Raw genomic sequence first — 61,334 nt, 5'->3', positions numbered from 1 at the left:
GGATAGCATCAGGGCATACTGGCACTGTCACTGTGAGGTGTTGAGTACTGGTAAACCTGGAGCGCCAATCCTCTCCAAGTTCTAAAATATAAAAATAAAATCAACTCTCTCTTTGGGGCCCTCGAAGTATGGGACTTAGGAAGTTTAGGAGCTGCGTGCTCAAGGAATGGATCTCCCCAGCAGGGTGAAGGCCAACAGGACTGAAACTTTCTGCCCAATCCTGAGGAGTGGAGGCTGGGCTGGCATAAGCGCCACTCTGAGGGTTTTAGGGTGGGGATGCTAAACAGACTGGGTGGGTGTGCTACATACAGGAACACAAGACTCAAGGCCTGAGGCTGACATGCCCCAGCAGCAGCAGCAGCCAGAAGGAACATCACTGACCACCAGGTGGGCAAGTGGCAGGATGTAGGCAGGCTGCCCCCCTACTGGTGCTACTTGAGTAGTGCTGGTGCTGAGGAGAGAGGAGAGATCCTGAGAGGTGGCGCGAGTCTTCGTGGAGTATGGGGGCTCCTGCAGGCAGTGCCTCAGTTTCTCCCTTTGTTTCAAGGTCTTCAGCTTTGCAGGTAAAGTTGGAACCAGCTGACCTGGAAGATGACCTGTTCGTGATTTGAGGGTTGTGTGTGTGGGGAAGAGGGGTTGCATGAGCAGTGCGTGCCTGAGCAGGGGAGGAACTGGGCCATGCCCCAGGACTTGAGCCATCTCTGGCGCAAGAGGAGTTAATGGCAGGGACCGCGCCCCCCGTGTCCGGGCACGCGCAGCTCGCCCCTCGGTGCGCGGGCACAGCAGCCAGGCAGCCGGAGAGCAGAGAGCGGATCTCGGGGATTCGGGTGCGGAGCCCTTGGCCTGGAGGCAATATGGGTGGTCCGCGGCCCGGTCCAGTCGCTTGCAACAGCCCAGGGAACAGGTGAGGCCGCCTGCCCCGGTCTCTCATCCTTTAGCTGCCCATACCTTGCCCCGATCCTACTCCCTCCCAATTTCAGGCTCCTTCACTCCCCAGCCAGCGCTCCCCATCCTTCTCCACCCATGTTCTCCATCGGCACCCCTGACACCCCAGTTCTTCCCCCCCGTTCTCTCTCCTCCACCTCCTCCCTGAATCCCGCATCCCTCTCATCCTCCCGCCCATGGTCCCTCTATTTCCACAGCCCAGCCGGCATGCTCATCAAAATATCCATACTGAGGGGCCCCAGCCCTGGTCCCGTGTTGCCTATCGCCAGGCCCCCCCCCCCGCAGTGCAGCCCCGTCCCTCTTCCATCATAGCATCTAACAGCCAGGCTCCCTCCCCCACTCTCTGCAGCCCCCCCCCAGGCCTTTATCCTGTCCTCCCCCATTCCAATGCAGCTCCATCCCTCAATTCCACTGGAGCCCTGCCCTCGTAGCCCCTGATACTGATACTGCGGTTTGCAATACCTGTGCGTCCCTGCACAATGCCTCTCACCTAGTGCCGCTCCAGCCTAAGCAGTACCCCCAGATGCCAGTCTAATTCCCGGCATTGCTGCGTCCCCTTGCCTTCTCCCCAATTGCAAGTTGGACCAGGATGGAGATCTTGGCCTTGGGGACTCACAGTGGGCTCTAGGATACAGAGGGCGTTTGGGGGTCAATTGGCTAGATGTTCACGGGGGTGAAGCTACAGGGAATTGACTCAAAGGGGGCCGACATTTGGCACTGAAGGGGTACTGGAGACGGGGGCATCCCGAAAGGGTTAATGGAATTTGTGGGGAGGGGTGGCATCAACAGGGTTAATGGTAGGGGGGGTGCTGGCGGGGAAGCCGTGTGAATGAGCGGTCTGTGCCCCAGAGTTGCCATGGAGACGGTGAATGGGGGGATTGTGTGAACTCAGCTGCGGACTATCCCCCCCCCCCATACACACACACACCCACTCCCTCCTGCCCCACCTCCCTACTCCTACCCCTTCTTTCTCCAGCCCCTCCTCCCCCCACCCGGGTGCATTATGGGTAGTGCCTGGGATCTAACCCCCCCATACTTTGCTCCCCATTTCCTCCGAACCCCTCCCCTTTGGTCGGTTTGCCCCCCTCCCTCCTCCACCTTCTCCTTGTGCGTGTGCGCTCGCGCTCTCTCTTTCTCTGTCTGTCTGTCTCTCACACACTCTCTCTCTCTCATTCCCCTCTAGAGGTGGCCGATTGCCGGGCGTTCCCAATCTCCCTCCCCCACCCCTTCAGGCAGTTCTTAAAGTCTTAAAGGAGAAGGCCGGAATCCTGGAAAGCGGGAGAAATGGGGAATATAAAATTGTGTGTGTGTCCATGCATGAGTGTCTATTTGTGCCGGTGGATATGTGCTGACTTTGGAGCTGTGTCAGAAGGCCTGTGTCTTGTGTTGCTATTACTGTTCCTGTCTCCACCTAATGTGTCACCATCATGCTGCCTGTGTCTCTGGATATTTACCTGAGCAGTGTCTGTGATTGTATTTTAGTAAATCTCTGTGTCTCTGAATCTGAGTCTGGCTCAGGGACGCTCTCAGTCTCAGAACGAGGCACCACACGAGGGGATCTCTGTGGCTTTGGAGTGTATGTCTCTGCGAGTGTCTGCTCTCTGGCTTGATCTCTCTCACTCCCTCTTTGAGACTGTGTTTATTTCTGTGAGTTTCTGAGTATGTGTTCCCTGCACTCTGCTGTTTATTTTCCCGGGGGGGGGGGGGGGTATCAACAATGCCTAGGCTCCTGGGAAGAAGGTTTTCTGCCTGACTTCTGGCATTCCGTGTGAATCAGAGCCAGCCGCCAGACATGACCAAGGCTTAAGAATTTGGGAGCAGTTAGGGCTAAGGAGAAATGTACAAGAGGGTCTGAGCACTTTGGCAGGTGGTGGTCCTGTCTCTGCCTCTGCCCCGTCTGAGCACGAGGGGTCTCTTTGTGGGACTCTTTGCCTGTCTGCTGCTTTTCCTTCTTATGGCACAGAGAACCAGTGTGAGGGTCACAATCCTGTCCTCAGAGCTGATGTGGAGGCACCTGTGTAGCCTTTCCAGCCCAGGAGCTAAAGAACTCAATGTTTGTGCAGCAGACCGAGGGATCTGAGCTCCATTTCCAGTGCTCACCCTGCTACCACATGCTGCTGTGGCTCCATTGGCTGAGGGCTTCAAGTTGGGGACTGGGAACTTGTGGTGGCAGCCACCTTCACTCTATCGATCCCCTTCGGTTTTCTAACCTTGGCTGGGCACACAGAATGGCATGTGAAACCTCCCCTAACTAACTGTGTGAGAATAGCTCAAGCCTGGCAGGTCCCACAGACCCACCCCACAGCCTTCCCCAGTGTCTCGATGATGAATACTTCCCTCTTTCCACAGGCCTGTCTGGCCCTGAGGGAGTCCCCTTTCTGAAGCCGTGGTGCTTGGACGACCTGCTCTCTACGTGGCCAGCACCTGTAGGTGTGCCTCAAGAGCCCAGTTTTGAGGTTCAAGTCAGTGTGGCCATGAAGGGGCTGCCTATTGGGCTGATGCTGTGACCCTTGGAGTCTGCCTTTTTTGCCAATCCCCCTGCCCAGAACATGTGGCTGCGGCTTGGCCTGCCCTGGCTGTCCCTGAGCCCCAAGCCCACAGTTGGCCGGAACCTGTACCTCACCCTGTGCTTCCTCGGCTTGGTGCTGAGGGCCAGTCCTCAGGCCCCAGCGCCCACAGTCAACACTCACTTTGGGAAGCTAAGGGGTGCCCGGGTACCACTGCCCAGTGAGATCCTGGGGCCTGTGGACCAATACCTGGGGGTACCCTACGCAGCTCCTCCAATCGGCGAGAAACGGTTCCTGCCCCCGGAACCACCCCCATCCTGGTCGGGCATCCGGAACGCCACACACTTTCCCCCAGTGTGCCCCCAGAACATCCACACAGCTGTGCCCGAAGTCATGCTGCCCGTCTGGTTCACTGCCAACTTGGATATCGTCGCCACGTACATTCAGGAGCCCAATGAAGACTGCCTCTACCTGAATGTCTATGTGCCCACGGAGGATGGTGAGTGCTGCAGCCAGGCACTGTGCCCTCCCTGCCTCCCACACCCCTGTTGTGTTTGTGGCTCGCATGTGGTTGTGTGCCCTGCAGCATGCCTCTGTCTGTCTGTGACAATGCTTCTAACCATCACTCTGCTTGACCTCCCCCTCCCTCCTCCCTGTTCTTCCCTCTCCCAGCATTGTCTGAGCTCCCATGTGTGAGTGACACTGTTCCCAGGAGGGGCCTGGCCAGGCCTGAGAGCTGTGACAAGTCTAGGGCCAGAGTGCTGGATGGGGTTTCCCCGGGGTCCTGGGTCCCTGCCGGCAGCTGAGTTGCCTGAGGGAGGATGTGGGCTCCACAGGCCCCCTGTTGCCATTCCACCTGCTTTGAAAGATGATAGCTGTGGGTAGCCAGCCGAGCTGGGTGTGTGGGGGTGGCGTGGGGGCAAGGCTGGTGGGCACTGCTCAGATGCCTCCTCCCACAGGGGTCACACTAAGGTAAGTGACAGAAACAAGGAGGTGGTGGGACAGGCTCTCTGCCACGTGCCACCTGCAGAGCAGCTCCTGGGGCCTGGGGGGTGGGGGGTGCATGTCCCTGGGCAGAGGCCTCTTGTTATTTTTTAGTTTTTTATTCATTTTACAGTAAAGCGGATTTCCAAGGAATGCGCCCGAAAGCCCAACAAGAAAATTTGTAGGAAAGGAGGTAGGTAGCGAGCCGGCGGGGAGGGAGAGAGAGAGAGAGAGGGAGGGCTGCTTGCCCACCTGCCCTTGCCCCCGAGGGCCCAGCCTTCCTGCAGTAGCCTAGGCTCAGGGGGCGGTTGCCTTTTCAGGGAGGATTTCGTGGCCTGAGGCAGGTTCAGAGCAGAAGCAGCAACCCTGTTTCTTCAGTCTTCTCAGTCCCCAGTTCCACCCTTATGCGTGTGCCCAAGACAGAGCTGGGTTCCCTCTGGCCACCTCATGAGACTCGAGGCAGCCTGCATGGAGCCAGAGGCGCTGCCTTTGCCTGGTGATCAGGGAGCCATCCCTAGTGTCCCTTGCTGGGTTCATAGTCCAGGCTTAGTGGTCGTGCCACCCAACAGCCCCTCCCCCAGAGCAAGTATAGCTGAGGACCTGGGCTGGCCCAGTGGTGACCTTGGGGTCTCCAAGAACTGCGGACCAGAAGGAGGCACAATACCCTGCATTTTAAATTGACCTTCTTGCTGGGAAGAGTTTGTTCCCCCTCATAATAATCCTTCATGTCTGAATGGCACTTTATGTGTTCCGTAAAGTGCTTTCATACTTACCTCGTAAAATCCTCCCCACATCTCTGGAAGCTTCTAAGGCAGGAGTCAGTATCCCAATTTTATGGATGAAGAAACAGGCCCAGGGGGTGACTTGCTGCTGCTCAAGGGCCCCTCACTGGTCTGTGGCAGAGCTGAGACCAAAACCTGGGTCTCTTGACCCTCAGAGCAGTGTTCTTTCCACTGTAGCACGTGAGGCGACTCCAGTCCGGCCATTCCCACCTCCTCAACTCTGAAAATTGCTTGGGCCAAACTGGAAACAGCAACAGCCTAAGAAACTGCTGGGAAATCAGCCTCATCCCTTCAACCCTTCAGAAGCTGGCAGTTTGTTCTCCTTTGAGTTTCTAGAGCAGGGTTCCCCCATGTGGGGTCTTCAGAACTCCCCAACCGGGTGCTTCCTGCTGAGTGAGGTCAGGGAGCAGGGCCCGGGCTCTCCATGTCGGGCGCCTGTGCTGAATGCTTTTGATGCAGAAGCCAAGAGGAAGGCCTGCTGCCCTAGGGGGTGGCCCACCATATCCCCAGCCCCAGCCCAGGCTCCTGCACACAGTAGGCTATCAGCAAACACTTTTTACACCAATGGAGAAGCGCTGTGGTGCTGTAACAACAGTACAGGTCTGGGAGCCACAAGCCAGACCGAGTCCAAGCTATTGCTTAGGCATGTCGTTCTTTTAAGAAGCTCTGTTTCTGCATTTGAAGGTGGTGGAGGACTGGTCTGTCCTTAACATTCCATTAGCCTATCGATGAATTCACAAAGAGGGGTCTCTTAGACCTGCTGCTATGAGTTACTTTCTGGGGGGTATGGGAGGTTGACCTTTAACATTAACCATTTCCTAGGGCGATGATCTCCCCAGGGCAGCAGCAAGAGCCCAGGGCAGTCCAATCCAGTCCTCGGAGTTTGGCCAGCGAGCTGGCTGTAAGTGCCACTCAGATGCATTTACTGATCATGGTAGTAGACTGTGGGCAAGGCCAAGTGCTAGGTGTTGTGGGGATGTGGAGAGATGAATGAGTCAAAGGAAAGACTTAGAAATAACCAAAGGTCTGATCACTACTCTGAATAAGCTCCTAGACTAGTATTTAGTCTCAGCTAATTTAGCTCAGTCCCACAAGCCAACCTGGGAAATAGGTTTTCAGATAGTGTGCAGGAGGTGATTTGGTCATTTAGCTGTTCAAAGTAGTTCCCTATCCAGGGCCAATTGGCCCTTTGGAAGAGACTCATCTGCAGAGGTGGTTAAGGTTGTGTGCTCAGGGTTGGCAGGGTTGGCAGGGCTTGCCTGGCTGAGACCTTGCAGCTGTGCCATGTCAGGGTGGGGGATGGGGGTCGAGCTGGCCTGGGTGACAGAAGTGGCAGCAAGGAGTTGCTCAGCACATGCTTAGCTGAAGGAGTAAAGGCATCTGTGTGGAGAAGCCTGGGACTGCAGCAACTCAAGGATCCCATGGAGGGAGGAGGGTGCATCGTCTAAGTCAGGACCCATGGGAAGTAAAGGATTTCCTGAGAACACCTGCCCCATCCTCATCTCCACCCCCATCAAGTTGGAGGGAATTCAAGTTTAGGGCTAAGGGATTCCCTTCCCTCTGGGAGGGGGCTTCCCACTGTGTGGATGATGATGCTCCATGTCCCACAGGGTCTCAGAGTGAAGATGGTAGATGCCACTGGAAGTTGGGAAGCTGCAAGCAGTTTCTACCCCTTCTCCTGGGTTCTTGTTCTAGTTGAAAAGCCATTTGTATAATGAGGGCAGTTTCTGTTTTGATAATAGCTATAAGGGAATTCAGTCATCAGAGCCCAGGCCAGCTGAGAAACCAGGCTATTTGCTGCTCCAGGCTTAGAGTATCTGGTGTTCTAGAGAAAAGGGCCAGCCCTGGGGGCCAGCAGACTGACCTCTGCTCCCACACAGTGCCTAGCACCCAGGTAGCTTGATGGCCATTCTCAACATGCACTTCTTGTCTCCTTAGAACAGGAAGAAGAATTGGTGCCAGCTCACCCCAGGTCCTAAATGTCTCTCTTCTCTCCTCTGGTCTCTTCTCTTCTCTCCTTCCCTTCCCTCCCTTCCCAGCCATGCTCCACCTCTTTGCTCATTTTTTCCTTCCCTTTCCCCTATCCCCAAAAGATGGCATGGTGCAGTGGAAAGACCATGGGCTTTGGAGTCAAGCAGACCTGGGATCGAATCTCACCTCTAGCACTTTCTGGCTGTGTGACCTTGAGCAAGTCAGTTCACCTCTCTGAACCTCAGTTTCCCCATCAGTAAAGCAGGAATAAAGAGAATACCCACCTCATTGGAGTGTAAGGGGAAACCGTGTGGCAGAAGTAGAGTGTCTGGTACATGATAAATATTCAGCACATAGGACGTAGCAGGAGCTATTACCATTATTCCTATCTCTCTCTCTCTCTCTCTCTGCTTCTCTCTGTTTCTCTCTCTCTCTCTCCCCTCTCCTCATTTCTCTGTTCCCTCTTCTTTCTTTCCCTCCCTCTGGCTCTCTCTAGATCTCAGAGCAAAGCTTGCTGCTCTCAGGCCTGGTTCCTATGTGCAGGAGCCCCATTTACCATTAACCAGAGCAGGGGCCCCAACATGGAAGACCGGAGGGACTGCTTCATCACCTGTTTTCTCCTGTGGGAATCAGGGTCAGCTGAGGCCCAGCGTGAGACTGCTTGCTGGGCTGGGGGAGCTCAGCTGGGGTCCCTGGTGCTTTTCTCTGCCCTCACAGCTCACATACGTCTCCACACATGCTGGCAATGCCGCCTCTCACACTCAGTGCCTAAGCCTGTGTTCTCCAGCTCAGCCTGCCTGTGTGCACATGCACAGCCCCTTCCAGATGGAAGGGGTCCCTTCCCCGACTGGCTCTCTGGCTCTGTGCCCTGGCCCACCTGCTGCTACCTTCTTTTCAACTGGGAAGGTCGTTGGTTGAAATGGGCTGTTGGGGACAGGGAGGCAGGGCAGCAGGGCGCACAGCAGGGCCTGCACCCACCATCATACTGATGAAGGTCTGGGCCTCAGCCCACCCATTCCCTCAGTTCTTGCCATCCCTCCTGCCTGTCCTGGGCCCAGGCCCAGAGCTGGCTTGCTGGGCCACACTGCAGTCATGCTGTTTTTGAATTCTCTCTCTGTTTTGTTCTTTGTTCTGTGCTGTTGTGTCTCCCCGTGTCTGGTCCCCAGGATCCGGAGCTAAGAAACAGGGCGAGGACTTAGCGGATAATGACGGGGATGAAGATGAAGGTATTTGGGGGCTGCAGGGCGCGGCAGCTGGTGCATGGCACAGAGCCCCTCCCCCTCTCGATGGGGAGAAGCCCCATCTGTCTGTCTGTCCTTCCGTTGGTGTGTTTCTGTTTCTGTACAAAGCCGTTGGGCTGTTCATCCATCTTTGGCCTGGTTGGCCACTGGGAGTTCCAGGGTTATGGACACAGCTGGCAGGAGCAGAGGACCACGAGCAGAGCCATGGGGAGGGCATCCTCCTGGCCCCGGTCACCCACCTGTTCTTGGTCTTCCAGTAGCAAATGGGGACTGCTGGAGATAGCTTTCTCCCACCTTCTGTGGCTCCTGGGCATCTGCCCCCACTGCACAGCAGGGACAGTGGAGAGAAGGCAGGGTAGAGGGGGGAGACACCTGTGTTTTGCGGGGAGACTGGCTCCTGGGAAAGGGGCCCAGCAGGACATTGGACTGAGGAGCAAGGCAGTGACAACCAAAAGGCCTGGAAAAGAGCTCCAGCTGGAACCTACCCCACTTCTCCTAGCAAGGGAGAGATGGCCTTGGGTCCAGGGGCTGCAGTGGGTTCAGGCCAGGGCCGGGATTCAGTCCTGAAGTGCCAGGCTGAGCCCAGGACACCATAGCCCAGTCAGGAGATGGCATAAGATCCTTTGGAAAGCAGGTTGTGTTTTGCTAGGCAGCGGAGAACCTCTCCTTCTACCCCCATGCCATGGCCCCGCCCTCTGCCCCTGGAAGGTCAGAGAGCTCAGGGGGCCCACTGGTGGCTGGCAGGGCTGTGACGGTGTGGCCATGTGTTGAGAGGCCACAGGTAGAGGTGGTCAGATTGAAGCCTCCTGAGTGCCCCGCCCAGCCCTGCCCCCGGGCAGCTGGGGCTGGGCAGCAGCCACTTCAAGGTCCCTCGTTTGTACAGCCTCTGGGAGGCTCCATCTTCATCTTAATGCTGATGGGGCAGGGTCTCTCCTTCTCAGTTCTGCCCTTTCCTTTTCCTCTTTCACACCCCCAGTGGCTCCAGATAAGTCTGCCCAGTGCCCGGGGAAAACGGGGTAAATGAGCACATGGCTGGAAAACCATGTCACTGAGCTTCCCCCTCCCCCGTCTCTGCCATTCACCCCCTTTTTCCACAGTCTTCCTTGTTTTCTCCCTGTGCTACCCCTATTCCCACCCCTCTTGTCTCTGTCTGCACTGGGGGGCCAGCTGCTGCCAATGGCTGTATTTCCATGGAACTGGTCTAGTCTTGGGAGTTCCAGGGCTCCCCAGCCCCTGCTCTCTAAAGCCATATCAGGTCCCAGGACCCCTGGGTGTGCAGGGCAGGGACTCGCTCGATTCAACCAAGGCACCAGCCCTTCCTCTCCCTCCTGGCCCCCTGCCTCCAGGGCCCAGCCACAGCCTACCGGGGCTTAGCTGGGACAGGCCCACCTGGCTGCTGGGAGGCACCTGAAACGTGACTGAAGTCCTCCACGGGTCTCTGGCCGGTGCTTGAAGTCCAGGCTAAGCAGCCCCCTGAGTCCTGCCCTCAGACATGGCGGTGGTGTCCTGGCACCTGGGATAGCTTTACTGCCCACACCCCCCCAGGGCTGGCGGGGGTGGGGGAGGAAGGGCACCCTACCCAGCCTGTGTCTCACCCCTTCTCCTTACAGACATCCGGGACAGTGGTGCTAAGCCAGTCATGGTCTACATCCATGGAGGCTCTTACATGGAAGGGACAGGCAACATGATTGACGGCAGCATCCTCGCCAGTTATGGCAATGTCATCGTTATCACCCTCAACTATCGGGTTGGGGTGCTAGGTATGGTTCCCCGCTCGGTGCCCAGATGGAAGCCTGGGTTCCCGAGGAGGGGGGCACGAATGCTGGGGAGTTAATAACAGGTGGCCTTGATTCTCTAGCTGAGGCTGATGACGAGTCAAATGTTGTCCCATTAACCCCACCCAAGTGACAGGAGATTTCCTGTGTCCCCAGGCCTTTTCCTGGGTGTTTTGATGCCACTGAAAATTCAATTAAAACTTAAAATCTTCTCTTAGGTCTTAAGCCAGGTCTCTGTTTCCAGACTTTTGCTCAGCTGAGTCTTGTAGAGCCCATTAAGTTTCTAGTGTCCTGTCCTCATCCTGTCTACCCACGGGCTCATTCCGAGACACTCTGCACAGACACAGGCACTCCATCTAGTCTAGCCAGCCGCACACCCGCACACCTGCACACCCTCATATGTCACACGTGTACACAGCCCTCATTGACCCTCATGCATACGATGATTTCTCACTCACCCTCCACAAGCACACACATATATAGATCCCCACATCCACATCTATGTCCCTCTTATGTAAGCACTCATTCCCCCAGGACTCCATATACACTCCACACATGTGTCTGCCCCCAAACATATCTACATGCCCATATGTGTCTATACACCCCATATCCCTACCCCACATCTACATAGGTTTCTCTAACCTTCCATACAAACACACATTATCATATAACTCTCCCTGCATGTGCCTATATCCACATGTGTGCTCTATACAAAGACTCACATCCTGTACATCCACACACAAGCCCTACACCTATATACCTTATGTGTATATAAGTGTTTCTTCTGCACTTATACATACGTACTCACATCACCCTACACACCCCACCTCTGCATCTGTCCAACACTCACATGCACATATATGTCCCTCACCTTCCTTACATAACACAAACCAGTATTCCCCCTTCCCACACTTATGTACCCATACCTGCACATCCATGCCCCCCACATATGCACAAATTCTACACACAAAACCCTCATATTCCTGCTTGCACATCTACATGTATATCCCCTTACATGTACACAAACCCATAGCCCCTCCTACACATACACCCACATGTACATGCACATCCCATACATGCCTTGCATATATGCATACAATACATACATATGCACATATGTATTCCTCACCTTACCCCACAACTGTATGTACTTTCATAATCCCACACCTGGCCATCCATGCACACACATCTCTATTCACCTCACACTCATGCACACCCACACTTACATAGCCCCTGTACATACACATACACCTTTCCTCTACTCTGTGCATGAACACATCCCCAGACACTCCAAGCCATTACACAAACACTCTCACATGTACACACTTATTTTCCCATTGCCTCCTCATACACACCCATGTGCCCTTCCTTGCACATACTTGGTCATCCATACTCTTGTTTCAATGATGTAGGCTGCCACTCGACGCTACATCTTCCTTGGTGACTGTTAATGCCTATATGTGGCAAAGGTCTTGAGGTGAACAAGTGCCTCAGAGAAAGCAACTAAGCATACAGGTCCTCGCTCCCTTTCGGATGCTCAGTTAGGCCTCAGAGGGCACAAGCAGCCCCGTTTCCCTGGAGTGGCATGAAGAAGCCACTTCTTGCCTGGAGGGCTTGTGTCCTCAGAATTCCTGTGGGGGTCAAGGCTGTGGTCAGGTCTGTAGGCTTGCATGCTGAACCAGCAATTAGGCATGGCTTCCTGCATGGCTCGTTGGCTGACAGGACCTTATTTTACCTTGCTTTTGAGTATACTGCTTTGCCAGTTCTAAGCCCAGAGGCCCTGGTACTGCCTTTTACCGATGGGTACTGTTATGTCTACAGAGAGGCAGTCTCCTCTTGACTTCCTCTTAACACTATGTGGGATAGCAAGACACCTTTTTGGAGTTCAGACCAGGGAAGTGATATTTCCTGCAAAAAGTGGAGCCTGTGTGCCCTTGAGTGGCATCTGGATACTGGGGAAGCACGTAGGACATCTCCTCAGTCTCTCAGCAGTCTCGCGTGCTTCTGCTGCTGCCCCTCTGTCTCTCTGAATTGTCCCAGGCACCCTGGCAAGGCTCCCTTAAGCTGTTCTGTCCTGTTGAGAAAGGGGCTTTGAATCTGTAATAGTAAAAATAGTACCCTGAAGATGGCCAGAAACCCACATACTAGGGCTGTACAGTTCCTCAGGGGTGATGGGTGTACAAACGCAATCACACACAGCTGCACAGAGGGCACTCATACTCAGTGGCTTAAGGCCAAAAGTAATTTTGCTACTTCCGTTTCTTAGTGAAAGTAATAGAAAACATTCAATTCAGCTGTTTCTAAAAATTATCAGTTTAAAGCTTCGTTCTAGAAGTTGTATTGGAAAGCACAGTGAATACTAAGAATATGCTTCATTTCCATATTATTGGACTGGCTGGGGATGAAGGAAAGAGAGGAGGTGGGGAGGAGAGGAGAAAGAAAAGAAAAGAAAAGAAAAGAAAAGAAAAGAAAAGAAAAGAAAAGAAAAGAAAAGAGGGAAAAATGAAAGAAGAGAAGAGAATAGGGAAAGACGAAAAGGCGATACAGAGAAAGGAAGCAGAAAGGAGATGGGAGAGAGATTTGAAGCGCCCCTCCCGAGCTGTGGGCTGCACAAAAGGCTGCTGCTATTGAGCATTTCCCGTGATTGGCTGATTACTTCACAATCCTTCAGCTGTTTGAATTCTTAAGCTTCTGTATGAGAAGTTTTTAACTTTGGGGGAGTCTTGGACCCCTTTTAGATTCTGATGAAAGCTATGGACTCTCCCTGGAGACACACACACATTTAGCGATGATTTCATGGATTCCTCTGAAGGTCATCTGTGAAACCCAGGTCAACAACACCCCACTTCACAACCTTCTCTCATTTGGATAACCAGCACAGCCTATGTGGGGGCAGAGGTATTATTCTTTGGGCTTAAGTAGTTAATGATCAAAATAATACTACCCAAACCTCAGAAGGCATCATAAACAGAGATTTGGTCAGAAATTCTTTACTGCTTCCGGTGTATTTCTTCAGTGCTTGCTCCAGAACACAAGTGTACAGTAAGCCACTAATTGGATTCTGGGTACATACAGGATGTTATTGTCTCTTGGGGCCAGATGTAGGACATGGCTTTGTCCCTGACACATAGAGATTTTCCTCAGTGTAGCTGAGGCTTTGCTGTTTTGTTTCCCAAATCATCCCAAGACGGATGCATAACGACATCAATTTTGCCATAGATTAATTGATAGAAACAAGAGTTAAGTTCCTACTGCATCTCAAGGTTATAACAAAACTATGTTGAAGGAAACTACATTATTTGAGGACTGGCTGTATGTATATGTGTTCATTTACCTTCCATCCCGGCTGCTTCTCTGGAGCACTGAGCCCAAACACACAGTTCACTCTAAGGTGCTTCTTTACACATCTTGGGCGATACATGTTTGGAGAATGGCCAAGGCAGAGTGGTAGCTATTATTTTAGAAGCCCCACTGAGCTTGAGACCAACAAAAGAAAGGGACTCGAGAAGGATATAGGATGTGGTTATCTCTGGGGCTGAGGAAGTAGGGGCTTGCCAGTTTTATTCTGGGTTTCAGAATTTAATCCTACATCCTTGCTCAGGTACCCTTCAGACAAACTGAACACCTGGTAAACATCAAGCCTTGAGTGACATGGATATCTGGTTTTGACATAGTGTGCCAGGTTTCCCTGTCTTCTGTTGAGAAGCAACTTACCGCATACTGCACCATAAACTTGGGCTCACGGAGAGTAGCTCAGATTTCTCCTGAAGTCTATGGACTTTGGTATTTTGGCCCTCGTTCTCACATGTTTTGCATGGATGGGCTGAGTATGGGGGAGCTAGCGGACAGTGACTGCTTCCCCAGCCTGCCAGGTGTTGTGTGCGATCATGTTTGCTGTGTCATCTTCCTGAGCCTGTTGGCTACCGCACTTCAACAGGACTCTCGTAATAGGGACAGTTGATATGACATCATCCACATGCTTCAGTGCTTCCTATCCCAAGGTTCTTGGAATCCAAGGGAGCCGAGAGTCATGGTTGAACCCTCCATCCAAGTCTTTGTTCCTAACCCAGGAAACCAGTACATGATGGAGCAATCTGCCTGACTTCATCCAAATGCAGGCTCTTCCTCCTGATTGGGACAGATGTATTTGATGCATTGCACTGAATGGTTCCTTCCTTGGAAAAGCCTAAAGCCCAGTGTGCTATTGCCCAAATGAGAGGAAAGGGAAAGAGGATAGAGGGAAAGAAGGAGGGGAGGACAGGCGGGCTAAAGGAAGCACATAGATTTTTGTCAGAGGGTCTCTAGGCTTGGACAGCTGGATTGAGTCTTGGTCAGCGTGCTTGCTCAGACTTGGAGGAGCACCTTTAGTCCGTGAACAGGCCAGCAGAGGAGAAGCTGGCCCCTCACCCAGAGGTACAAAGGCTCCTCCATTCACCCCCATTCAGGCTTTCTCTCATTCTGTCTCATTTCCTCATTGGGATCCTGGGGCTGGAGAGGACTTGTGACTAGGTCTTGAGAGGAATAACTAAGTACTTTTCATCCTTAATTGTATCAAAGGTAAATTAATAACACATCTGAAGAGGGTGAAATGAGCTCTCTTGCAGAAGCTGGAAACAGAAGGACTTGAGAAGGATGAGGGCTTGTGCCTACTTGAGTCTTTTTGAATTCAGCTTCTGCCTGTGGACTTCCAGGACTACCAGAGAGCTCTCTGTAAGCTGAGGGAGCCTCCCCAAACATGTCCTCTCATAAACTTGATGCCAGGTGCTCGGAATGAGCTTTTCACTGTGGAACCAAAGGATATTGATCGTACCAGGTATGGGTTTCCAATGTGTCAGAGCACCACAACTATCCACACTGGAAAGAACCCTTCTGAAAGCCTAGGCTGGGAGAAGGCAGAGCCTTCCAAGGAGCTTAGGGTTCAGGGAAGAGGGATGAAATGAGGCAGCGGGATCCACCTAAAACAGAAGCAGGGTGGTGGTGGTGTGTGTGGGGGCAATATAGGACATCTTTGTGGGATAGCTAGCAGGTGGGTGGGAAGGTAGTTGCCATGACAACAAGTCTCCACAGCAGCAAATCCCAGTAGGTGGATGGGAAGGTAGTCTCCATGGTGACATGTCTCCTCGGCAGCAAATCCCACTGGGTAGGCGGGAAGGCCTGTTTCTGTGGTAATGTACTGCACTGACTTTCCCTTATTTCTTTGCCCAATGAAAAACATGGTCCAACTCAGTGGTCTTCCAACCTGAGCAAGTATTAGAATCACCTGCAGAGTATGTTAAAAACACCGATTGCTGGACCCCATCCCCTGAGTTTCTGATTCATTAGTCCTTGGAGGAAGGGAATGAGACCTGCCCTGAGAATGAGGGGAAGGGGGCACCTGAGGCCCTGGAAAGAGGTGGAGATGGACTAGCTTACACGGGAAGGGGAAGGAGAGCTTAGGGTTGTTGCCTCTTGGGATCTTCACTTTCTTCAGAGAGAAAGAAGGGGAAAGAGAAGTAACTATACATTTGAAACGTGCTCAGTATGTTAGAGATGCTTATGTATGTTCCTTTTATCGTTGTGACAACCTGTTGGAGTATTTTTTATCCCCATTTTACAGAAAGAGAAACTATAGCCCAGAGATTTTAAATAACTTGCCCAAAGCTACACAGCTAGTAAGTAGTAGAGCCAGGACTTGAACCAAGGACTCTCTGAGTCCAGGGTCCCTACTTTTTCCACTCTATCTTGCCAGGTGCTAGAGTCATGACCCGGATAGTACATCAGGGAGGAGGATGCTTTGTCCTGGCCATTTGCAGTTCCTGCAAGTCAAGTCTCCCAACTGGAGGCATCTCCTTTAAATGGTCTGGAGACCTCTCCTTCCAAACTGGGGAGTGGGTGGGAGGCAGGGAACCAATCCTTCCTGTACTGATGGTACTGGACTTGGCTGAAAGGAGCAGTGCTTTATGCTGGCTGGGTGGATAGAACTGTGCTGCATGCTCATCCTCTGTCCCCACAGCCCTGACTCCCACTGCCAGCATAACCCAGGTCCCCCATCTCTCCGCCTTCACTGTCCTCATGCTCTCTGTTGAATCCAGGTTTCCTGAGCACTGGAGATCAGGCCGCCAAAGGCAACTATGGGCTCCTTGACCAAATCCAGGCCCTCCGCTGGGTGAGTGAGAATATTGCCTTCTTCGGTGGCGATCCCCGCCGAATTACCGTCTTCGGCTCAGGCATCGGAGCGTCCTGTGTCAGCCTCCTCACACTGTCACATCACTCTGAGGGTGCGTAGCTCTGGCGTCAAAACACAAATGAACAGAGTGCTGGCTTCCCACCCTGCGCCTCAGGCCTTCCAGGTCCCAGAGTGCCCAGGGCCGGCTCCGGTAGCACCAGGGCAATCAGCCCGCCCTCTTCTATCAGCTCAGTATCCCTTCGGGGGAGAAGCTGAAAGGAAATGTTTTACTAGAGGGAGAAAGAATTCTCCCAATGAGAGAGGGGGTGGAGAGAATGCCACTTACCGCTTGAGAAAGTAATCCCATTCATATCTCCTTCTGATGTGGGCGTCTTATTTGGGCGCGTGGGAGCCCAGTGCCTCTCTGGAGGGGACAAGACATCTTTGTGAGGCCAGGAAGTCTTTCCGGTTTGGGAGGGACACGTGACTGCAAGGTAGCACTCTAGCATGGAGGTTAGTTTTTAGGTGTAAGAAACCCTTATTCTCTACCATTCTCTCTGAAGAACACATCTATTCAAGAAGGGCACTGTCCTTGAGTGGGGAGATGGGTCTCAGGTGAGGACTGCTGACCTGCAAGCCAGGCTTGTTCTGAGTGATGGACACCTGCTATTGGACTTCAGACTGCCTCCCGGGCTGTAGAACTGTGAGGGAAACGCTAACTTGTAGCCCCAAGGGAAGCCCCTCTTCTTGTTGTGAGTCCCTCTGTCAGTGACTCTGCCGAGAGGGCTGAATAGGCCCTTTTTGACTCACAGGAAATGTTCTCATCACCTCTGGATTCTAGCACATTCTGTCTCTGAGAGGTAAAGGTGCCCTTCTCTACAGTGAGGAAATCTGTGAAAGAAGAAATGGTTTTGTTTGTTTGTTTGTTTTTAAGTGAAAGGAGGGGACATAGAAAGACAGACTCCCGTGAGCACCCTGACTGAGATCCACCTGGCAACCTTCGTCCAGGGCCAATGCTCAAATCAATTGAGCCACTGGCTGCAGGAGGAGAAGAAGGAGAGAAGGGAGAGAGAAGGGGGAGAGGGTCAGGGAGAGAAGCAGATGATCACTTTTCCTGTGTGCCCTGACTGGGGATCGAACCCAGGACATCCATACTCTGGGCCGATATTCTACCCACAGAGCCAACCAGCCAGGGCCAAGACATGGCTTTTTCATTGAAATCAACCCTATGAGTTAGTGACATTCTCACAAGACTTTCAGTCTCTCCTATGATCTCCCGCTGAGAGAGAAAAATCACCTTCTCTGACCGGGAAATTCTGTATCTGCCCCTCCAGGGCACTGCCTTGGTGAAAGAAGTCTAAGGTAGGGTCTGTGTCCCACCTTGGAAAGTGTTTCTAGGCAACAGCGATGGCAGCAGGAATTGCTTTTTCCACAAAGGAGGGTCAAGTGATGGCTGTGAGGGTACCTCCTGTGACTGGGGACTGTCGCCCTGGGAGGAGAAGGCCTTCCTTGGAGTGGTGCTGTACTCTGTCTCACAGGGGGCCTGTGTCCCTGGAGGCTGGCCTGATTTAAAGATTTGTTCTCTGTGCCTTTCTGTAATTGATTCATGGAGGAGAACCTTTTGTAAAGTGACACTGCCTCTTAGGTTGTCATCTGTATTTCTCTCCCTCTCTTTCCGCCCGTGCAAACTGCCTTTCTCTTAGAGGAATAAGATTGTGTGCCTAAGGACCAGATCATCCCTTGATGATGCTGGGGGCAGGGAGAGAATGACACCTTTTTTTTTTTTTTCTTGAGAAGAATCATTTACTTTTTGAGTTTGAGGGTCTGGCTCTCCCTCAACTAGTGGGAAATCCAGGTCTGAGGCATTAGTAGCTTTGAGAAAAGGAAAGTCTCTGTGGAGACTGTGGAGTGGAGGACACTCTCTCTGGAGACTTTCAGGCCCGGAGACCTTTGCCCTCGGAATCCTTCCCCAAACTCCCAGAATGCGACACTCTCTCCTGCCTGCGTTTTTCATCTCTCATGAAAAAGACCCCTTTGTGGTGGAAGTGCCAGCTCCCTGGTGGTGTGCTGGCACAGAACTGGGCCCAGCTGGGCAGGAAGCAAGAGGGGAAGACAAGGAGAGATAGAGGGAGCTTAAGGAAGCTGGTGTCTGGGACCCAAGGGGTTAATTCTCCCTGGCATGTCCTTAACCCACAAGTTACCAACTATTGCCCCAAGACAAGGAAGCGAGAAACAAGCAAGGACCCTTTCAGAGAAGGGACCCAGCAACCCGTCTTCTGGTCCTCACCAATCATCCCAGCCCAAAAGGTTTTCCTCCTTCCCAGCCCATTCAACCCATAAGGCAGCGTCAGTAACAAAGGAATGAGGAGGTGTCCCTCAGAGGCAGGCGTGGGAGGCCTGGACTGTGGGTGACAAACAGACCTGACCTGGTGCTGCTTGTCTTCCATAGGGCTTTTTCAGAGGGCCATCATCCAGAGTGGCTCTGCTCTGTCCAGCTGGGCTGTGAACTACCAACCAGTGAAATATACCAGCCTGCTGGCAGACAAGGTGGGCTGTAATGTGCTGGACACAGTGGACATGGTGGACTGTCTTCGGCAGAAGAGTGCCAAAGAGCTGGTAGAGCAGGACATCCAGCCCGCCCGTTACCATGTGGCCTTTGGCCCTGTGATTGATGGTGATGTCATTCCTGATGACCCTGAGATTCTCATGGAACAGGGTGAGTTTCTCAATTACGACATCATGCTGGGTGTCAACCAGGGCGAGGGGCTCAAGTTTGTGGAAGGGGTGGTGGACCCTGAGGATGGTGTCTCTGGCACTGACTTTGATTACTCAGTCTCCAACTTTGTGGACAATCTGTATGGATATCCTGAGGGTAAGGACACCCTGCGGGAGACCATCAAGTTTATGTACACAGACTGGGCAGACCGTGACAACCCTGAGACCCGCCGGAAAACACTGGTGGCCCTCTTCACTGACCACCAGTGGGTGGAGCCTTCAGTGGTGACAGCTGATCTGCACGCCCGCTACGGCTCACCCACCTACTTCTACGCCTTCTACCATCACTGCCAGAGCCTCATGAAGCCTGCGTGGTCAGATGCAGCTCATGGGGATGAAGTCCCCTATGTTTTTGGTGTCCCTATGGTGGGCCCCACTGATCTCTTCCCCTGCAACTTCTCCAAGAATGACGTTATGCTCAGTGCTGTCGTCATGACCTACTGGACCAACTTTGCCAAGACTGGGTAAGGAGAAAGGGGGTGTTCTTCTGTGGGACCCCAGCATGCCCTCCCCTCTACTCCTCTTATCTAAACCTCTTCTATCATCACCCTTCCCAAAGTATTCCCCACATCTTTCTTGGCAATCCTTTCACCCTCCCCCCATACTTCCTCCTTTTGAGTCTTTCATGTCATTTCTTTCCCTTCATATTTTTGCTGAGACTCATAACTCGGTTAATGTTAGGGCTGAGCAGGAGTGAGAGTCATTGGGCTGAACTATGGGACTCAAGGTGAAATGCTCAGAGGCTGTGTGAAGACAGAATAAGCACATCAGAAAGAGCCCTTAAAGGGCCCTTGGGAAAACTGGGCAGCTGAAAGGATTGGTGCATGGTCTTACAGGATGGGCACAGGGGAGGGCAAGATGGTTCCATGGTGCTGTGGGAAGTCAGAGTTCAAGGCTGGGAAAGAGGAGTAGAGACAAAGGTGGCAACGGGGAAATTTTGGACTGGGGAGGAGGTTTTCAGGGGCAGGTGTCAGAGGAAGAATATTGGACCCTTTCCGCATCTAGGTGGAGTGGTGACCCCAGATTTCAATGTGGTATTTCAGGGATCCCAACAAGCCGGTCCCCCAGGACACCAAGTTCATTCACACCAAGGCAAACCGCTTTGAGGAAGTGGCCTGGTCCAAATACAATCCCCGAGACCAGCTCTACCTGCACATCGGCCTGAAACCGAGGGTCCGCGATCATTATCGGGCCACTAAGGTGGCCTTTTGGAAACACCTGGTGCCCCATCTGTACAACCTGCATGACATGTTCCACTATACGTCCACAACCACCAAAGTGCCGCCCCCGGACACCACCCACAGCTCCCACATCACCCGAAGGCCCAACGGCAAAACCTGGAGCACCAAGCGGCCAGCCATCCCCCCAGCCTACAGCAATGAGAACGCCCAGGGCCCCTGGGATGGGGAGCAGGATGCAGGGCCGCTCTTGGTGGAGAATCCTCGTGACTACTCCACTGAATTAAGTGTCACCATCGCCGTGGGCGCCTCCCTTCTGTTCCTTAACGTTCTGGCCTTCGCTGCCCTCTACTACCGTAAGGACAAACGACGGCAAGAGCCCCTGCGGCAGCCCAGCCCTCAGCGGGGAGCTGGGGCCCCTGAGTTGGGAGCTGCTCCCGAGGAGGAGCTGGCTGCCCTGCAGCTGGGCCCCACCCACCACGAGTGTGAGGCTGGTCCCCCCCACGACACCCTGCGCCTCACTGCGCTGCCTGACTACACGCTGACCCTGCGGCGCTCCCCTGATGACATCCCACTCATGACCCCCAACACCATCACCATGATTCCCAATTCCCTGGTAGGGTTGCAGACGTTGCACCCTTATAACACGTTTGCCGCAGGGTTCAACAGTACCGGGCTGCCGCACTCACACTCCACTACCCGGGTATAGCTCCAGCCCAGAGCACAGCCTACTCCCGGTCCCTCCCCCCAGACCCATGAACACACATGCACACACAGACACACACACACAGAGACATCCACACATATATGTATACACATGCACCCACGCCCAACAGCAGACCCACCTGCACAAACATAGACAGATGTAGACATGCGCCTGCATGTACAAAAACACAAATAAAGGAAGTAAACCTGAACAAACCCTTCAAACGGGGACACAAATGGGTCCTCGGCTTCCCGAGGGAACAGCCACTGAAGCCAGGTCCTTGAGCCGGACCGCAGACACTCCGGGGGCCTGAAAGCGCCCGCTGGCCACCCCCTTGGTGCTCGCCCTGCGCCTCTCTCGGAACCGCAGCACTGACCAACTGCAGACTTGGGAGCTGTAAAGAGCAGGGTAGCTCTTTCTCCCCCAGATTTGGTCTTTTTTTCTGGGTCTTGTTTTTGTTGATGTTTTTAAAAAGAAAAAAAAATTTTTGGAACAAATACTTCTCCAACTTGTGAGTGCAAAGAGGCTCCAGAAAGGAAGACCCCAGGCCCAGGTCTTTCTGTCCCTGGGACTCCCCGTGCTCACACCATCCAACCAAGGAACAAGATCCCCAAGAAAGAAACAGATTTGAGGAAGACCGTGGGGTGAGAAGAAGAAGGGGTGGCCGCTGGATGGGTCGGAGAGCCTGACGGGAGACCATTTCCAGCCGTCTCTGCAGAGTAGGTTTGGTGACTGAGGTTTGGTGGAGGCCACGTGATTATCGGGTCTCCGCTATAATTTGGGTTCTGCCTCTGCCCTTGGGGTAAAGCTATCAGAAACTCACCCCATTTTATTTACAGTCTCTTTTGTGTCTGTCATTTCTCTTTCAAAAAGGCAGTGTTTTTTGTTGTTGTTGGCTTTTTTTTAAAGAAAAGTTCTTAAAACACTAACGGAAACCCATGGAGTTTGTCCTTTGTAAAAATTTTAAACACAGTGTCTTGTTATAAAAATAAAAAATCCAGTTAGCACTCCCAACTTGCCTCCCTTGCACAGGACTTGCCCTGACCAACGACAAACATAGCAGCAGGGCGCCTCTGCAGGCTGGGAGTCGCCTCTGCGGGCTGGGGATCACAGCGGCTCTCTGCCTCCTGTGCCTTTAAGCTGATAACATACTTAGGCTGCTCTCTGCTGGCCCTGTAGGAAGGCCTCTCCAGTCTTCCTCAGTTTGCTGTCCCCACCCCAAGGGCTATATAGGTTCCTGCTGCTGACGCCTTCTCCTAGCGCCCCGGGCCTCCTACTGAAATGGCAAAAATAACACTTCCTTCTCCTCTACTGCCACTGCCACCAGGGCCACCACCCTGCCCTCAGCCTGGACTGGGGACTGGGAGGAGGTCTGACTTCTGACATGCTGAAATGCTTACTCATATCTGAACCCAATGAGGCATCAGGTCTGTAGACTCTATGGCCTTGGGTTACTGACCAAGCAGGGGCCCTCTCTTCCCCAGAGATGTTTGTCTCTTGTTCTGTGACTTGGAATTGAAGTCTTTAGGGTCCTGGGAGAAGCTTCTCTCCAGGCTGTGATCAATGGCTCCCTATCGACCTTGGGGGACACATTCGGTGGGGAGGGTTAGCATTATGGCATTTCATCCTATTCTCAGTGACTTGAAGGGCCTAACCAGGAGTCTGCTCCTCAAGTGTGACAGTTGGGTGGGATTGCTGACACCCCAGAAACCAGGAATAGAATTCTTCAAAGTGACCTTGAGACTGTGAGGGAAACGAACCAACACAGCAGGATGATGTTCAGAGGGGACGGACACGAGGTACTACAAGGACTAATCTACTTGTATCATGCAAGATGACAAGAAAGATGGGCAAGGATCGACTTGACACAGTATAGTTAAAAAAGAACAAAAAAGAACTGGGGACACAGTGTCAGGGTGGGTCACAGCGGAATGGGCCCATAATGTAGAACTGGTTTCTCCTCCATCCACTCTCCCTCCCTTTATTCTTTCCTAAACTAATGTAAATACTAGCATATAATAACAAAAATATAGCATAAAGTTGCTGGACAGTAATCAGAGTCTGAATTTTAGAATTAAAAGTAACCTCAGTCATCTAGTCCAACACACTTATTTTACAATTGGGGAAATGGACCCCCAAAATTCAATGTCACAGCGTTAGAAACAGACCTGGAATGCAACATTTCCCATGGTCCTCAACTTTTTCCATCCTACCTAGCATTGGTTATGCCTTTTAAAGCATTAATGTATCTGCCCTTGGTCAACACATTTTCAGCATATGTGGAAAAGCTGGAGAGGGTCGGGAGAAGAAAAAAAAAAAAAACAATGTGCCAAAGGACTGGGTATTTGTTTGTTTAGTTTTTTAATTTAGAAAGGAGGAACAGGAACATGGTGAGGTAACATTCAATAACTGTAGAGCACCTACTATGCGACAAGTATATTATATCACTTGAATTATAACTACTAAATATGGACATCACTGCCATTTCTTCTGAGAATGATAGAGGGGAAAGATTAAGTTAAACATTGATATGGTTAAGGGGTGATCATGACACTTAGTAAGTCCTCCAAATCAGTTGCCCAGGTGAGTGAAAGACTACTAAGGAAAACACTGCCGTTCATCTTCCTGAAAGCAGAGGGCTGGATTACGTGACCTTTTTAGGTCAATTCGGAGTCTTTGTTATTATACTCCCTTGGTTGCTCCATCTCAGATATCACCAAACTGGGCCTTCTCTCTTCTAGGGTGTGTGTGTGTGTGTGTGTGTGTGTGTGTGTGTGTGTGTGTACCTCCAAATCAGGAGGATCTCTATTTGGGGAAGATTTATACATTGCCTCTCCTCTAAGAACTTAAGGTGCTATAATAATCCTTTTTGGTATCCATCAGTGACTGCTTAACAGCCTAACCTGTGGTGGCACAGTGGATAAAGTGCTGACCTGGAATGCTAAGGTTGCAGGCTCAAAACACTGGGCTTGCTCAGTAAAAGTATATACGTGAAGCAACATGAGTTGATGCTTCCCACCCCTGCCTTTCTCTCTTTCTCTTTCCTCTCCCTAAAATCAATAAATAAAATCTTTAAAAAAAATTAAATAGCCTGACCTGTGGTGGCGCAGTGGATAAAGCATCAACTTGGAATGCTGAGGTCGCCGGTTCAAAACCCTGGGCTTGCCTGGTCAAGGCACATATGGAAGTTGATGCTTCCTGCTCCTCCCCCCCTTCTCTCTCTCTCTCTCTCTCTCTCTTCTCTAAAAAATGAATAAATAAAAATAATTTTAAAAAATTATAAAATAAAGGAGAGTTCTGGCCAAATAGTTCAGTTCATTATCTGGATACACAGAGATTGCTGGTTCAATCCCTGGTCAGGGCACATACAAAGAAACACAGATATTTCTGTCTCTGTCTCTCTCTCTCTTTTCCTTCCTCTCTCTTTAAAATCAATAAATAATTTTTTTTAAAAAAAGGAGACTACAGTTGGTCTTTACACCTTTGAAAAGTCTGGGTGGAAGAGGTGGCCTCCAAGACATGCAGGGTTTCAATCTAATTGACAGTCTGTGCTGTGCCTCTGGAGTTTGAGTGTTCTTATCCCCACTGCTGACAGTCAGTCCTGAGCTCAGCCGAAAAGCCCAGCTCCTTGTCTGAAGAGGGGCTGAGGATATATTTGGATTTTATTTCACATTGCAAAAATCATTAGTGCCTAGACAGGCTCCAGCATGCATTCCTACATTTATCTGGTTTCTATATTAGTCCTTTTTGGAGCTGGACACAGCTTTCTTGGAGTCTGAACTTGTGGTTTGAAAAGCCAGAGGTTGGTCACTGAAAATCTCCATAGAAAGCGAGGATGGTTGTCAAGACCGTAGGCCTGGCCCTGTGCTAGTTTATATATATGGTGAGGGATCGAAAATACCCTATTTGGGGTGCGTACTATCAGGAAGACAAAACTGAACAGTGATAAAAGGAGTGAAATGCATGATTTAGCATGTGACTTCAATTGTATAGTTAAGGTTAAAGGGGCTGGAGAAACTGCAAGACATTGCAAGGGGGGATTTGGGTAGGCAGGTAGCATCGTGGCCGATCCGAATTGTGAGCTAGAGCTCAGGCAGAGCGATCCCATGAGAAGGTCTAGGCTTGAGTTGCAGTAGAGACTGATTTGACCAAAGTAGGGGGTCCAAGTTAAACGCTCAGACAGCAAATGGGAAAGGCAGGTTGTGGAGGTCTTCGGAACAGCAGAGGTGTTTGGGTGTTTTGGGATGAGTGACGACATGCCCTGACTCTTCATTTTGCTAATAAGTGTTCTAGAGAGAACAAACCCTCCTCAGCTGGCTCCTCTTTTGCTCCTTCTCTTCTGTGAGGAGAAAAGTTCCAGAGGAGAAAGGACAGGGCTCGTCACAGCTCAGGGCATTCTGAGTACTGGCAGCTCAGGCAGCAGGACAGCTGGCGGTGGCTGTGCAGACCCTGTGGAGAGGGAAGAAGGTGTGCACTGCAGGGTAGGGATGGGCAAACATGGCTCTGAAGTTCTTCAGATGGGAAGAGATGAGTCCCATAAATTATAGATCAAAAAGTTTAACATTGATTGAAGGCAAGGGACTAGGACAAATCATTCGAAGGATGGTGGGTGATCACTTACAAAGGGAAGTGAAGACTGCTCAGTCCCTGCGTGGATTCAGGAAAAACAAATCATCCACTGCTCAACTCACTCCCTCAGACAAGGTGACCAGATGAGAGGTGAGGAGAATGCTACAGCTACAGTACATCTGGAGTTCAACAAAACATTCACCATACTCTTCGGACAAGACGTAGAAATGCGGAATGAATCAAAATAAACATGGGCAGATTCTTAACCGATCAAATGACTACACTCAAAAAGGTTCTGCTTTTATGTCATTAGATCAAATTTGAAATTTATACATAGCTGGGAGAGAAATTCAACATGACAGAATCAGAATTCGTAGAGATGTCAAGACCCACTATAGCGAAATAGAAGTTAAGAGGGACATAACCGTTCTATGATTCATGTCCCTGCTCCTGTTTCCTTGCTCCTAGGCATCCAGTGAAAGGGTTAGGGCTAAGGCGGTGAGAGATGTCCCACAGAGAACTTAGGCACAGGAGCTCAGATGAAGAGCCTTAAAACAGACACAGGAACATGGAAGTTTTCCACAGGGACCCAAAGAAGTATGTGGGAAGGGCAGCTCGGCAGTGGATGAGCCAGGAGCAGCGTGGCTGGGAGATGGAGTATCTTAGGAAGTCTGGGCTGTAATGAACTCGCCAGCACTGACTATCAATCCTGTATCCAGAACGAGAAAGACGAGTGAGCAAGATGGACATGGTCTCTAAGCTCACAGATACAACTATTCAACAAACTCGTACAAATATGAACTTGATTCCAATAAAGATTACAGTCTGTGAAAAAAAATAGAAAGAAAGTTAACAGGGACAAATATAAAGTCAGTCATTTGAATTCCAAAATGTAATAGTATCAGTGTAGGATGGGAGACATGTGGTTTACAGGGTTTTAGAGTAAATAAAAGCTCATCATGAGTCAAAAGCGTGGTTTGTGGTTCCTACAGAAAGTCTTATGACCTTGGGCTAGATTGGGCTAGATTAATAAGAGTATAATGTCCAGAGTAAAGGAGGTGATCATCTCTTGCGACTGCACTTGTGTGGTCTGTGCTGGTCAGACCACACCTGAGGCCCTTTGTTCAGTTGCAGGCATCACACTTCAAAGGAGATGTCAACAAAAGTATATCCAGAGACAGGGTGATGAGAATAGTGAAGAGACTGGCAAATCCCAGGAGAAATGTGCCCACTGTTGGCAATGCAGTACCAGGTTCATGAGGAAGAGGGAACTATAGGTTTTTCCCATGTATATCTCCAAGAGCTCCAGGACCTTATAGGTGGAAGTTGCAGAAAAGTAAGTTATGGTTTGACACAAGGAAGATGCCTTTCTTTTCTTTCTTTTTTATAATGAAAAAATCATAGTAAAAAATTCCTCAAAAAATTAAAAATCGAACTGCCTTTTGACCCAGCTATCCCACTTTTAGGAATATACCCTAAGAACACCATAGAACTGTTCCAAAAGGAGAAATGCACCCCCATGTTTATGGCAGCATTGTTCACAATAGCGAAGATCTGGAAACAGTCCAAGTGTCCGTCTGTAGACGAGTGGATTAAAAAGCTTTGGTACATATATACTATGGAATACTACTCAGCCATAAGAAATGATGACATCAGATCATTTACAATAACATGGATGGACCTTGATAACATTATACGGAGTGAAATAAGTAAATCAGAAAAAACTAAGAACTATATGAATCCATACATAGATAGGACATAAAAATGAGACTCAGAGACATGGACAAGAATGTGATGGTAACGGGGGGGGGGTGAGGTGGGGGGTGGGAAGGGGGCGAGGAAGGAGAGAGAGGGGGTGGGGGGAGAGTAAGGGCACAAAGAAAACCAGATAGAAGGTGACGGAAGACAATTTGGCTTTGGGTGAGGGGTATGCAGCATAATCAAATGTCAAAATAATCTGGAGATGTTTTCTCTGAACATATGTACCCTGATTTATCAATGTCACTGCATTAAAATTAATAAAAATAAGATAAAAAAATTTTCAGCTCATAGTTCCAGCCTATTGAAGTTCTTTTAAGACTGATTACCACCATTTTCCGAAACAGAAGAAAAAACCTGATCTCAACATCCTGATATAAGCAGGTCACTGTGTTCTGGAAAAATGTTCTGATGATTACTAGTACTGTCTGAAATTGCAGTGGACTGTCTCGAAAAGCAGGCAGCGCTCCATCAGCAAAGCTATTCCGGCAGTAACTGGATAACCACTCTGTGCGGATGATGCAAAGGCATCTGATAAAGGCCCAAACCAGACGACCATTTAGAGTAAATGAGATCCTATGATACTGGAAGGTCTTAGGGTAAAGCATTTAGGAAAATAGCTCTGGAGCCTGGATGCTGGTAGCCCGGAGGAGGGGAGGCTGGAAGCAGAGATAATAACTGGTTAAGAGGTACCTACTCTGAGGGCTACAACTATTTTCACCTCTAGCTCCCCCCCTTAAAGCCCAAAATTACAGTCAAAAGCAGCTTTGATGGTTGCCTAATTCCCCTCCTTTGTGATTTGATGCTTGATTTCCCTCTGCAACCTCCTTGCAAAATAGTTATCTTATATCTGCTTAAATACCTCCAGTAATGGGAAAATCTTGTCCTTTCAAAGCAAACTATTGCATAATATTTGGTCATCTTGAACCATTATAAAGTTCTTCTTCAGGTTGAGTCAAATGTGTTTTCACATAGTATCTGCCCTTTGCCCCTGCTGGCTCCCTCTTACAAAGCAAAACAAGGCGAATTCCTCTCTGTATTCTGAACCTTCCAATATCTGAAACCACCGTGATCACCATGTTAATCCTTTCTCTAGGTTCAACAGCCCCAGTAGTTCATATATAAGGGTTATGTGGTCAGCTCCCACTCCTGGTCTGCCTCCCGTGCATGCTCCCTGTGGCTAATGCCCCCGCTCGTGTGTGGTATTCAAAACTAAAGACAGTCCTCCACCATGGTCTAATGAGCAGAGAAGAGAGCACAACTCTAATCTCTCTTATTCTAGCCCCAAATGCATTAGCATTTCGGGCAGGTCATGTCAAAAATAACGAGCTTACAGGCACCTCAAACACCTGAAGCCTTTCACATAGATTTATACTAAGTCATGTTTCCCCTACCTTGCACTTAGGCATTTGTTCTTGACAAACTCAACTATGAAACTTTACGTTTCCTTTTTCTGGTTCATTATGGCCTCTTGGGATCTTCCTGAAACCGGCTTCCTATCATTTACAAATTTGATCAGCATGCCATCAATGTCCTCATCCAAGTTGTTAATTAAATCACTGGACAGGCCAAGGACCTTCCTCCAGGCTGACAAAGATCCATTAGTCACCAGCTGTGAATACACCTTACTGTCCTGTCTTCACCCCACATTTTCCCTTCTTATCCACAAGGACCTCTCACACCGGGATATTTTTTTTTTTTTAGTTTTTATTTATTGATTTTAGTGAGAGAGAAAGGGAGAGAGAGAGAGAAAGAGAGGAACATCAAGCTGTTCCTGTATGTGCCCGGGGATCAAACCAGCAGCCTCTGTGCTTTGGGACGATGCTCCAACCAACTGAGTCATCTGCCCAGGGCACACCAGGATGTTCTTAAACAAAATGAAATTGTATTCTGAAACCCTCTTTGGAAACAAGGCAGTGGGAAGGGGTGGGGAGGAGAGAAATTTCACCTTTAGAGCTTCTCCTTTTTTCTCAGTTCCCACATGAGTTCCATGGCTTCAGTCTCCATGAACAAATTTCCAGCCAACAATAGCTCAGGCACAGAAAGTTACAAGAACTGAATTCTGGGTCACAAAACTTGCATCAATACCCATCTCTGCTGCTTCCTGGCTGTATGACCTTGAGCAAGTTGTTGAACTTCTCTGAGTCTCTTTGCTCATCTGTAAAATCGGGATGATAACACCTACCTCACAGAATTGTTGTGGAAAATGAATGTGAATGTGCTTTATAAACACTAAGCATGATACAAATGTAAGATATCATCATTAGCCTGACCAGGCGGTGGCGCAGTGGATAGAGCGTTGGACTGGGATGCAGAACACCTAGGTTCAAAACCCCGAGGTTGCTGCCTTGAACGTGGACTCAACAGCTTGAGTGCAGGGTCCCTGGTTTGAGCCCAAGGTTTCTGGCTTGAACAAGGGGTCACTGGCTCAGCTGTAGCTCCCCAGTCAGGGCACATATGAGAAAGCAATCATTGAACAACTAAGGTGCCACAATGAAGAACTGATGCTTCTCATCTCTCCCCCTTCCTGCCTGTCTGTCTCTATCAGTCTGTCTCTCTGTCTCTGTTTCACTAAAAAAAAATAAAGATATCATTATTATTTATTGAGCACCTACTGTCTTCACCATTATAGAGTATAAAAAAAGGGGAAAGAGCTATAAATAAGGAAAAAAGAGATAAATAAGATATGGTCTTGCCCTTGAACCTTGCCCTCGGCCGTTGCTCACATTTAAAGGGGAGATATGTTCACAAATAACTATAATATAAAGTAGAGCCCTGGCTGGATAGCTAAATTGGTTACAACATTGTTCCAAAGCACAGAGGTTGCTGGTTTGATCCCCAATCAAGGCACATACAGGAACAGCTTGACATTCCTGTCTCTCTCCTTCTGTCTCTCTTCCTTCCTCTCTCGCTGAAATTAATAAATAAAAATTTAAAAATAAAAAACAGGACAAGTTTCTGTGGTAATTTTGAACAGTGGGAGGTCCCTTTAAACTGGGAGGAATCAAGGAAGGGTTCACAGAGTTCCTATCTGCACCTCGACAAGGAGGACGGACCCGACAAAAATGGCTGAAAGAGAACAACATTCCAGGTGGAGGACCCTATGAATGGAATTCATGGAGCAGGCCTGCGGTGCTGGAAGCTGTCCTGTTTGCCTGCAGAGGCAATGAGGCTGGTGAGATACCTTACAACCTTTGTAGACATGGACCTTTGTAGAAATGGTCATCCCCAGCACACCATGCTAAAGCATTAAGTCCTTCAGAAGGGGAGGAGCCTTCTTGGTCTCACGCAATCAACTTGAAGGAAAACAACTCTTCTGAAGGCATCTGGAAAGATACCAGGAAATCACCTGCTCCCTTATCTGCAGCTGAGAAATGTCTCTGAGAAGGGCAGAGACTAAGGTCGCGTTTGCTAATTTTTTTTGTTGTTGTTTAACAGGGAGAGTCAGAGAGATAGGGACAGACAGACAGAAACGCAGAGAAATGAGAAACATCAACCATCAGATTTTCATTGCGACACCTTATTTGTTCACTGATTGCTTTTTCATATGTGCCTTGACCACGGACCTTCAGCAGACCGAGTAACCCCTTGCTTGAGCCAGCAACCTTGGGTCCAAGCTGGTGAGCTTTTTGCTCAAGTCAGATGAGCCCAAGCTCAAGCTGGCGACCGCAGGGTTTCGAACCTGGGTCCTTCCGCATCCCAGTCCGATGGTCTATCCACTGTGTAACTGCCTGGTCAGGCTCTGACAGGTTTCTTTTTTTTTTTTTTTTAATTTTATTTTTTTAATGGGGCGACATCAATAAATCAGGATACATATATTCACAGATAACATGTCCAGGTTATCTTGTCGTTCAATTATGCTGCATACCCATCACCCAAAGTCAGATTGTCTTCTGTCACCTTCTATCTAGTTTTCTTTCCCTCTCCCTGTCCCCCGTAACCACCACACTCTTATCAATGTCTCTTAGTCTCACTTTTATGTTCTACCTACGTATGGAATAATGCAGTTCCTGGTTTTTTCTGATTTACTTATTTCACTTTGTATAATGTTATCAAGATCCCACCATTTTGCTGTAAATGATCCGATGTCATCATTTCTTATGGCTGAGTAGTATTCCATAGTGTATATGTGCCACATCTTCTTTATCCAGTCATCTATCGATGGGCTTTTTGGTTGTTACCATGTCCTGGCCACTGTGAACAATGCTGCAATAAACATGGGGCTGCATGTGTCTTTACGTATCAATGTTTCTGAGTTTTTGGGGTATATACCCAGTAGAGGGATTGCTGGGTCATAAGGTAATTCTATTTTTAGTTTTTTGAGGAACCACCATACTTTCTTCCATAATGGTTGTACTACTTTACATTCCCACCAACAGTGTACGAGGGTTCCTTTTTCTCCACAGCCTCTCCAGCATTTGCTATTACCTGTCTTGTTAATAATAGCTAATCTAACAGGTGTAAGGTGGTATCTCATTGCAGTTTTGATTTGCATTTCTCTAATAACTAAAGATGAGCATCTTTTCATATATCTGTTGGCCATTTGTATTTCTTCCTGGGAGAAGTGTCTGACAGGTTTCTTATTCTTCAATTCCTTGTTAGGAGCAAGGAGAGAGAGGAAAATAGTTCAAGGGCTCTCAAGGTCCATTTCTTGCTGGTTTCTTTGGACTTAATAGTTATAATTTGGTGCCACCTGGTGTCAAAGACAGAATATAACACACTAGGATAGCCGCCTCCTTTCCCAGGTTTGAGCACTGTACTGCCCCCCCAGCAGCTAGGGATGGATTAGCTTCCTTCCAGCTGGGTAGAGCCAGCTGGCCATTCAAAGGCACTCTGGGATCTGGGTAATGGGAGAGCAGGGGGAGAACAGGAAACTGCTGCTCCAGCGCTCATGACAGTCTTTTCCTCTGTTGCCAAAGTTTCTATTTTCCCCAAGTACTACAGCACTGGGTTTGCCATGTACCCTCCCTCCACCTCTACTCTCACACACTCTGTTATGATGGCTTGACTATTTGTAATAAATGATACAAGATCCCGCTTTCAGACGTGACCAAGAGAAATTGTTGTGAGCCTCTAGAGTAGCCAAGGGGCTTGATTCCCTGTGAGCTCAGGTTTTAAATGTTTCCTTCAGAGTGGGCTATGCTGTTCTAGAATGACTAAACCAGAGGCTACACTTAGGCTTCCTACAGCCCTTCTAAAAAGTTAGGTGAGGGAGAACCAGCGCCTTGGAGAATAAAACAGATGGTAGCCCCCTTTTCCTCACACCCCCTTCCTAAATAGATCAGTAAAACTAAAACTGGATTGGTCTGATGACACCTCACAATGGGTTAATAATAGTGAAGAGTAGGATGAATGGATGGCTCAAATTGGGGTGTCCACTGCTAAGGACAAGACTGACCTAGAGATGTTGACCAGGTGGTGGCACAGTGGATAGAGCATTGGACTGGGATGCAGACAACCCAGATTTGAAACCCCAAAGTCGCTGGCTTGAGTTTGGTTCATCTGGCTTGTGCACAGGGTCTCTGGCTTGACAGGGGATTATAGACATGACCTCATGGTCGATGGTTTGAGCTCAAAAGTCGTTGGCATGAGCAAGGGGTCACTCACTCTGCTGTAGCCCCCTGCCTTCGGCCAAGGCTCATATGAGAAAGCAATCAATGAATAACTAAGGAACCGCATGAAGAACTGATGCTTCTCATCCCTCTCCCTTCCTGCCTGTCTGTCCCTATCTATCCCTCTCTGTTTCTGTCACACACACACAAAAAAAGACTGAGCTAGAGAAAAAGTTAATCTCTCTTCCACTGCTTGCTTCTCAGGTCCCCTTGAAGTGCCCCACCCTCCCAGGCCTGCTGTAGGGGTAGGAGCATGAAAATGGCTGAAGGGCAAAAGGAAAGAATTAACTAAGAAGGCTCCAATTCGTAGATCACTATTTTTACATGCCCTAGCTATACAAGGTCCCTACTATACAGGGCGGCATGAATGCATCCTCTAACTAGACTGGCCAAGAGATTCATCTGACCAGGCGGTGGCGCAATGGATAGAGTATGGCCTGGGACGTTTGAGACCCCAAGGTCCCTGGCTTGAGTGCAGGCTCACCAGCTTGAGCGTGGGGTCACTGACTTGAGCTTGGAATCACAGACATGACTCCATGACTGCTGGCTTGAGTCCAAGGTCACTGGCTTGAGGCCAACGTCACTAGTTTCAGCAAGGGGTCATTCAGTCTGCTGTAGCCCTCCAGTCAAGGCACATATGAGAAAGCAATCAATGAACAACTAAGGTGCCACAACAAAGAATTGATGCTTCTCATCTCTCTCCCTTCCTGTTTGTTTCTCTCTCTCTCTAAAAAAAAGAAAGAAAGAAAAAAAAGAAATTAACAAATCCCTTTAGATATAAGGTTGCAATTTTTAAAAGTAACATTTTCTAGATACCTAATGATAAGAACATAGGCATTATGGGTTAATTCACATTTCTTATCAACAAAAATCTAACTGTAAGTAAACTTACCTGGTGCAATGTACAGGGCATCCAACCACGCCCCTTTTGGCCACGGGGACAGGGATCATAAGAAGTGAGAGGTCAGAGGTTAGACCAAGCTACCTAGACCAGGGGTCCCCAAACTGCTGCCCACTGAGGCCATTTATCCGGCCCCCGCCGCACTTCCGGAAGGGGCACCTCTTTCATTGGTGGTCAGTGAGAGGAGCATAGTTCCCATTGAAATACTGGTCAGTTTGTTGATTTAAATTTACTTGTTCTTTATTTTAAATATTGTATTTGTTCCCTTTTTGTTTTTTTACTTTAAAATAAGATATGTGCAGTGTGCATAGGAATTTGTTCATAGATTTTTTTATAGTCCAGCCCTCCAATGGTCTGAGGGACAGTGAACTGGCCCCCTGTGTAAAAAGTTTGGGGACCCCTGACCTAGACTTTAGCCTGACATAGATCTGGTGAGATTAGCAGACCAGGGCGAATTGGCTACCCGTGTTGCTTCTGGCCTGGCACGCTCTCTCTGCCTTCTGCAGTCACCCTGGCCCCTGAGCTCCTCCACCCACCCTCCCCTGCTCCCTGAGAGCAGAACTCCAGCGAAATTTTGCCCCTTGACATATCGTTTTGATGATATTTTCAGCACATGTGTTCTGACAAATACAATTGCGTTTATAAGTCTAACTGGAAAATAATTGCATTCGAGACTGCTTCTGAAAATCTGGGCCCTATGGTGATTGTATCATTCTCACTAGCATTTCGGACAGTGCCCTAAAGTAGCCATGTGACCTTGATGGCAAACGCCATCTTCCTACAAAATCTGCCAGCGTTGCCTCAGACTCCTCTGACAGCTGCTTTCTCTGTCTTTTCCTATTTCAAAGCTTTTAGACCGCCCACCAACACCCCTTTTCCGTCTGAGAATACCGGCATGCTCTCAGGTCATTTGTGGACCAGATGTGATTGACACGAACAGTGTCTAATGAATGCTCGTCGCCTTGCCAGCTGAGATTACCAGTTCCGCTCCCTTTCCGGCTTCTTTTTGATGACTCATGCCTTAAATTCTTAGTTCGCTGGCTTTCCTCATTCTCGCCCCGCCCGTCTTTTCTCCTTTGGCTCCTAGTTGCCCCCCACCCTTTGAGGAAATGGGTTTTGTGAATCTTGTCGCGTCAAGTTTTTACAATGTACTTTAAACATAGAAGAAGGGAAAAAAAATTTCCGTACAGGAAAGTGGAGGTTCATTTCCTTAAATAAGGAGCTTAATCTGTCGCTGTGCTTTGAGCTCTCTCTTTAACATGATGGGGGTGGGTGAAGGGACAAATGCCCGCAGGACTTCTGCCTCTGTTTCCAGCTCAAGTCTACACACCAGGAAGCTCTGAGTTCTTAGTAAAGGTCAAGCTGTCCCATTCCGACGCTACCCTCACTCAGTGAGGAGTCCATGGTGGCACAATTGAGATTGAAATCCCCAAACCTTTCTGTGGGTCTTGGCTATAAGTATCAGGCATAAACGGACATTTTGCTGGGACTGCAGTCCAGAATAGGAAACACACATTGAATCGTTAATGGGAGTGGGGGCTAGAGAGAAAGAAGGGAGAGCAAAGATGAGGAGGGGCTGAGACGGAAGTAAAATTGCCATCACAGACCCAGTCTGTTTAAATAGAGGAATGAATGGACTTGCATGGGGCCAGGGTCCGTTGCCATGCTGTGCCCATGCATATCCTCACAGCATGCATTTCTGGATAAGGTCAAATGAAGCCAACAGGCGATCTATAGTAGGAAATTGGCAGGGAGCCGGCTAACTTTGTCCCCTTTGGATGCTTGGAGACTAAGTTGCTCTTTCACGTTCACACAATTGTCGCCACTTCTATGCTTCTTATAGCACAGCTAAAGCCTGTGACTGAAAGTTTGCAGTTCTGCTTACGTTTAACACTGCTTTCTTTGTATAAGATTTATGCGTAGTGGGTTCACAACAACTTCCCTGAGTCGGTATGGTACCAAACGCTAGAGACTCAGAGACCACCCAGTCTGCAAGTGCTCTTAGACTCAGGCTCGTCATGGGAGGGAGATTCTTCACTTTGGTATTGTGTCTCTGGGAGAAAAGAGTACTATGCAGCTTGGGGGAACAAAGAAGGTGGAGGGAAACGTAGGCACCTTTCTTTGCTGCCCAGTCCTAGCCAGCCCTGCTGCTCTGCCCTTTGAGGCCCCTTGGCTAAGTCCCACGCACTACTCATTTGCATTGTCCAGGCTTCCCCTCTGGCCTCTGAGAGGAATGTAGCCAAGGAATGGGAAAGAGGCGGCATGTTTTCTGCCCCTCTGCGGTGAAGGGTAAAGCAGACACGATCCTCTCCGCTTCTCAACTTCCGCTTCTGCTTCCACCTCTTGGCCTTCACCTTCATCAAAAAACAATTCTGATGCATTTCTCTGTCCCAGGCTCTGTCTGTCTCCATTAGTTACACACAATCCTTGCTCTGGCAACCAGAATGAACTAGGGCTGAGTGACATGGAAAACGCAGAAATCACATACTCATGGGAGGAGGAGTGGGCTAACGTGGAAAATGTGTAGTCCAGAGATGTTCACACCAGTGATGCATCAGGGGGTCAGTGTATCCCCTGGTATCAATGTAGGGCAAAAGAGTCAGTATAAATGCATGCAATTGCAATGGAAAGTGGGGGTGGGCAAGCGTGGGAGTTTTATATCTAGGCAGATTAGGGGAGCAAAGCCATTGGCTTTCCAATGCAAAGGATTCCTGAAGGAGGTGGGATTTCAGAAATAGCTGAATGACAGAACCAGCTATTTGCATCTGAGGTGGGAGCAGAATGAGCAGATAGAGAAGCCTTTGATCAGGAAAGCTTGAACAACCTGTGCCTGTTATTGCTTCTCCTCCCTCCCTCTCAACACACATTTGTTGCGGTGTCAACTCTGTCCTGGATATTTGGAACATAAAAATAATAATAATAGGAAATAGTTATTGAGTATTTACAATGTGTCAGCTACTGTGTAAAGCATATTATCTTATTTAAATCTCACATTGACCTTATCATTATCAGGCCTGTTTTGCAGCCCGCCCACTGTGATTCAACGTGATGAAGTGACTTGCCCCAAGATCACACACTGACTGTAAGCGGAAGAGGTGAGATTTGATTGAACCTGGTCAGTAAGAGTCTAAAGGCCATGAATTTAGTCAGTATGTTTTACCTAATTTTCTAGTTAGACAGTGATGCAACATTTGGTGGCAGAGGAAGCTAGAAAAGGGAGGGCCAGGGTTTTTGAGAGCAGACCAGTGTAAAGCAGAAGATCCCAGAAGCAGCAGAAGGGCCCCCAGCCAGCGATGTAGGCAGGCAAATAAAGCAAGCAGCTGGGTAATCAGGATGCAGCAGACGCTCGGAGGAAGCCAGACAGGCAGATCTTTGGCAGCCAGGGAATCTGGCAGACAGTAACAGAGGCTCTGCCATGGGACCTGGGTTTCCAGAGCAGAACGCCCGATGTCAAAAGGTCCAGCTAGAGCTAGATGAAGCACTGTTCTTGACAATACTAAGGTGCCAGACAGGGCACCAAGGTAGGTAGGACTAAAGCGCTGGGGACACCAGAATAGGGGCCTATGATAGGGGCTTTTAGACCAGAAACCAAGAAACAGTCCAGTTACTCTTTTTTCTTTTTTTTTTCTTTTTTTTTTGGTTGTTTCTGAAGCTGGAAACGGGGAGACAGTCAGACAAACTCCCACATGCGCCCGACCGGGATCCACCCGGCACGCCCACCAGGGGGCGACACTTTGCCCACCAGGGGGTGATGTTCTGCCCCTCCGGGGCGTCGCTCTGTTGCGACCAGAGCCACTCTTGCACCTGAGGCAGAGGCCACAGAGCCATCCTCAGCGCCCGGGCCAACTCTGCTCCAATGGAGCCTCGGCTGCGGGAGGAGGAGAAGAGAGAGACAGAGAGGAAGGAGAGGGGGAGGGGTGGAGAAGCAGATGGGTGCTTCTTCTGTGTGCCCTGGCCGGGAATCGAACCCGGGACTTCTGCATGCCAGGCTGACGCTCTACCACTGAGCCAACCGGCCAGGGCTGCAGTCCAGTTACTAGAGCTATGAGTCAACTTCATTCATTCACCTTCCTATCATTCTTTTAACAACATTTTTGAGTTCTCACTGTGTTCCAAGTGCTATGCTGGCCACTGGGGTAAGACACAACCTAGAGGGGGAGCCAGACCTGTAAAACAGGTAGCTCCAATACTGTGTGATTAGTTCTTTGTTAGAGACACAAACAGACTCTGTACGTTGAAGTGGAGGGGAAACTACCTTTTCTTGGGAAAATTCACCAAAAAATATTAACTCTGAGCTGCATCTTTAAAGAAGAGAAGAAATTTCCTAGGCTTTAGTGCAGAGGATTTCACACAGATGGAATAGCATGGCCCAGGCAACAAAACATTTTGAAAGAGTAGGGCACATTTGATGAACAATAAGCAATTCACACAGGACTGTGGCATATATGGTAGGAGAGGTGGGAACTGTGAGTCTGAAGGCCAGATTATGAAGGCTTTTGTGGGTGCTGCTAAAGAGCTCGGACATTCTCCCATAGAAAAAGGAGGGCCAGTGTAGTCTTTATGTTGACAAGTGACTGGGTTGCATCGGGATGTTTTAGGAAGACTATATGGGAAACAGTACTCAGATGCAATGGAGGCAGGCAGATCACTAAGGAGGTTATTGTGATTGTGCAGGCCAAAGGGGAGCTTGAACCAAGATGGTAACAGAAAGGACTCTTCATTCAAGAAACTACTTCTGAGCACGAGTTGATAAGATTCGGTGATTGATATGGTTAGTGATGGAGACAAAGGAATCATGGACAATTTCAAAGATTTCTTGTTTGACAACCGTGTCTGTGGTCGCATCATTGGCATAGAGATTGGCATAGAGTTCTAGGACGAAGAACAGGTCAGACAGGAAATAAGGAGTTCAGTTTGGAACATATTGAGTTGCGGGTATCCAGCGATGTGCTGGTAAGTGTTGAACTAGCAGCTCTGGCTGGTTGGGAGAATACTGATGTAATGACCTCTGTATTGTAAATATACCCACTGTGGCCTTTTTGAAGCTACTAATTTGATGCCAACACACAAAATTCCTGAAAATTTAAATCAGTCTCAGAGACCCATGGAAGGGACTGTGCCAGGTAGTTTAAGGCATAGGCTTCTGATGACACTACGTAAATAATTTTGAAACCACACTACTGGACTGAGTCAGCGTTTTCAGAACTCCAGTGGAAAAGCTAATAGGTTTATAAAACTGCTCATTCAAAATCAAGGAGAACAAAAACAAACCATTAGGTACATGGGACCAAATGAACTGATGAAGGATGATTATGGCTTTTGTTTGGAAAATGGCTGATGGATTTAAGAAACCCCTTTCTCTTTTTTTTCTTTCTTTTTTTCCAAGTGAGAGGAGGGAAGGCAGAGAGACAGGCTCCCGCATGCACCCCAACCAAGATCTACACAGCAACCCCCATCTAGGGCCATGCTTGCAATTGAGCTATTTTTAGCACCTGAGGTAGAGGCTCCACAGAGCCATCCTCAGCATCTGGGGCTGATGCACTCGAACCAATTGAGCCATGGCTTCAGGAGGGAGAGAGAGAGACAGAGAGAAAGGGAAAGAGAGAAGGGGGAGGAGTGGAGAAGCAGATGGTCCCTTCTCCTGTGTGCCTTTACCGGGAATCAAACCTGGGACGTCCACATGCCAGGACGACACTCTACCCCTGAGCCAACTGGCTGGGGCTCTTTTCCTTTAAGCTATCTGTACTTGTAACAAAGATTATATACTTCTGTACACAGAAATGAAACATTCATCTTTTCTCCCAAACCAATCAATGATCTCCCTGGAATTAAAATCTCTTATTGATTATTCTTTTCAAGGCAATATAATAATTTGCAAAAGTTCAGTAAGAATCTGTCCTCGTTGTAATAGAACATAATTCAAAATTGCATATAAAACTAAGACTTTGATTGAAATCTGAGATTTGAGAATGATGTGCACAGAATCAGATATGATCAAACACTTTTAAGGAACTAAGGTTGACTTTATGGAGCCAATGCACAGAAGTCCTCTTGAGAAAACTGGCCTGGTACCTGGCTTAGAGGGCTCCTAGCCTCACGGGTGAGTAAGGAAGGTCACTTCCTGGGAGGCCCAGGAATCGTAGGCTGTTTTAGGGACTTCAAGAAGAGAGAAATTCACCCAAATCTGTAAGTATTGCAGTTGGAATCTGGTGGCAAGTTCTTGACTTGGCTGCTTAGCCTCCAGTAGGCTTTTAAAAGTCTAATGTGAAATTTCTTATGAAAACTTCCACCAACACAAACTTTAAAAGGCCTCTGTGGTCAGTTCTCATCCTTGATGCACGTATGTAAATAACCATGCCAAATCTAATGATACCAGACTTATTTTGTAAACAGACATAAAAAAGAGAAATTTTGTTTCAATAGAATACTATATAGTATACCCTTGTGATGTTTTTTGTTATTTTGTTTGGGTTTGGGGTTTTTTGTGTTTTTTTTTTGGCTTAAATAACAGAAATTTATTGTCTCACAGTTATGAAGGCTAGAAGCCTGAAATCAAGGGATTGGTAGGGTTAGTTCCTTCTGAGACCTCCAAGGAAAAGCTCTGTTCCATGCCACTCTTAGCTTCTAGGAGCCTCGAGCATTCCTCAGCTTCTTGGCGGTGTTCTCCTTGTGTCTTCACATCATCTTTCTTTTGTATTTGTCTGTCTCTGTGTCTAAGTTTTTCTTTTTTATAAGAGCACCAGTTGCATAGGATTAGGGCCTACCCTAATGACCTTGTCTTAACTTGATCATTTACAAAGACCCTACCTCCAAGTAAAATTATATTCACAAGTTCTGAAGGTTAGGGATTCAATATCTTTTGAGGGAATGCATTTCAACCCATAACAGAGTCTAAGGGCAGACCCAATGTACACACACAAAAAGAACCTTGTGAACTCCAAGTAAACACATACTATAGGTAAACAATGCCCCACTACATTCTTACCAGGAATATAGCCTTTTGATTTTGCAAGACCTATGAGGAAATATTAGTTGTAACATGGATAGGTCCATAACCCTGCTAGCAACTGTTAACATGGTCAATAATAATTACAACAGTGATAATAATCTTGCACACCACATTTGTGGGTGCATTACAATTGTCAAAGTGTTTTCACGTTAGTTTATTTGTCCCTTACAACAACTATGTGAAGTAGGAAAAGCAGATGTTGTTTTATTTTATTGAGAGATAATTGACAAATAATATTATATTAGTTTCAGGTATACAACATAATTATTTGATATTTGTATATATGGCAAAATGATGACAATAAGTCCAGTTAAGATCTAACACCACATATAGTTATGATTTTCTTTTCTTGTGATCTCTCTTAGCAACTTTCAAATATACTGCTCACAAAAATTAGGGGATATTTCTAAATGAATATGAAGCAATAAAACATCCCCTAATTTTTGTGAGCAGTATATATAATACACCATTATTAACTATAGTCACCTTGCTGTACATTATACCCCCACTAGTTTATTTTGTAACTGTCATTCTTGTGGGTTATTAGAGTCTAGTCCTGTTCACTGTCTTTGAGCTATTTTTCATCTGTTGATGAACAACATTTTATTCTCTATTTTGTTATCCACCTGTAATTGGACTGGATTCTGCCATCTGCACATTTTGTCATTCCTTACCAATTTCTTGATTCTTCTATTTTCCCTCAACAGCTGGTTTCAAGTCTCCAAACTGGCATTCCTATTTTTCTCTCCCACTGCTCTGACTGGGTGTCACTGAGAGCTGAAACCTGACTGCTCACATCCTTAGTGGGACCCTAGTTTGTCATCCAACAGATTGCTACTGCTGTCCTCATTCTACCACCTAAAGAAGCTTCGAGCCCAGTGTATAGAAATTTTCTTGACTAGCTGCTTTCTTGACTCATAAACTGAGTTTATGATCTGCTCCAACCGTTAATCTTTGTTTTTCCCTTCTTTTCATAGAAATTTCCCTTACTAAATGCTTGATGGTTCACACGAGCCAACAAATATTCATCCTTTACTGCCAAGTCTCAACATAAGGTTCCGCTTGTTATTAATGAACAAAATGTAACCTGATGAGAAATGAACTAAAGTTGGTTAGAAAAAAGAAGAATGTCTCCTCTTTCCTTGTACAAGAGGAGGGACTAGCAAAGACTATCTCCTTGACCAAACTTAAGTCAGGTTCCTGTGAGTCTTTTTTTCAACTATGCCTCAACCTTCACCATCATCCTGTCTTTGGCCTGTCCAGATTAGTCTTAGCAAAGACTCCTGCTAAGCCATCCTCCCACTCTTGAAATTTGATCATCCATGATATCTGATCATGTTCTTCATCCCCCACCTTTGAGGTCTAAGTCTTTAGCCTGCCTCTAGGAATAACTATATACATACCAATAATTACTTTAAATGTAAATGGATTAAATGATCCCATCAAAAGACAGGATGGCTGAATCATGGATAAGGAAACAAGATCTCTACAAGACACACACACACACAGTTTGTGTGTGTCTCTTGAAAGACATACACAAACTGGAAGTAGAGGGATGGAAAAGATATTTCATGACAGTGGAAACAAGAAAAGATAAAGTACCAATTCTTATACCAGACAAATACACTTTAAGACAAAGACTGTAACAAGAGACAAAGAAGGACACAACAATTCCACTTCTGGGTATTTATCCAAAGAAACACAAAACACTAATTGGAAAAGACATATGCATTCTTTTGTTCATTGCAGCATTATTTACAATAGTCAAAACATGGAAGCAACTGAAGTAACCATCGATAGATGAATGGTTAAATAAGATGGTATATATAAACAATGGAATATTACTCAGCCATAAAAAAGTAAAATCTCGTCATTTGCAACAACATGGATGGAACTAGAAGGTATACTATATGATTTCACTTATATATGAAATAAAAAAGAAACAAAAATGAACAAATAAAATAGAAACAAACTCATAGATACAGAGAACAAACTGATGGTTGCCAGATTGGGAGGGGAGGTTGAACAGGTAGGTGAAAAAGGGAAGGAATTAAAATGTACAAATTGCAGCTATAAAAATAGTCACAAAAATAAAGAAAAAAATAAATAATAAAAGAGGTCAGAATGTCAAGTATAGCATAGAGAATATAGTCAATAATACTGTAGTAACTATGTATGGTGTCAGATGCATTCTAGATTTATTAGGGTGATCACTTCATAAGTTATATAAATGTGAGTCTGACCAGTGGTAGCTCAGTGGATTGAATGTTGGCCTCAGACAGTGAAGGACCCTGTTTGAAATCTGGAAGTCACTGTCTAGAGCATGGGCTCATTGTCTTAAGCATAGGTTTGCCGACTTGAGCAGAGGGTTGCTGGCTTGAGCGCGAGCTCATTAATGTGATCCCAAGGTCATTGGCTTGAGCTCAAGGTTGCTGGTTTGAACCCAAGGTCCCTGGCTTGAGTAAGGGTTTACTAGCTCAGCTTGAGCCCCCTGGTCATGGCACATATGAGAAGCAATTAATAAAAAACAACCAGAAGTGAAACAACTATGAGTTGATGTTTCTCATATCTCTCCTCCCCCCTCCCTTCTTATCTCTCTCTCTCAAAAAGAAAAAAATCTAATCACCATGTTTTACCCCTTAACCTAATATAATACTGTATTGTAATTGAAAAAATATTGTTAAGAAAGAATGGATAAATCCACTGTTAGAGTTGGAGACTTCAGCTCCCCTCTATCAGAAATGGACAGATCCAGTGGACAGAGAATCAGTAAAGAAAAGTTGAACTCAGCAGCACCATCAATCAGCTCAACTTAATTATAATTGACATCTATAGACTACAGATTACTTCATCTATCAATAGCAGATTACACATTCTTTTTACACTCATATGGCACATTCACATACAGCATATTCTGGGTGTTAAAACTCATCTTGATAAATTTAAAAGAATAGACATCACATAATACCTGCTCTCAGACCACAATGGAATTAAAATAGAAATCAGTAACAGAGAGATAACTGGAAAATCTCTAAGTACATGGAAATTAAAAATTACATTTCTAAATAATACACAGGTTAAAGAAGAAATCACAAGAGACATTTTAAGATATTTTAAACTAAATGAAAATGAACAGACACCTCAAAATATTTAGGATGCAGCAAAAGCCCTACTTAGGGAAAAATTTATGGTGTTGAATGCCTATATTAGAAAATAAAAAATATCTAATAATCAATAATCTAAATTGTTACATTTGGAAACTAGAAAAAAGAACAAATTAAATCCAAAGTAAGCAAAAGAAAAGAAATAACAAGAATTAGAGCAGAAATCAATGAAATTGAAAACAGAAAATCAATAGAGAAAAATCAATGAAAATAAAAGCAGAGTCTTTGAAAATATCAATGAAATTGATAAGCCTTAGCCAGGCTAACTAAGAAAAAAAGAGGACAAAAATTACTAGTGTCAGAAATGAAATAGGGATCTTCACTACAGTTTCACGAACATTAAAGGGGTAATAAAGGAATGCCGTGAACAACTCCCTGTCAGCAAATTTCATTACCTAGATGAAATGGACCTATTCCTTGAAAGACACAAGCAGCCAAAGCTCACACAGGAATAAAAAGACACGCTGAGTAGATCTATATCTACTAAGAAAATTGAAACAATAACATACCAAAAAAGGAAGCACCAGACCCAGATGGCTTCCCTGGTGAACTCTACCAACCGTCTATGGAATAAATTATGCCAATTCTCCAGAATTTCTTTCACAAGATAGAAGTAAAGGGAATACTTTTGAACTTATTCTACAAGGCCAGCATTACATGATTTCCAAAGCCAAACAAAGACATTACAAGGAAAAGACAAAAACCAATAAACGACAGACCAATATCTCTCATAAACATAGATGCAAAAACACTGAATAAAATATTAGCAAATCAACTCCAACAATATATAAAAAGAATTCTACACCATGACCAAGTGGAGGTTTTTATATCAGGTATGCAAGGCTGATATAATCAATTAATGTAATCAATCACATCAATAGTCTAAAACAGAAAAGTCACATGATCATATCAATAGGTATTAAAAGCATTTAATAAAATCTTATACCTAGTAATGATAAAAATTCTTAGTAAGCTAGGAATAAAAGGATATTTCCTCTTCTTGATAAATATCTGCAAAAATATATATACTTGCTTAATGGTGAGAAACTTGAAACTTTCTCACTAAGATCAGAAACAAGGCAAGTATTGTTCCTTTTTACTACTCTTTTTCAACACTGTACTGGAAGTTCTAGCTAATGAAATAAGACAAGAAAAGGAGAAAAAGTTTATATACATTGGGAAGGAAGAAATAAAACTGTCTATCTTTGAAAATGATATGACCTTCTATGTAGAAAATTTGAAAGAATTGACAAAAAAAATCTGAAACTAATAAACAACTATAGCAAGGTTGCAGGATACAAGGTTAATGTACAGAAGACAACTGTTTTCCTAAATACCAGTAACAAGCAAGTGGAATCTTACATTTAAAACACAATACCATTTATATAAGCATCCTCCTAAATAAAATATTTAGATATAAATCTAAGAAGGTATGTATAAATATATATAAACAAAGTGACAAAACTCTAATGGACCAAGGCAAATAAGAACTAAATAAATACAGAGATATACTAAGTTCATGGACTGGAAGATTTAAGATTGTCAAGATGTCAGTTCTTTACAGTTTGACCTATAGATTCAAAGCAACCCCAATCACAATCCCAGCAAGTTATTCTGTGAATATTAGCAAATTGATTTTAAAGTTTATACGGAGAAACAAAAGACTCAGAATAGCCAACACAGTACTGAAGAACAACAAAGTTGGAGGACTGACATTACACAACATTAAGTCTTACTAGAAAGTTACAGTAATCAAGACAAAAAAAAATAGACAAAGAGATCAATAAAACAGAACAGAAAGCCTAGAAATATACCCACATAAATATGGCCAACTGATCTTTGACAAAGAAGCAGAAGCAACACAATGGAGCAAAAACAGTCTTTTCAACAAATGTTGATGGAGCAACTGGACATCTATATACAAAAACTAAACAAACAAATAAAAAACAACACCATGAATATAAAAACAAACTTTGCCTGACCAGGCAGTGGCACAGTGGAACACGGACTGGAACACAGAGGACCCAGGTTTGAAACCCTGAGGTTGCCAGCTTGAGCGCAGGCTCATCTAACTTGAGCAAGGCTCACCAGCTTGAGCCTAAGGTCGCTGGCTTGAGCAATGGGCCCCTTGGTCTGCTATAGCCCCCAAGTCAAGGGCATATGAGAAAGCAATCAATGAACAACTAAGGTGCTGTAATGAACGATTGATGCTTCTCATCTCTCTCCCTTCCTGTCTCTCTGTCCCTATTTGTCCCTCTCTCTGTCTCTGTCACACACAAAAAAATATTTTAAAAATTTAGAAACAGACTTTACACCCTTCACAGAAATTAATTCAAAATAGATCATAGACCAACATGTAAAATAACATTCTACTTTAAAACGCTTACAATATACCATAGGAGAAAACCTAACTTTTCCTTTCTTTTTATATTTCACTTTTTAAAGTTAAAAAAAAATTTATTTGTTGTTGGTAATGACTTTTTAGATACAACACCATAAAAATAGCACAGTCCATGGAAGAAAAAATTGATAAAATTAAAATGAGAAACTTTTGCTCTGTGAAAAACAATGTCAACAGAATGAGAACACAAGCTACATACTGAGAGAAAATGTTTGCAAGAGATACATTTGATAAAGGATTGTTATCCAAAATATACAAAGATCTCTTAAAACTCAATAATAAGAACACACACAAACATATTTAAAAATGGGCTAAAGACCGTAACAGACATCTCATCAAAAAAAATATAAAAATGGCAGCTCTGCCAGTTAGCTCAATTTGTTACAGCATCATCCTAAACATCCCAGGTCAAGGCACATAGAGGAAGTGACCAATTAATGTGCAAATAAGTGGAACAACAAATGAATACTTCTCTCTCTCTCCCTCTCTCTCTTCTTTTTCTCTCAATCTCTCTAAAATAAATTTAAAGAAAAGAAGATGTACAAATGGCAAATAAACATGAAAATATGCTGCACATTGTATGACATCAAGAAAATGTAAATTAAAACAACAGTGAGATACTACTACATACTTATTACAGTGGCCAAAATCTGTACACTGCCAACACCAAATAGTAGTGAGCATACAAAATGAACGACACTTTGAAAAACAGTCTGGTGGTTTCTTACAAAACTAAACATACTGACCATATGATCCAGAAATGTCACTCCTTAGTATTTACTCAAAGGAGTTGAAAATGTTATGTTCATTTCAAAATCTGTACACAGAAGTTTGCAGCAACTTTATTCATAATTGCCAAAACTTGGAAACAACCAAGATGTCCTTCAGTAGGTGAATGGATAAATAAACTGTAGTTCATTCAAGCAATAGAATATTAATCATTGCTAAAAAGAAATGAGCTATCAAACCATAAAATGACATAGAGGAACCTTTTTTATTCTCTGTTCTGCTTGTTTATTTTGTTTTTTTGTTTTTTTTTTTTAGATTCAATTGTTGACAGATATGTATTTATTGCTATTTTATTGTTCATATTTTTTCTTCTTCATCTTAAAAAAGACCCTTTAACATTTCATGCAATACTGGTTTGGAGGTAATACACTCCTTTAGCTTTTTCTTGTCTGGGAAGCTCTTTATATGACCTTTGATTCTAAATGACAGCTTTGCTGGGTAAAGTAATCTTGGTTGTAGGTCTTTGTTTTTCATCACTTTGAATATTTCTTGCTAATCCCTCTGGCCTGCAAAGTTTCTGTTGAGAAATTAACTGACAGCCTTATGGGAGGTCTCTTATAGGTAACTAACTGCTTTTCTCTTGCTGTTTTTAAGATTATCTCATTGTCTTTAACCTTTAGCACTTTAATTATGATGTGTCTTTGTGTGGGCTTCTTAGGTTTGGGACTCTCTGTGCTTCCTGGACTTGTATTTCTTTTTAAAAATGTTTATTCATTGATTGATTTTAGAGAAGAAAGAAGGGAGAGACAGACATTGATTTGTTGTTCCACTTATATAGGCATTCAGTGGTTTATTCTTGTATGAGTCTTTTTTTTTTTTTCTTGTATGAGTATTGATCAGGAATTGAATCCATAACCTTGGTGTATCAGGATTATGTTCTAACCAACTGAGCTGCTTAGCCAGAGTCTGGAATTGTATTTCTATTTCCTTTACCAGGTTAAGGAAGTTTTCTGTCATTATTTTTTCAAATAGGTTTTCAATTTGTTACTCTCTCTCTTCTCCTTCCAGCTGCCCTATAACATGAATGTTGGTTCACTTGAAGCTGTACCAGAGGCTCCTTGCACTATCCTCATTTTTTGGATTCTTTTTTCTTTTTGCTGTTCTGATTGGGCATTTTTTTGCTTCCTTGTAATTCAAATAGCTGATTTGATTCTCAGCATTGTCTACTGTTCATTCTCTGTAAATTAGTTTCCATTTCAGTTAGTGTATCCTTTATTTCTGACTGGTTATTTTTTTTTTTTACTTTTATTTATTTATTTTATCCAGAGAGGAAGGGAGAGAGAGAGAGAGACAAGAACGTCAATCTGTTCCTCTGTGTGACCTGACTGAGGATTGAACAGGCAGGCTCTGCTTTTTGGACTGATGCTCTAACCAACTGAGCTATTTGACCAGGACAACCAGTTCTTTTTTATGGTTTCCATGTCCTTTTGCATGCTGTTGAAGTTCTCACTAAGTTCCTTGAGCATCCTTATAACCATTGTTTTAAACTCTGTATCTGGTAGTAGTGTACTTGCCCCTATTCCATTTAGTTCTCTTTCTGGAGAATTCTCTTATTCTTTCATTTGGGACCTGTTTATTTGTCTCTGCATTTTGGCTGCTTCCTTATTTGTTTCTATGTGTTAGGTAGGGCTGCTACATCTCCTGGACTTGGTAGAATGGCCTTGTGTCCTGTAGGGCACAGCCTCCTCAGTCACTTGAGTTGGGTGCTCGAGGTATACCCTTGTGTGGGCTGTATGCACTGTCTTGTTGTAGCCTTGTTGAGCCTTAATTGCTGTTGGCATCACTGGGAAGTATTGACCTTCAGGCTGATTGGCTGCAAGGACTAGCTGCAACTACAGATGAGGAGCAGCTGTGCAGGAGTTGACACTATGGAGCAGGGCTTGCATCAGTGGGGCTTTGGTGCTCACCAGGTCCGCCCTTTGAGTGTGTTGCTCAGGAGGTGGTGGTGGGGTGACCTGGCGTGGTCTGAAGCTGTCCACAGGTGTACTGGCTCTGGGACCTCCTGGGAGGTTTGAGGTCAGCTACCACCTGTGCCCTACTTGGGGTCACCCAGCACAAGCTACAGAGCAATATGCAGATGGCTGCTGCTTGTGATGGATTTGGAGGTGCCCAGGACAGACTAAGATATGAACCAAGGCTGGCTGTCACTAGTGCCAGATCGCTTAGCAAGAGGTACAGGATACACAGAGGCCAGATCCTGCTTGTTTGAGAGATTTTGAAAGTTTATAGCATGAGGCAAGAGAGGCCATTTGTATGGAAAAGCCACTGGAAATGGCTTGAGTGGATCTGCAAGTTGTGTGGGGCGGGGTCTCAGATAATCACTTGGATGGGGGAACAGGAGCCAGGTTGATGGAAACTCAGATATGATACCCACCTGCTGGCTCTGTGGGGCTGTGTCTCAGAAAAGGAACAATGGCCTCTGCCAGCACTTCTGTCTGGTAGAATGCTTCCTTCCCCCACCTGTTGCCCTGATGCCCTACAATTCAGTTTCACCCATATGTCCCTGGTTCCTTTTGAGCTGCTGCCACAGCACTGGAGATGAGAGGGAGTGAGTCTGAGTAAGTCCATGCACAGCTCCTTTAAAAGGAGCTGCCTGGGACTCTAGCAGTCCTCCGTCTCACTCATCTTTAATCCCTGCTGAATTTTACAGCCAGAAGTTATGGAGAATTCTCTTTGTGATTCTGAAACCCTGGGCTGGGGGGCCTGGTGTGGGGCTGGGACCCCTTGCTTCTCAGGGGGCTCTCCACAGTTGAGATATCCCTCCCAATTTTAAACTGCCACACATGGGTAGGATGAGCCCATTCCTGTCTCCACCCCTTCTACCAGTCTCCATGTGGCTTCTTTAAATCCCTAGTTGTAGGGATTTACTTCTATTCAACTAGATTTCAGGTGGTTCTGAATGATGGTTTTCTTTAGTTTAGTTGTAATTTTGATGTGGTTGTGGGAGGAGGCAAGCACAGCGTTTACCTATCCTACCATCTTGACCAGAAGTCCTAGAGGAACCTTAAATGCATACGACTAGCCTGACCAGGTGGTGGCACAGTGGATAGAGCGTCGGACTGGGATGCAGAGGACCCAGGTTTGAGACCCCAAGGTCGCCAGCTTGAGTGTGGGCTCATCTGGTTTGAGCAAAGCCCACCAGCTTGAACCCAAGGTTACTGACTCCAGCAAGGGGTTACTCGGTCTGCTGAAGGCCCGTGGTCAAGGAACATATGAGAAAGCAATCAATGAACAACTAGGGTGTTGCAATGCACAACGAAAAACTAATGATTGATGCCTCTCATCTCTCTCTGTTCCTGTCTGTCTGTCCCTGTCTATCCCTCTCTCTGACTCACTGTCTCTGTAAAAAAAAATAAAATAAATAAATAAAAATTAAAAAAAATAAATGCATACGACTAAATAAAATAAGTCAATATGAAAAGACAATATACTATATTATTCCAATTATATAACATTGTGGAAAACAAAACTATGTAGACAGTAAAAAGATGCATGGTTGCCAGGGGTTGGGGGTTCAGGGAGGTATGAATAAGCATAGTACAGAGGATATATATATATATTCTCTTAAATCAGGGAAATTTTTTAAGTGAGAGGAGGGGAGATAGAGAGGCAGACTCCCACATGTGCCCCAACTGGGATCCATGCAGCAACCCCCATCTGAGGCTGACACTTGGACCAAACAAGCTATTTTTAGTGCTGGAGGCCAATGCTTGGACAAATTGAGCTATCCTCAATGCCTGGGGCCGATGCTCAAACCATTTGAGCCACTGGCTGTAGGAAGGGAAGGAGGGGGAGAGGGAGAGAAAGAGAAGCAGATGGTCACTTCTCATGTGTGCCTTGACAAGGGATCAAACCTGGGACATCTGCATGCTGGGCCAATGCTCTATCCACTGAGTCAACTGCCCAGGGCCCTAATCAGGGAAATTTTTATTGAAGACTAATACTTAGGTTGTAGCATCACTTGCTTAAACTTTTGCTAGTTGAGAGTTTGAGTAAAATATAAAGATCACAAAATATTGCCTGACTAGTGGTGATGCAGTGGATAGAGCATAGACCTGGGACACTGAGGACCCAGGTTCAAAACCCTGAGGTGGCCCTGGCGGTTGGCTCAGTGGTACAGCGTCGGCCTGGCGTGCAGAAGTCCTGGGTTTGATTCCCGGCCAGGGCACACAGGAGAAGCGCCCATCTGCTTCTCCACCCCTCCCCCTCTCCTTCCTCTCTGTCTCTCTCTTCCCCTCCCGCAGCGAGGCTCCATTGGAGCAAAGATGGCCCGGGCGCTGGGGATGGCTCCTTGGCCTCTGCCCCAGGCGCTAGAGTGGCTCTGGTCACAACAGAGCGACGCCCCGGAGGGGCAGAACATCACCCCCTGGTGGGCAAAGCGTCGCCCCCTGGTGGGCGTGCCGGGTGGATCCCGGTCGGGCGCATGCGGGAGTCTGTCTGACTGTCTCTCCCCGTTTCCAGCTTCAGAAAAATACAAAAAAACAACAACAACAAAAAAACAAAAAAAACCCTGAGGTTCCTGGCTTGAGCTCAGTCTCATCAGCTTGAGCACGAGGTCACCAGCTTGAACATGGGATCGTTGACATGAGCCCATGGTCACTGGTTTGAGCCAGGGGTCACTGGCTTGGCTGGAGCCCCCTGCCCTGGTCAAGGCTCATATGAGAAAGCAATCAATGAACAACTAAAATGAGGCAACTACAAGTTGATGTTTCTCATATCTCTCACTCTCTTTCTTTCTCTCTCTCTCCCTCTAAAAAATAAAACCACAGAATATTGTAGACCATCTTGCGGTTAATCAACAGAAATGGATTTTAGGGTTTCAGTTGCATTTTTTTTTTATAGGGACAGAGAGAGAGTCAGATAGAGGGATAGGTAGGGATAGACAGACAGGAACGAAGAAAGATGAGAAGCATCAATCATCAGTTTTTCGTTGCGACACTGTAGTTGTTCATTGATTGCTTTCTCATATGTGCCATGACCGCGTGCCTTCAGCAGACTGAGTAACCCCCTGCTTGAGCCAGTGACCTTGGGTCCATGCTAGTGAGTTTTTCGCTCAAGTCAGATGAGCCCACGCTCAAGCTGGCAACCCTGGGGTCTCGAACCTGGGTCCTTCCGCATCCCAGTCCGATGCTCTATCCACTGCGCCACCGCCTGGCCAGGCTCAGTTGCATTTTAATGGGTAATTTTTTGCTTTTGAAGTCTTCTTACCATTTCTAGGAATGAATATATCTATAATTTCCTAGTGGTACTGTTTATTTCTCTTTTTTTTTACTAATGGTTTTTATTTTTAAAGACTTTATTTATTTATTTTAGAGAGAAGAGAGAGAAAAGGGAGGAGCAGAAAGCTTCAACTCCCATATGTGTCTTGACCAGGCAAGCCCAGGGTTTTGAACCGGCGACCTCAGCGTTCCAGGTCAACGCTTTATCCACTGTGCCACCACAGGTCAGGCTTGTTTATTTCTTTAAAAAACTTTTTTTTTATTTTGTTATTTTCTTTTAGAAAGAGGAGATGGGGAGGAATGAGAAGCATCAACTGGAAGTAGTTGCTTCCCTTATGTGCTCTGACTGGGCAAGCCCAGGGTTTTGAACCAGCAACCTCAGCATTCCAGGTCGATTTTTTACCCACTGCACCACCACAGGTCAGGCTTCTTTAAAGATTTTTAAAATTTATTTTATCTTTCCTGTAACTCAATGCAAGAGTGTCTTGCTAGACTTTCTTGGGACATAGTTTAGCCCAGTTCTCACATGAGTACTGTGGCAATATTTCCTAAACTTTAATCTTTCAAGAATCCCCTTCACACATTTTGCCATATCCATGTGACCACTCATATTATTATTATTTTTTAATATTTATTGCATTGATTTGAGAGAGAGAGAGAGGAAGGGAGACAGGATGAGAGAGAGACTAGAATGTCAATCTGCTCCTGTATGTGCCTCGACTGGGGATCAAACCGGCAACCTCTGAGATTTGGGACGATGCTCCAACCAACTGAGCTATCCAGCCAGGGCACTCATATTATTATTTACTTAACTTTTTCCCATTTTTTTATATGTAAAGTAATTTATTTTAGGCAAACAGTTGCTTTAACAGGTTTTTAAAAAGAAAGGTAGCAGCAGTAAAATTTTGAGTAGTCAAGTTGTGACACAAAAATAATGTGTTTCATATTCGTGAGGTTATAGATACTTGAAACCCTTTTTTTCTTTTTTTTTTTTTTTTTTGCTTATTATTTGAAACCCTTTTTAAGCTATAAAAATTGAAAATATACATACGTACATATATATGTATATAAAACACTTAGACGCAGACGACAGTATGACGAGAGCCAGAGGGAAAGGGCGTGCAGGAAGGCGGAAGAGGGCAGAGGTGGATGAATGGGGACAGAAAGAGACTTGACTCTGGGTGAGGGGCACGCGCTGCGGTGTGCAGACGATGCTTTGTTGGGTTGTACACTTGAGACCTGTATGGTTTTGTAAACCAGTCTCACCCCAATAAACTCAATAGAAAAAATAAAAAACAAAAAATATATATACATGCTAGACAATTTTTTAAAACATGTATGGAGCCATCGCTCAGAAAATCTGATAACTATACAGATCTTGTTGGCAGGAACCATGTTTTGATGTGTGACTGCCCATGTTTGCACTGTACAACTAACAAATGCCACCAATACCAGAAACAGTCACGCACACTAGACTGTTTTTGATCATATATTTTTAAATGGAACATGAACTTCCCTAATATAAAATAAGTATACTAAAAATGTAAATTAAATTAAATAAGTTATTCTAAAGAAAAGCAATCTGCCTGACCTGTGGTGGTGCAGTGGATCAAGCATTGACCTGGAACCATGAGGTTGCCAGTTCAAAACCCTGGGCTTGCCCGGTCAAGGCACATATGGGAGTGGATGCTTCCTGCTCTTCCGCCCTTCTCTCTCTCTATCTTTCTCTGTCTCTCTCTAAAATGAATAAATAAAAAGAAAAAGAGAAAAAAGAAAAGCAATCTATACATCATCACCTATATCTTTAAATCCTCCTCCTTTCTGTACTTTTGTTTCTTCCCGAGCAACAAGAGTTAAGTTCACCCTCGCCCCCCCCCAAATATGAGGAAGACATCACGCTGAGAGATCAATATAACTTTCTCTTAAAAAATTCAACATAGTCAACATGTGACAAATTACTATTTCTTGAGTTAAGCCTTTGATAAAATCTTGAACATACATAGCTTCAGGTGAATTCATTCACCTCAGTTTATTTTTTAAAAAAATTTTATTGACTGATTTTAGAGAGAGAGGAAGGGAGAAAAATACAGAAACTTTGATCTGTTACTGCATGTGCCCTGACAGAGGATCAAAGCGGCAACCTTTGCTTATCCGGACAACCCTCTCGGTTACTGATCTATGTGGCCAGGGCTCATTCATCTCAATTTAATGTGCTTATAAAGGACACCACTATACCCACAAATAGTCACTGTCTGATATACTCACAGAAGTGCCCAGCACCTTTGCCCTTTTACCATAGCACACAAACGGATTTAAAAATCTTTCCAGATGTGAGGTGAACACTGCTGACATATTCATCTGCTGACTTTGTACAGACTTCCAGGAGAGGCGTGGGGCAATCTTCAGATAAACTTATATTCACGTTGGACTGTGGGCTAAAGGGGTGGAGGTAGAAAGGAAGTATCGAAATCTGAAATAGAGCTATAGAAGTCGTCAACATGGAAATGGTACTTGAAATCATAGGAGTCAAGTAAATCACTCAGCCAGAGTCTTGGAGTAAGAAGATAAGTGAAGGTAAAATTCTGAGGAACGCTACAGAATGTGGAGGAAAATTATGGAGGCTAAAGGTAGAGTAATTTTCTAGAAATGAGATTTGTTCATGGCAACAAATACTACTGAGAAGTTCCCTCTGGAGTCTGTCTGCTGGCTTTCCTAATATGGAAGTCACTTATTAGCATAGTAAAGCACTTGCAGCAGATGACTAGGGCAGAGGCCAGACTGCAGTGGATTGAATGATAATAGGAGATAAGGAAGTGGTGATGGTGCATGTGAACTGTTTTGTTTTTTTTCCCCTGGAAACCAGAATCTGCGCGTTTCCTTTAAAATTAGCAATACCAGTTACCATATGTTAAATAACAAATTCATAGAAGATAAATATTAAAAATTCTTTAAATTCCAGCAAACATTTATTGGGTGCCTTGGCTGCTGGGGATATGAAAGAGAAGCAGTTGTAGTCACTATCCCCAAGGTGCTCACAGTGCGGTAGGAGACATAAGCCCGGTCTGGGAGCACAGCTGAGGGGATATCATTTCTGTCAGAAGGGGTTGTGAATCTGAGAAGTCTTGACAGAGGAAATGACATTAGAATTGGGCTTAGAAAGATGAGTGGAAATTCTCCTGGTAAAGAGTAGGAAAGGCTGTCCTGGCTGTATAGCTCGGATGGTTGGAGCATCATCCCAAAGCACAGAGGTTGCTGGTTTGATCCCCAGTCAGGGCACATACGGGAACAGATGTTCCTGTCTCTCTACTGCTTTCTCCCTTCCTCTCTCTAAACTCAGTAAAATAAACATTTAAGTTGCTTCTAAAAATAAAAAAAAAGAGTAGGGAAGGCATTCCAGGTAGAGGGACACGTAAGCAAAGGCTTGCAGATATAAAAGTCTGTCATGTTTAGTCATGACTAGCAGTTTGGTGCAGATGTGGTATGTGGTTGGACTGTGAAGGGGTCTTTCAGCCATGTTAACAAGTTTGAACTTAAATGTAAATAATGGGAAGCATTCAGAGCTTTTTAAGCTAGAATGGTCACATGTCTAGAATTAGAAAGGCAGAACTGCAAGTGCGGAGACCAGGTGAGAGACTTCCATAATTGTCTGAGGGGATGAGAACCTGTTCTGAAAGAGTGGCAAGATGTTGGAAGAGAATAAAACAGAAATAGAGAAGTAAGATAGTTGAGCTTATTTAGAGGAAAAAAGAAGATGACTTGATTTTAAATTGATCATAATGATGTTGTTAAGCTCTTGAGCTCTGGAATCAAGAATTCTGGCTATGCACCTGACCAGGTGGTGGCACAGTGGATAGATCGTTGGACTGGGACTCTAAGGACACAGATTCGAAACCCTGAGGTTCACTGGCTTAAGCCCAAAGGTCACTGGCTTGAAGCCCAAAGTCACTGCTGTGAGCAAGGGCTTGCTGGCTTGGCTGGAGCCCTCCGGCCATTTTCTATGAGAAAGCAATCAATAAACAACTAAGGAGCTGCAACAAAAAATTGATGCTTCTCATCTCTCTCCCTTTTGTCTTTCTGTCCCTATCTGCCCCTCTCTCTGACTCTCTCTCTCTGTCTCTGTAAAAAAAAATAATAATAATTCTGGCTCTGCAACATCCTAGTTGTGTAACCTTAGACACATTATTTCACGTCTCTGAGCCTCAGCTTCTTCATCTGCAAAATGGAAAGAATAAAATATTTACCTTATAGGACAAAACAGAATATTCAATAAATGTTAGTTATCATTTAAAAAAATTTATTGATTAATTTTATTTTATTTTATCTTTTTTTGTATTTTTCTGAAGCTGAAAATGGGGAGAGACAGTCAGACAGACTCCCGCATGCGCCCGACCGGGATCTACCTGGCACGCCCACCAGGGGCGATGCTCTGCCCACCAGGGGGCGATGCTCTGCCCCTCCGAGGCGTCGCTCTGCCATGACCAGAGCCACTCTAGCGCCTGGGGCAGAGGCCAAGGAGTCATCCCCAGCGCCCGGGCCATCTTTGCTCCAATGGAGCCTTGGCTGCGGGAGGGGAAGAGAGAGACAGAGAGGAAGGAGGGGGCGGGGGGCGGAGAAGCAAATGGGCGCTTCTCCTATGTGCCCTGGCCGGGAATCGAACCCGGGTCCCCCGCACACCAGGCCGACACTCTACCACTGAGCCAACCGGCCAGGGCCTTATTGATTGATTTTAACAAGAAAACAAGGGAGAGGGACAAGAATATTGATCTGTTCCTGTATGTGCCCTGACTGGGAATCAAACCAGCAACCTCTGAGCTTCTGGACAATGCTCTACCCAACCAAGCTATCCAGCCAGGGCTATTTTTAACATCATTATTATTTTTACTGCAAGCTAAATTTCAGTGACTGATGGAAATGTCCTATAAACATTGGAAATATAAATTGAGGTGCAAAGGGAAGGTATGAATCAGAGATTTTGATTTACCTTATAGAGACAGTTAATCTTGGAGAGGGACTGAGCCTCTGTAAAGGACAGAATGGAATTTTATAGAACGGTGTTGCTTAGAAGGGGTTGGAGAAAGGGTATAGAAAATTGGTGGCTTGTGAGGGAAAGGGAGGTCCTTACCTTGGAGAGGAGCTTCCAATTGCTAAATGCTGTGGCATTGGCTGACCTGTGGTGGAGCAATGGGTAAAGTGTTGACCTGGAATGCTGAGGTTGCCGGTTCAAAACCCCAGGCTTGCCTGGTCAAGGCACATATGGAAGTTGATGCTTCCTGCTCCTCCCCCCTTCTCTCTCTCTCTTTCTCCCCCACCCCCCGTCTCCTCTTTCTAAAATGAATAAATAAAATCTAAAAAAAAAAATGCTGTGGCGTCAACTAAGTCCCTGACCTTCTGCAGTATTGAATGCAGGCAGCCTCATGAAACCTCTTTTTAGAAATGCTCTTTTTCAGTTTCCATGGTCTTTTGTTCTCTTCTATCTTCTGTGATTGCACATAATATGTCTCAGTTGAAAGCCTAATAGCTTACTTGCTCCAATCCCCTCATTTTACAAATGACAAGTCTAAAGACCAGAAAATGGAAGTAGTTTGTTCAGGGATCACAGTCAGTTGTTTCTTCCTTGTCTTTACCCCCTTTCTCATCTCTCATGGTTCTTCGCTCTTCGCTCTCCCAAACTCAGTGGTGGGATTCAGCCGGTTTGCACCGGTTCAGCAGAACCGATACCTAATTTTTTGTTGAGTTCGGAGAACCAGTTTTAAAAATGTCATTTGTAAGTTCTCTCTAAGGTGGGCACCTGGGCAGCCACCCAATGTGGAAATCACAAATTTACATTCCTTACTCTGTTTTAACGTTCGTCTGCGCAACAACATATTCTAAGTGCCCATAGTAATTCCATTCAGTCCATAGGTGAAAAAAATTGCAACTGAGGACACCAATCAAGGAACAATATGAAATTGACCTGTGGTGGCACAGTGGATAAAGTGTCGACCTGGAAAGCTAAGGTTGCTGCTTCTTCGAAACCATGGGCTTGCCTGGTCAAGGCACATATGGGAGTTGATGCTTCCTGCTTCTCCCCACCGTCTCTCTCTCTCTATCCTCTACAAAACAATGAATAAACAAAAAATATTTTTTAAAATTTCTCTAGGAAGCAATAGGAAATATCTTTAATAGTTTTATTGGTTTTTGTCAGGTATTTAATATTTTCATTTATATTTTAAAACACTTTCTTTGAATCTAGTTTTGTGTACCTCTTTTATTGTTCGTATTTAAATATTAAAGGCATGAAATAATAAACTACATTTTGGTATATCTTTTTTTATACTTAAAATGGTCATGAGGGCAGAGAACTGGTTGTTAAATTATTTGAATTCCAGCACTGCGTACATTCACTTCTTCTTTCTATAAACTCATATGTTTCATAGCTTTTAGGATTGCCTATAGGTTTATGATTCCCAAAATGAAATCTCTCACCCATGCATCTGCCCAGGGATGCTATCCTGCCCTTCTAACAGTTAGCTGGAGCTCTCACTGACACTTCACACTCAGCATGTCTGAAGCATCATTTTTCTCCATAAGGCTAGCTTCCCTCTTTGACTCCACTATCTTATTAATGACACCTCCCTTCTCCTAGTCATCTTATTTCTTATCAAATGTGATCTATCAGTCCTATATAGAGAGATATGCATGTAGTGCAGCAGTCAAGCACGCTGCTTCTATGGACAAAACTGCCCAGGACAAATTCCTTGCTCTGTGATTTTAAGCAAGTGACTTAGTCTGAACCAGAGGTCATTAGAGCTGGAAGAGACCTTAAAGATACTTATTTATTCAAGCGTCACCATTTTTTTTCCAGAAAAGAAAACTGAATCCCTGAAAGGTAAATCGCCATTTTCTATAACTAGAAAGCATGACTATGACCTGACCAGGCAGTGGCGCAGTGGATAGAGCATCGAACTGGGACATGGAAGACCCAGGTTTGAAACCCCAAGGTCTCCGGCTTGAGCGTGGGGTCACTGGCTTGAGTGTGGGATCATAGACATGACCCCAAGGTCACTGACTTGAGCCCAAAGGTCGCTGGCTTGAGCCCAAGGTCTCTGGCTTGAGCAAGGGGTCATTGGCTCAGCTGCAGCCCTCCAGTCAAGGTACATATGAGAAAGCAATCAATGCACAAGCAATCAATCAACTGCCGCAAGGAAGAATTGATGCTTCCCATCTCTCTTCCTTCCTATCTGTCTGTCTGTCTGTCCCTATCTATCCCTCTCTCTGACTCTGTCAAAAAAAAAAGAAAAGAAAAAGAAAGACAGAAAGCAGGACTAGGACTAGGACCCAGGGCTATGGGAGCCCCAGTCCAGTGCACTGTTTGCTACACTACATTACCTCTCACAGTCATTGGATCTAGTACCACTGACACCTCCTTAGATAGAATGTTCATAACTTCATGTCTGGATTGTTGATGAAGCCTTCTACCTCTCTTGCAACCTCTGTTTTACCCCCTTCCTGGTTTATCCCATCAGGTTACTCTTCTTAAAGCGTCACTTCCATCTTGTTATTCCCTTCATTGAAAAGCTTTTCATGATTCTTCATTACCTACTAAATGAAATTCAAATATCCTACCCTGGCATCAAATTTCCTCCAAAATCTGGTGCCAGCCCATCTTTCCATGCTTTGTACCCACACTACCCTTTTATATCCTGTGACTCAAGCATGCCCCAAACTCTGTGTTCCTTAAATAGTTCAAGCACCTTCATGCCCTGATGATTTTTTACATATTGTTCTCTCAACTTTGAGTATCCTGACTTTGATTTTCCTCCTGCCAAATTCTTACTCACATTCAAGGCCTAACTCAAATGTCCTAGTGCATGATGACTTTTCAGATTCACTTAGTCAGAATTAATGTCTATGATAATATAATACATGCGCCAAGATTTGCCATCAAAATGGGTGTTTAGTAAACGTGATCGTGAATTTCCACCTTCCTTCCTTTTTTCATCTGTGTTCCCACAACATGTTGCTTATACCTCTGTTTAACACTTATTTCACTTCCTTTATATTAAAGGTGGTTATTTAAACAACTAGTGAGACCTGCTTTGTACATCTTCGCATCCTTTGTGACCCCGAACAGAGTTCCTGGCAAGCAACAGGTACTTAACAGATAATTATCAAAATAAAACTGTGGAGACAAGTCTTGAGACATTCATTGCCTCATTAGCAATTCAGCAAGACCAACTCCTGTTGTTGATCATGGAGCAACATGTTGAGAGAAGAGAAATCTGGGAAACCTTGTTGGCAGATTTCCAGCAAAGTGCTTCTGAGCAACTCTGGTCATTTTCAACCAGTTCGCTTGAGGGTGGTAAGGTAGGAAGGTGACACAATTCAGACGAAATTCTTATCTCCACATTCTTTCAAATGAGCTAAGATCAACGTAGGTCCATGGTCCCCAGTTACACTTCTATGGCCTCTCAATAGCAGGGTCGGTTCCAGGCCATTCTGAACCAGCTTCTAGCTGAGGCTGCTATGCAGATCATCCCACTTCTGAAAGTGATGCCTGGGATATGGCCAAGATAAAAGATAACTGCACTATCATGCCAGAGCTTAAGGGTAAATTGAAAGCCTCAAGTTCATTTTTTTGTTGGCCATGTTCATGTATTCATTCAACTGTCATTCATCCAACTTTTTCTAAAAAACTACTGTGTGCTATAGGTGCTCATATAGAGATGAATGGTACCCACCCTTCAAAAGTACTATTTTTTTATTAAGAGAGAGAGAGAGACAGAGATAGGAAGGGAGCGAGATGAGCATCAACTTGCAGATGCGTCACTTTAGTTGTTCATTGATTGCTTCTCATATGTGACTTTTCAGCTTGACTTGGAGCTCTAGCCAAGCCAGTGACCCCTTGCTCAAGCCAGAGACCT

At 46.1% G+C, this 61,334-nt stretch overlaps 1 protein-coding gene and 1 non-coding gene across 4 annotated transcripts; one reads left to right on the top strand and one right to left on the bottom strand.

Moving 5' to 3' along the window:
- The first annotated feature begins 790 nt into the window (after positions 1-790).
- NLGN3 (neuroligin 3) lies at positions 791-22,023 on the top strand. Of its 3 annotated transcripts, XM_066357052.1 has the most exons (8): positions 791-904; positions 3,295-3,951; positions 4,570-4,629; positions 8,356-8,415; positions 10,041-10,190; positions 16,277-16,462; positions 18,800-19,589; positions 20,169-22,023. In XM_066357052.1, the coding sequence occupies exons 2-8, from the start codon at positions 3,495-3,497 to the stop codon at positions 21,010-21,012; spliced, it is 2,547 nt and encodes an 848-aa protein (XP_066213149.1). In that variant the 5' UTR covers positions 791-904; positions 3,295-3,494; the 3' UTR covers positions 21,013-22,023. The 3 variants fall into 3 exon arrangements, with proteins under 3 accessions (XP_066213149.1, XP_066213151.1, XP_066213152.1); XM_066357054.1 differs by lacking the exon at positions 4,570-4,629; XM_066357055.1 differs by lacking the exons at positions 4,570-4,629; positions 8,356-8,415.
- A 31,741-nt stretch (positions 22,024-53,764) lies between these two features.
- On the bottom strand, positions 53,765-53,896 carry LOC136386674 (small Cajal body-specific RNA 14). The gene has a single exon (XR_010748022.1). It is a non-coding gene; the product is annotated as a small Cajal body-specific RNA 14 (non-coding RNA).
- Between the last annotated feature and the right edge of the window lie 7,438 nt (positions 53,897-61,334).

The sequence above is a fragment of the Saccopteryx leptura genome, chromosome X (genome assembly GCF_036850995.1).
Source record: "Saccopteryx leptura isolate mSacLep1 chromosome X, mSacLep1_pri_phased_curated, whole genome shotgun sequence".
Lineage (NCBI taxonomy): Eukaryota > Metazoa > Chordata > Mammalia > Chiroptera > Emballonuridae > Saccopteryx > Saccopteryx leptura.
Note: the sequence above shows the minus strand (reverse complement) of the source record. Positions and strands in the feature narration are given on the sequence as shown.

Excerpts from the sequence above, each read along its gene's own strand:
- NLGN3 (XM_066357052.1), top strand. The coding sequence starts at position 3,495 with ATGTGGCTGCGGCTTGGCCTGCCCTGGCTGTCCCTGAGCCCCAAGCCC. Across the intron at positions 4,630-8,355 it reads GAAAATTTGTAGGAAAGGAG|GATCCGGAGCTAAGAAACAG; the intron begins GTAGGTAGCGAG and ends TCTGGTCCCCAG. Across the intron at positions 8,416-10,040 it reads TGACGGGGATGAAGATGAAG|ACATCCGGGACAGTGGTGCT; the intron begins GTATTTGGGGGC and ends TTCTCCTTACAG.